The sequence below is a fragment of the Grammomys surdaster genome, unplaced genomic scaffold (genome assembly GCF_004785775.1).
Source record: "Grammomys surdaster isolate TR1022 unplaced genomic scaffold, NIH_TR_1.0 125941, whole genome shotgun sequence".
NCBI lineage: Eukaryota > Metazoa > Chordata > Mammalia > Rodentia > Muridae > Grammomys > Grammomys surdaster.
Window position 1 is genome coordinate 2,502,982 of NW_021620763.1, and position 71,810 is coordinate 2,574,791.

Sequence of the window (71,810 nt, forward strand, 5' to 3'; positions counted from 1 at the left end):
ACACACGTGTATTGGTCCAACTTACATTGCATAATTGAGCTCCATTTGTCAGGACTCCATAGAGAGAAACACGCCAAAAAAAAACTTCTGGTGGTGTGCTGGAGTTTCTTGCTGCTTCCTCAGACTCGGGCTGATTGGCAATGATGTCAGCTGAGACAGAAGCACGTGCTGAGGTAAGACCCATGGAGGACAAGTGATGTTTGGAGAGTATAAATAGAACTCGACAAACAGTGACAGAGGCTGAGCTAGGCTTGCTTGTAGATCTAGCTGTGCAATGCTTGTTGGTCTCTCGTCTTAGCTGATCTTTGCTTCCCTGAGAGAGGCACAGCCTATAACTTCTCCTGGTGTTCCTCCTGGTCCCTCCTGCTGACTCAAGCTGAGGCTGAAGCCTGGCTGTCTCTGCTAGGTCAGGCCACTGCTGCTAATTCATGTTTGCTATCTCAACTCTACTGAACTGGACTGCTGGTGTATCTGTGAGGTGTTTGCAAGTGATTGAGCTGCCACTGCCTGCTGACCTGTGAACTGAACTGCCAATTTCCAGACAACACAGACGAGAGTTGCTCCAGAGAGCCATTTCTAAACAGGTCCACTTCCCCTGTATCCTTTCTTTTCCACTACCTCTAGTGGGTGGTGGGTTGAAGGGGAGGTTAAAGCAGTTAAGAACCATCATTAAAAATAGGTTTTGAAAAAAATTAAAGTTACAGTAGTAAGTCAGTTTTTTGTCCTGTTTTATTTTCTTCTATTATTTGGATTAAGAACTTTCTATTACTCTATTTATTTTCACTATTGGCTTTCTAGCTTTGATTTTAAAAAAAAAGGTTTCTCTAGCGTTTACAGAATTTGTTTTCCAACATATCATCGCTTGAGTTTAAGTATGAGAGCATTTTACGTGTCATGTGAAGCATTACTTTCTTGATTCTTGTGTAGTTTTTACTGAATTTATTCTCCCTTAAGGTACACACACATACACACACACACACATGTACAGACATGTATGTATGTATGTATGTATGTATTCTCCTTTTTACAAAATCGAGAAGATGATTCTTTCTCTCTCCCCCTCCCTCTCAAGATTTATTTATTTTATGTATATGAGTACACTGTAGCTGTCTTCAGACACAACAGAAGATGGTTGTGAGCTACCATATGGTTGCTGGGAATTGAACTCATGACCTTTGGAAGAGCAGTCAGTGCTCTTAACCTCTGAGTCATCTCTCCAGTCCAAGAAAGTCTGTCTTTTAAGTACTCTTACTGTACCCCCACCCTCTACTCTGCTGTCTCTGGAAATCCTGTCTCATGAGCACTAGGCCTCTGCATTTCTTTTGGCCTTCCCCTCCCTGTGTGCCTTGATTTAGAAGTTCTTCTCCTTTACTTTCTTCAAGCTCATCAACATTTCCTACAATGTGTAATTTGCTTTTGAGCCTGATTAAATTTTTTATTTCAGAGATTAGAGAGAGTTATTGGATGTTCTAGCTTCAGTTTGTTGCCTTTAGTAACTTTTCATTTTCTTGGTCATCACACTCGTGCTCAGTCATTATACTCATGCTTTCTCTTAAATCCTTTAACACACCTGTGAACGTATTTAAAAGTCTTTATCTACTCATTTCATTGTCATCCTCTCTAGATTTGCTTCTATATACTGATTCCCTCCTTTATCATGTGCTACATTCCTTGGTTTTGACATAGTTAATGCTTTTGGTCGAATACTAAACATTACAAATGTTATAATGTTGGTCTAAATTTTCTGGGTCCCTTTAAAGATCATTCATTTTAGTGAAGAAGTCAGTTTAGTTTCAGATCAGCTTGATATCTTTAAGCTTTTTAACCCTGGTGTGTCTAAACTCAGATTTGTTTGCCAATCCTGGGAAAACTCTAGGGTAACTAAGCTGGTAACTTCCTGTGTCTATCTCCCTTTGATAGTTATTTCCTGGGCACATGGAGTTTTATCTCCAGCATATGCATTTTATAGTTCATCCAAGGACTTGGAGATTTCTAGAACTTCTTCCAGGTTGCTTTTCTAATCTGTCAATCAATTCTAGTGGCTTCAGCCTTCTTGAGTTCTCCTGCCTGGCTCTGCAGTTCACGGAGACTGTCATTCCCTGCCTGGATCCCTTCATCCTGGTGTATGCTGGAGCAGACAGTGTTGACATGAAGGCTAGAACCATGGGAGCTATAAGAAGGGCTATAGCAGGGCTGAGATCTCAGCCTTGAAATGTCTGCTTCTCAAAAGCTGAAAATACCCCATGCATACATTTTGTCAGCTTTCCAATCTCACCTTTTTCTGAATACCTCCTTGATTAATCTGTTCATTTTATTTAGGGATAGACCCTTCGTTGTAGTCAATAATTAGTTTCTATTATGTTAAATTGCACTGTTGGCCATATGGTATATGAAGTGTGTGTGTGTGTGTGTGTGTGTGCAAGTGTGTGTCTGTCTGTCTGCCTGTCTGTCTGTTTATGTGTAGGTCAGGTCAGACATCAATGATTACTGTTGGGTGTCTTCCTCAACTGTGTCCTGTCTTATTTTTTTGAGACAATCTCTGTCTTAGTGCTACTATTGCTACAATGATGCACCATGACCAAAGGCAAGATGGAGAGAAAGGAATGATTTTCTCCCTATTATGTGCTTGTACTTCCACACCATAGTTCATCATTGAAGGAAGTCAGAATACGAAATTTTTAAACAGGGCAGAAACTGGAGGCAGGAGCTGATGCAGAGATAATGGAGGGGTACTGCTTACTGGCTTGTTCTCCATGACTTGGTCAGCCTGATTTCTTATAGAACCCAGGACCACCACCCCAGGGATGGTTCCATCCACAATGGGCTAAGCCCTACCACATCAATCACTAATTAAGAACATGCCCTATAGGTTTGCCTACAACCCGATCTTATGGAGACATTTTCTCAATTGAAGTTTCAATTGACTCTCGATTGGTTCAAGTTGACAGAAAACTAACCAATACAGTCTCTTACTCCACCTTGAGCTCACCTGTTTGACTAGACTTGTTAGCCCATGAGCTTCTGGGAGCCTTCTGTCTCTGATCCTTCCACCCCCAGTCTTGGGGGGGGTCTCAGGTACCCATCACCATGTCTGGCTTTTTATGTTGGTCCTGGGGATCAGAATTCAGATCCTTATGTTGCTGAATTAGTCAGAGTTCTCTAGAGGTACAAAACTGACTGAATATATATGTGTGTGTGTGTATATATATATATATATATATATATATATGACATATGTATATAATTTATTATAATGCCTTATAAGCTGAGATCTAGCTAGTCCAACAATGGCTGTCTACCAAAAGAAAGTCCAAGAATTCAGTAGCTGTTCAGGCCACAAGGCTGAATGTCTCAGCTGGTCTTCATGCTGGAATCCTGGAGAAGTAGGCTCCAATGCCAGCGAAGGAATGAACTTCCCAGTGAGAGCTAGGACAAGTAGCCAAAGAGCATAAACTTCTTTCTTCCTTGTCCTTTATATCACCTGTCACATGAAGGTGTGGCCTACATTTAGAGTGGGTCTTTTGACCTCAAATGATCCAATTAACTGAAATTCATGCACAGGTGTGGCCAGAAAGTTGAGTTTTAATGAATTCCAGATGTAGTCAAGTTGACAACCGAGAATAGCCGTCACACTTGCCTAGTAAGCACTTTCTCCACGGAGCCATCTCTACCAGCTCATGGCCATGTATTTTTGTAAACACTCGGGGCAGTATTTTTATGTGTGACTTTGCTGATGATTCTAAACAGAAGCTTAGAAATAGAAACAGCCCATCTTCTTTTTACTCCCTTTGTTGAAAGCCCACTGAAGACGACATGGCTCTTCCTCCTTACATGGGCTCCGACTGTCCTCCATAGTAAACTTGGCAGGGACGCAATGTACCGTGAGACAAGCAAAACTGAAGAGCAAAGGTTCATTCAATTGGCAGTTTCTAGGCCCTGGGGGATCCCAGATATCTTTTTATATGGGAATTGTGTCTATTCATTTATCTTCAATGTTTAAGTCTTAGTTTTAGTTTTTGTGTCTCACTGTTTTTCACGCATGTGTGTATGTGTACCACATGTGGGCCTGGTGCCCTTGGAGACCAGAAGGGAGTATCAGATTCCTGGGAACTTGTATTATGGGCAGTTGTGAGTTTATAAGTGTGCAAAGGACAGCTATTTAAACCATAGTGAAGTGAGTTATCCTCTTTCCGTTTTGAGTTATTTCCAGCCTGTCTCTCCTTGGTCAGATAATTTGGCCTGGCAGAACGCATTGTGCGCATAACTGTGGAAAGTTGAATTGGTGATGTCCTTAGGCATTAGAGCATTGGTTCTCAACAGAATGACTCTTTCTCAGGGGTTACCTAAGACAATCAGATAACACAGATATTTACATTACAACTTGTAACAAATTATAATCATGAAGTAACAATGAAAATTTTATGGTTGAGTGTGATGGTTTGAATGAAAATGGCCCCATGGGCTCTGGCATGGCACAGTTAGGAGGTGTGGCCTTGTTGGAGGAAGTGTGTCACTGGGGGTGGGCTTTGAGATTTCAGAAGCTCAAGCTAGGCCCAGCATCACTCTCCCTTCCGGCTGCCTGCCAATCCAGATGCAGAACTCTCAGTACTTGTCTAGTACCATGTCTACCTGCCTGCTGCCATGCTTCCTGCCATGATAATAATGGACTAAACTTCTGAAACTGTAAGCCAGCCCCAATTAAATGTTTTTCTTCATAAGAGTTGCTGTGATCAGGATCCCTCATCACAACAATAAAACCCTAACTAAAACATTGGGGTCAGCACAACAAGAGAAACTGTAGTAAGGGTCATAGCATTAGGAAGATTGAGAACAACTGCGTTAGAGGGAGACATGCCTGTAGTGTTTCCAGACATGTCTTTGTATTGTTACCTTGTTCCCAGCTGTTGTGTTAAGGACTTTTCTTACTGTTCTACTGTGGCTTGAGATGTCCCTGAAGCTCAGGCGTGGGGGTTGGTAGCTAGTTGATGGGCTTTTGGAACAGATTACATCCTGGGAGCTCTGATCTAAGCAGTGACGGATCCCTTGATGAATTCTTAATGTGAGAGCATTCTTAAGAGGCAAGCTGCACTGGGGGAAATGGGTCACTGGAGGCACACCCTGAAAGACGTGTTACCTTCCCCCCCCACTTCCTCCTCTCTCTGTTGCCCTCTACTTCCTGTTAGCCGTGAGGTGAACAACTTTTTTCTCCACACAGTCCTGTCTGCCCACCATAGTCCTGAGGCCACAGATTCAAAATCACTTGTCCTCTCCAGCTGTTTATTAAACTTGAGTGTTTTGATACAGCAACAGTAATCTGGCTAATACATACCCAGGAACACTTAGCTATGGAGATAAAAGAAGCTATAAGACCAGAGGGAGTGTGTAATGTGAACCTGCCCTATGGCATCCACAGTGGAAGTCCAGGGAGTTGTCTAGTTGTGCAAAGCCAGAAGCTAGTCTGTGGAAGTCCCCCAATCCAGACATGCCAATTGCAAGCGAAGGATCTGTTCTCTTCGGTTCCTAGTGAAGGAGACGTGTCAGGAGCAGACTATATGCAATGTGTATGATTATAAACGGCCCACGAGTTTTCTGTCTGGGAGATATTATGCAAAGGAATCCTCTCAGAATTCCTCTTTGTTTAGGACACACTCCTGGGGAAGGGCAAATGGGGGAACTTGTCTGTCGTAGTTGCTTTTATTAAAAAATGAATTTTAAAAATTGATGACACAATTTTTTGATCAATCAAGTTAGAGGAAGCCTGAATTATTTTATACTCTCTAGAAAGCACTGTAAAATGGTTGTTGGGCAATGAGGCCAATTAGATCGTGTGCCACCTAAAACTGTAGCACTGTACATGGGAGAGGCAGCTCAGCCATTAGCTGCTGGAGTAGAGTAACACATGGATTTGCTTCGCATCATTTTCTACCTTTGACATTTTAAATTGGTCTTGATGTCTATAACTATTCTTTTTCTTTGTTTTTTTTTTTATTTTTTGAGACAGGATCTCACTGTGTGGTCTTCCCGGCCTTGAACTCCCTACATAGACCAATCTAGCCTTGAACTGGAGGAGATCAGATGTCAGCTGCCTCCTCAGTGCTGGGACTAAAGGCCTAAAACTTATGGCTGCTTTGTCACCGAGTCCTGTGGATCTGGGTCTTCACGTGGAGGGAGGAAGGAGGGAAGCTTCCCCACAGCATGTGTAGCCTGGCCTCTCCACTAGGGTTCTGCTCACTGTGTCTGTAGTGACCTGGGGATTTCAAACTCTGACTATATGGCCACAGCTCTAGTACTGAGCATTCTTCTCCACGGCCAGTGTCCATTCATTGTCACAACCAAAAGCCAAGGACATGTTTACATTAGTTTATGTGAGCTGTGAAAAGCATAGGCCATAGGGTCCTCCACCCTGTCCGCTCCCATCCCCACTGATGTTTAATGCAATCCCACAGCAAGACCCAATATCCTGCCTAGGCAAAGCTACCTATCCTCACAACCAAGTTGCCAAGGCAGAAGACATCTGGGCCACAAAACTCCCAGCTTTAAGAAGACGGAGGGGAACACATAAAGGATGCACAGAGCAGGATGTACTTAACCTGGAGGTCTGGATGTCTGTGGGGCCCTTTATCTGCCAACAGCTTTACTCTACCACCATTTCCCTTCTTTTCTTTATTCTTTTTGAGCCAAGGTCTCTGGCCCAGGTTGGCTTCCAATTCAACTGCCCAGGAGCCAGCAGAGGAGAGGCGGAGCAGTGTGCTGCGGGAGCAGGGGCTGTCCAGGCTCCCAGCTCATCGTCCCTCACGGCCTGTCCTGCTCTTCTTGTCTGCTTGCATGAATCCACACATTTTTCATTGCTGGAGCTTGTGTGAGCTTGTGTGGAGCTTCGTTTCTGGAGCTTTTTAAACCGGGGGGTGGGGGGGGGGGGCGGGGGGAAGTCCTAAATAATGTACCAGCTAAGGCAGCAAAATTACTGAGCTTGATAAAAGAAAGGCAAATAAAGATGAATAGGAAAGATAGCTGGCAATTCATAGGAACAAAATAACCACAGGGTACCAAATGTGCAGTCTGGGGTGTCTACACCGCAGGGTACAGAGCATCCTGGGGCCCTGAGGAGGGAGGCTCTGGGATTTAAGCTCCAGGAGATGCAGGCAACTTTGATGATTTCACTGTGAAAGCTGATGAGCTGCAGAACGAAGGCGCTCCTTCCTCAGAGGAGAGAGCTATGAGGAAGGAGGCAAGAGTTGAGATGTGACACCCATGTGAGGGAGGCCAAATGAAAGGAGCGTGATGCTCCTAGGTATGGGCTGAGAAGGCTTAGTGTAGATACAAGGGAGAGCACATCCAGAGGCAGCTAGAAGGGGCCAGACTGAACTAAGCCATGAGAGAGGGAGGGAGAGCAAGAGAGGAAGAGAAGAGGGGGGAGGGAGGGGGACTAAGAGAGGAGGTGTGGAACAAGTGGCCAAGACAAAAACGATGCCAAGGGAGCCAAAGTCTCTGGGTTATATCAGAAAAAGGAGCTGGGGGAAGGAACCCAGGCCAGACCCTGGGGTGGACAGTTTAGGGTAGGGGGCAGCATATGCCAGCCAGGATGACCCTAGGACATGTCGTGGCTGAGAACCCGGTGGTCAACATCTGTTTTGATATCAAATAGTGACCTCAGCCATTTGTCCTGAGTTTGGGACCTAGCACCGTGTGCAAAGCTACACACCCTGGAGGTGGAGGACGAGAATAAGGAAACCGTTTTGACTCTAGGATGTGTGGCCACCTGGAAGTCACCTTAGGTGTTCCTGTTAGGTGTCACAGCCCAGGTGCTATGTAACTAGGAGTGAGGTCAGAAAGCCAAGGTTCAGACATGGAGACCTGGCTGGCCGTGGCAACAGGCAGCCAGGCACAGGAAATAGGAACCACACGAAGCAGATGGATTGGTTTTCAATCAGATAAATGAGAATTCAAAGATCATAGGGAACAGAAACCAGCACCCAGACACAGGTACAGGCACCCAGCAGCAGCAAGTGCCACCAACCGGAAACCATTACAGTTCAGAGGTGTGAACCGCCCTCCAGCCCTCAGATGGCACATGTGTCTGTGCAGGCATAGCAGTGAGATGAGGTGACTGGGAACTTGATTCTACTACAGCGTGGTTCTCAGCCTTCCTGATGCTGCGACCTTTAACACAGTTCCTCATGGTGTGCTGACCACCAACCATAAAATTATTTTTGTTGCTACTTCATGACTATAAATTTGCCACTGTTATGAATCATAATGTAAATATCTGTGTTTTCTAATGCTCTTAGATGACCCCTGTGAAAAGGTTGTCCAGCCTTCTACAGCAGTGGTGTTGAACCCACAGGTTGAGAACCATTGCCCAAAGGGGTAGTGACCCACAGGTTGAAAACCACTGTGCTAGATTCAGGGCTTGTGGTGAACAATCCCCATGCTGATGGCTTCATCTCTCATCACAGGAAGAATGAGAAAGTCTGGTGTCTGGATCCGAGGCCAGGCATCCTGTTTGACAACAGGACCCTGGCCTTCACTTGAAATGCAGGTCAGCAAGCTGAGAGGCCAGTACCGTTTGAAAAAAATCTGCTTTAAGAACATTCTGGAAGCAGTAATTAGGCAGATTTTGTGAGAAAGGATTCTCCCTGAGGAGACCATGAGGAAAGGGGCAGGGGCTGACTTCATTACCCTTCATTAGTAGATGACACTCGTGTGTGTGTGTGTGTGTGTGTGTGTGTGTGTGTGTGTGTGCAGGGGTGTGTGCCATCCACTGAACTATACTTCCTGACTCCTTTCCCAGAAGATGAACCCTCAGACTGAGAAAGGCAGATGGAGCAGAACACTGCTTTGAACAAGCCATGGCCAGGAGTAGAGCTGGCACATTGATGGAACACCTTCCTGTCCCAGCAGGATCCAGTCTGTCAGAGCAATCTTTAAGGTTCCTCAGGCTACCTGGCTGAGTGTTGACTGCCTTCCACAGTCTTCCCCTGCCACTAATGAGTTCTGCTGAGTGACTCACTTCCTTTAGGCCTCTGTCAGCTTATCTATTGCTGCCACTTCGAGGCAAACCCCAGGATAATGTCCACCTCACTGCCATCTGTCCTGGCTTTCGAGATAGCTGGGGCTAGTCAGTCATCCCTCTTCAGAGGTGCACAAGCACAGAGCCTTCCCTCTGCCTCCCCATTTCCATGGCCTAGAGCTGGTCTTCTGATGCCTTTGTTTTTTGAAGCTAATTGGAGTTTATTAAGAAAAGGTCTTAATGTAGATTTAAGTATAAGCATTAAGAACCGGCATGGACTTCTCAAGGGACAGTTCAAACCTCTGACTCTTTAACAAGTCTCTATTTAACATTCAAAGTAGAACAGTCCACCAGATGTACATGCATTCATGAAATCCCAGCCCCTTAGAGCCTGAGGCAGGAGGACAGTAAGTTTGAACCTGAGAGCCTGAGATAGAAAATTGTTGAGTCTGAGGCCAGGTTGGGCTACATAGCAATCAATACCATCTAGCAAGCAAAAAAGGAGGGGCGAGAGAAGAAGGCAGAATAACTAAGAAAAACTAATGTCAACAACAATAAAAACAAAACAAAACCCCAGAACTTTCAAGATCCCCAGTCTCAGATTTGGGGCCTCTGGACCTATTACAAAATGCTCCCTATCTCCTAGGGCTGGTCTGTGGCTTTCCAGGTAGAAGATACCTTCCTGATCTGTGGCAGCTTCCTTGGGCTGGGAGTACAGAACATGTCCTCTCACTACCCCTGACAGACACGTGCATTAGGGCCTCCTACTTGGTGGCCAGGCCCCATGGGCAGAGGGATTGGTTAGTTGGGGGTATCTTTGTACAAAGAAAAAGTCATGCCAGTCTTCCAGCAGGGACAATTCTCACGTGGCTGGATGGGACCCCATCCTTGGACACATGGTTTTATGTTACCCTGTTGGCTAGGTGCTTTTGTTCCCATATACAAGCCATCTTGTCTCCCTCCTGGGCTCCCATCCAGCCACCAGCTGACCTGAGCACAGCTGCTCCTACTGCCAGTGCCCTCAAAGTCAGGACCATACTTTCTGGAATCCCAGCCCTACCCCTGTAAAACCTAGAGGGAGCAAGGAGATCTGAGGCCTACACTCTTGCCCAAACTTCCTGTTCTGCTCATCTCTGTGGTGATCGTCAATGCTACCACTCTCTCCCAACCTGGAGTCCTCAGCACAACCTGCAGTCTTATCCTAGGACACCCAGCATAGTGGTTCTACCAGTGCACAACAGTCCCCAGAACTTCAGAGACATCTGTCTTCACTAATGCCATGCCGAGGACTGAATCCTCCCGTCTAGGCTGCTCTGGATACCCCTGGTTCACTTTCTCCATCTCTTCCAGGGAGAAGAGAATATTCAGCTTGTGTATCCTTCCATAGTCCTCTGGGCTCAGCTCTCACAAACAATTGCTCTGGTGAAAGCACACAACTCTGCAAGAATAAGCAAATCCTGTAATTTACTACATTCCTACAGAGTTAAGAAACATAGGCCGTGTTCTTGGAATGCAAGAGACTCAGAGACCACAGCTCATTTGACCATTTACAAAAACACACACTGCTGAAACTAAACACTCATCATCCAAACCTAAAATCACCATCCAGACTAAAGATGACTTCCTGTGTTCCGAACAGCATGCTTTGTGTATATCTTTTGTTCATAACAACAAGATCCATGATGGACTCCAGGGAACCACCCAGATTGAATTCCAGTCACTGCCTTTTTTGTGTGTGTGTGAGCAAAAATGGATGCAGCTCAGGCTCCTCCTCTCCCCCTCCTCCTCTTCCTCATCCTCCCTTGCCTCTTTTTCTTTGACCCAGGGTCTTCCTACGTAGGCCAGGTTGGCCTGGAGTTCATGGTTCTGCTGCAGCAAATGCGCAGAACCGTGCTAAGCTTGATGTAGGTACAAACGGCAGTTTCTTCAGCTTTCTACCTGTGTGGGTCCCAAAGAAAACAGTAGGTCCCAGCACCTTCTATGAAGAAACAGCTAATGGTTTCAGAAGAGCCTCTTGTCAGAGAGGGTGTCACATGTACTGAGTGTTGAGAGATTTGGACCAGGTGAGTACTGAGTTGCATCAGTTATCCAAGGGATTGTGGCAAACCGAGCTGACCCAGACCAGACCCAAGAAAATATTCTGAGCGCAAAAGACAGATGGACATGGGTTCTCAAAAATTCAGAACGGCCACTTTATACATTCTAGGGCATATGCATGAATGAATTGTTTAAAGGGGACTTTACAGGTACCTACAACAGGACGCTGTGATCAGTAGGAGCCAGTGAGGAGTCCTAAAATTAGAGTAAATTAACTTTTTGTTTTCTTTGAGAAGATGACCATACTCGGGGGATTCTGACAGTATGCTTACTTAAAAGCAGAGCACAGGACTGCTCTCTCCATCTCTGGCTATATAGTGGCCGTGTGATTGACATGCCTCTATGTGGAGGAGGGGAATCGCCTTAGTTAACAGAGCATGAGTGGAGGTTGCCTGTTTCACCTGGTAACCAGTGGCTTTAAGAGGTACCACGAGAGGCCAAGTCATGGATGGGATCTCCTCTTCAACCTGGATCCTGGGGTGAGAAAATTTGTGGAATAGAGTCATTGATGCCACTATATATCAGGGGCGGAAACAAACTGGTTTCATGACGAGGGGCTGGTATTTGGGGACTCTGTTGCACACCCCTGAAAAATTTAGATCTAATGACACCGGTCGTGGCTTCCAGCCTCACTCACACCTGCCTGTTTGCCCTTCTTACTACACGACAGATGTCCCTCTGGCCTTCTACCCACTGGGCTGCGAATTGCCTCTCACAGTGTGCATGAGTTTGTACAGACGTGGGAAGAAGGGCTACCTTGATCCTTTCCCAGCTTTCATGACTCAGCGCTGGAAGGCAGAGCCTAGGTTCACTCGTGACTCAGCTCAGGGTTTTTGCCCATCCTGAGAGGCCTCCCTCTCATCCTCAGCTACTGTCCCACCAGTAGGGATATGATAGAAATGAGCTTTTGAGTCCTGCTGCTGGCAGGATACAGTCTGAAGTACAGACACTGACACATGGTGGCCTCTAAGTGTGCTCAACAAAACAAACCTTAGGGATCTACTGATGACCTCAGGCAGGTAGGTACAACCCCACTGCTAGCATGTCAGCCATCTTCTTGCTCCTTCCGACTAGGGAATGTCAGCCCCAATCATCTGGAATCAATCCAATTGTCTGCATTCCCCAAATGTCCTTCCTGCCACCCCTCAATGCAAAGACCGTCAGTGCTTATGTTACAGTGTGATAGACCTGGTGTTTGGAGAACCAAACTGCTTTGGCTTCAGTTGGACTCTATGGTCCCGGGCATACTCGAAGACCAGTATACTGCCACAGCTCGTCAGAATTGCAGCATCCCTCAGGACCCATTCTCTGGGTGAGAGAAGGTGGAACACAGGGTCCCATCAGAGTCTAAAGATTTGATGCTTGACACCCCTGTCTTCTGGGGATCACTGTGCAGAAAACTAGACCCAGACAACACCTGTGCCTTACCTGATGCAAAAAGGAAGAAAGTGGTAAAAGGCGCAGGCTCCACTTGGCCTGCATTAGCCCATGTGGCATGAGCGATCTTGCAGCAGTGTGGGTTGGGATCAGAACCACCCCCAGGCATGTCGGTGGACTTGCCTCACCTGGCCTCTAATCTTACCTCCAAGCCAGGTCAGTTTACAGGCTGCTGTCAGAAGAAGCCCCATAAAGTGCACACGTGGTCTGAGTTGGCTGGCTTGGATCACTCTTGCTCAGTTCCCATTGCTTTCAGGATAGCGTTCAGGCAACAAGCAAGTCTGTTCATGAGCCAGGCCCCACAGGTCTTTCTGCCCTCTCTGCCACTCCCTCTTGCCCTGAGTTCATGCTGTGGCTGACTGCCTGGGTTCCTCCCACCCACCAGGCTGCAGCATGTCACCTGCCCTTCCTTATGCCAGGAATACCTACCTTTTCTGGGTTCTTCTGCCAAGTGTTGTCTCTTGGCTAGCTTCCACTGGCTCCTTAGGTGAAGTTTTATGCCCAAGTCCTGAGCTTCAGAGGATTTGGGTTCTCTGGGTTACACAGAAGTTCTAACAATACGCTATTTCTGTCCTTAATCTCGTCTGTCCAGAGCCTGGAGGGCCAGGGCAGCCCCTGCCTCAGTTTGTGGTGTCTATGGCATCATGTAACAGTCAGTACCAGGGCTAGAGAGACTGCTAAGTGATTAAGAGAACGTGGTACTTTGGAGATGCAAATTCTGTTCCCAGAACCCACATTGGACAGTTTATAGCTGCCCATAACTCCAGGTCCAGGAGATCTGGCACCCTCTTCTGGCCTCTGTCAGTACTACACCCAGGTACAAGCACACAGGCAGACATTCACATATACACATAATTAAAACATGAAATCTTTTTTAAAAGATGTATTTATTGTATTCTGTGTGCATGAGTGTTTTGCCATATGTATGCATGTACATCACATGTACACCAGGTGCCTGGTGCTGGTGGATGCCAGACGAGGGTGTTAAATTCCTAAGAAACTGGAACTCTAGATGGCTGCCACCATGTGGGCACTGGGAACCAAACCTGAGTCCTCTGCAAGAGCACCAACTCATCTTAGCCACTGAGACATCTCTCTATCCCTCAGCATAATATCTTACATGTCAATAATGGTTAGGAGCCAGAGAGATGGCTCAGTGGCCAAGAGCACTGGCTGCTATCCAAGAGAACCTGGGTTTAATTCCCAGCACCCACAAGGGTACTCACTACTGTCTGTAACTCCGGTTTCAGGGGATGTGACCCCCTCTTCTGGCCTCTGAGGGCAGTATACACACATGGTACACAGACACACATACCAAATCCTGCACAGCTTGGTCCTGGAACCCTACCTAGCAGAGAGGGAATGACCAAAGACAAACTCTAAAGAAATGACAGATGTGCACAAAGAAAAGCTGGGGTCAGGTCAGCTGTGCACCCTCTGATAGAGTCTACGAGCTACTACAACAACCCAGAACCTCACTATGTTTATTATCTACAGCACGGTGGAGGGGTTAGCTAGGGTTGGTGGGGTGTCTATAGGCAAGCAGTCTCAAGGCTGTAAAGATTTGGGAGGAGGGAGGGTTTTTGTACACACAGGTCACATATTTGGGTAGAGGAAGGATTTGCCTTTCCAACCTGCCCTGGAGGAAAGACATTTCAAGTTTCCCATAGGTCTGACTCCTCGGTCCTTGACACGGCCAACTCAGGTCACACAGTACCCACCCCCTCAGAACTTCAGTCTCTCAGGACTTCGCTCATTCCCTATATATAATAGATGCAGGGGAAGCACCCATAAACATAACATAAATAATTTTTAAATGATTAACATTAAACGTTTCAGAAATAAGCATCTTATTTGTGTCCCCTCTTTTCTTTCTTGTCCCAAGCTGATTTCCCCACTAATCCTCATGTACAGACTCAGAAAGGCAGCCCATTGGGGTGGCTGGCTGGCTCATACACAGGAAGAAGTTGGGCCCAGATAAACCCTTCCCAGTGTATCTCCACGCACACTTCTCTCCACGAGGCCCACCAGGTCTCCACCACCCCCCATTACTCCACTCACCTTCTGAATCCATCAATGATCATGTCACCTGTACATCAGAACCCTCATCACCTTCCAGTCTCTGCAGGCAGACCACTGACATACTCAGGGGTACCATCCTGACCCTGTGTCTCTCAGTCCAATTGAATCTGTAATCAAGACTGTCTGTGTCAGATGATGTGTGCAGTGAAAAAAAGCAGAATTCTGCCACCTCACATGGGTACTGAGAACCGAACTCATGTCCTCTGGGATAGCAGCAAGTTCTCTTAGTTGCTGAGCCAGCCCTCCAGGCCCAAGAGTTTGCTTCTTGTTTATTTATAAGCCTCGTGCTATGATGTCCAGGCACCAAACCCCCTTCTAGCCTACCTACCAGAAGTAGGAAAAAGAAAGGTTAACAGGAAATGGGGGGTGAGGTGGGGGTGTGAAGCTGTTTAGAGGTAGTTCTTTGGGGCAATTCTAATCTTCATTGTCAGGATGTCAGCAGTTCAGTCCAAAATATCAAACAGAAATCAGTAGCAGTGGCTCAAGCCAGAAGACACCTTGAGCCTCAGCTCTACCGAGTCAACACGAGTCTGTGGAAGGGACAAGAAGCAGCTGGAGTACCTTGAGAAGTTCTCTGGCTGGTTTCTCTCTACAAAGTCATGACAAGCAAAGCTTTGAAGACCAGCAAAGAGTTGCAAGGCAAACCAATGCAAGAACATCTTCTTACTCTCTGTGAGGTTATATTTATATTCTTTCCAAATATTACATGTCCTCTCAAGCATCCACTACAGCAAAACATCACATGCCCTTTCACAAGACAACTTCCAGAAAAATATCAAATGACACAACTGAGTCTCCAAAGAAGCCAGAAATTTCCACTTCAGCTTGCTCCCGGTCTCCTTAGCAGGTATTAGAACTCACTGTGTCAGGGTTCTAATGTAGACTGAAGATCAGCAGCTCTCTAGGATTCCCTGGGACTCCAGTACCAGACCAAGACTGCGGAGGCATTCCAGTCTCTCGGACTTAACAATTACTGGATTCTTGGCCTTTCTGTCAGGAGACAACCACTGTGGATCGGCTGGCAACAGCCTGTAAGGCACTGTAATAAATTCCTATTTAATATATATGTATTCATTCCATCAATTTTGTTCCTTTTTAGAGAACCCTGACTGATACACCTTCCCACAGAGGAGCACAGAATAGCCTAAGCTACTATGCTGCCTACCTGTCACCTGCCATGCCAGGGGCCAACGTACTATCTACCAATGGTCATCTGGTTACTACTGTAGAATTTTCAGGTTATAAAGCATCTGCTGCAACCACTCAGCTCTATGGCTGGAGTGCAAAAACAGCCACAATAGCTATGACAGTGACTAAACATGACTGTGTTCGGATAAAACTTTAGTAAAACAGGCAGCCTGCCGCAAACAAAGGTTTGCCGATCCTTGATAAGTGAGTCCCAGTGTGTGCTGTGGTGGTTTTCTGTCACCATACATCTAGTTAAGACATTGGTGGCAGTCACAGAAAACAGCCAAGAACTCGGGACATCGTCATTTCTTAAAAGTTTGTGCAACAGCCACTTCCCACGAATCGAAATTTTTGTAGCAACACTTGTGGTTTGAGGATGAATCACAGCTTCCCACTGTCTGTAAGCAAGTTGTCTCTTGACAAAGGAAGCGGCTCTTGGCAGGGCCTTTTTATGATAGTTCAGGCTCACCAGCTATTCTTCTAGAACTAAATACCTTTATTATGTGTAATTAGGGCAACAACCGAGAAGCGATGCAAATGTGTTTCGTACATCTTCCTTGCCACAGCTGGGAGTGTTGTGACCTTTTCAAAGAGGAGGTTTGCACAGAAGCACACTTCACATGTGTGGAAGGGGAGGGGGCAGGAGGAGGAGAGAGGGAGAAGAAATGAAGGCTAAAGGAAGGAGCAAAAGGCTGAGAGGCCCACAGGGTCGGGTCCAGGCATTCCGTTCAGCTGGTGCTCACCTGCCAGGGAGCTCCCTTGCAATCCTCTGTCCCCGAGTAAAGAGGAGAAAATGGTACAGGTCACCATCTCCAACTTCCACCAGCTCTTTCTTTTCTGGAATTTCTTCCACTCCTTTGCAGGGTGGAGCTGATGGTTTAGTGAGGCAAAGCAATGGAAATAAGAGAAAGAAGTGGTAGAAGGGGTTGCTCATCTTCTAGAAGTTTCTTTTATATTGAAAATACTGAAGTGTGGTCACTGATTTACACCTAGAGTGACTGAAGAATGGAATAATTCCTCTTTCTCTCCCTCCTCCACTTCCCCTTCTCTTTCTTTTTCCTCCTCTTCTACCTCCTCCTCCTCTTCTTCCTCCTCAAGACAGGGTCTCATTATGCAACCCTAGTTTCCCTAGGACTTTTGATATAGACTAGGCTGGCATTGAACTCAGAGATCCACCTACCTCTGTATCCCCAGTGCTGGGATTAAAGGTGGGGCAGGGTTGTGCCTTCGGGATGTTGGCTGAGCTTGAGTTTATGAGTCAGCCTAACACTGGTCTCTAATCTGCCTTCCCACTCACCATGAGTAGGCTAGCTCCTGATTGGCACTGGTCCTTGGCTCCTCAGTGGGGGCCACTGCGCCCATCTCATAGGGTAACTATGAGAAAGAGGGGAGCCACTGGAGATGAAGTGGTTGCACGATGCTCTGCCCAGCCAAATTTCTGGCTTTGCTTCTCAGAGTGCCCTGCCCCATGATGCAGAAACAGAAACAGGCCACAGAGCTGTCTGCTCTGCTGTCTCTCACAGGGCTTTCCATGCTTCTAAGTGCCACCACCTAAAGGGACTCGAGGAAGGGACAAAGTAGAAGCAAAAGGTGATAAAGACCACCCATTAGACCTCCATCTCCCTCTGACACTTCCTGGGCTGCTAATTGCCTCTTCCATGTTGGGTAGTAATGAACCTTTTCCAGGCTGGCTTATAGCTTGAGTGCTTGTAAAGACATTGTTAAATGTAACTGTGTTTTGGGATCACCAAGAGGGCCCGGATCTGTTTGTTGTTGCTGTTTGCTTGCCATTTATCCTTTTGTTTTCTGACCACTTCCTGTCTGGAGTGTGGACACGGTGGCTGGAGTTTGGACAGCTTTGAAGTGTCCTCGTGGTCAGGAGCAGTATACTACTAATGATGACAAAGAGAAACCATACAGATGCCTGGGCTTGTGGATGCTACAAAATCAACAGACCAGACCAAGACTGCCCACTTCCAGATTTTTACAGAAAATAAATCTCCATGTCATGGTTAAGACATTACACTCTTTTCTTTCACGCACAGTAGCTGTGAACAAGATATTGCCAAGTGATGGTGAATCCACAATTTTAAGTTCTTCTAGAAAAAAATCAGGTGAAACAAAGGGAACACGAGTCCCTGCTTGTGTGTCCTGACTGCAAGATGTCGGGAAACCTGGGTGGGAGGCACGGTGTGGGGCTTCTGTTTTCTCAAACATTTCCTTCCCTCTGAGTTTTGTTTTAGCTATTCTTCATTTATCAGGATCATTCATTGTCTTTTTTTTTCTTCCATGGATCTGCAAATGAGTTCTTTTACCATTGGTTATGTTTTTAAAGATTTATTTTTTTATTTTTAACAGTTATTTAGTTTTTATTCATAATCACAAACTACTCTGCAATCCAGCTAGACTTGGAGGGGAATGAGGAAAATATGGAACCCCAAGAACTGCAGTGAGGGCAGAGATTACAGGGTATTGCAAGCAGATGGGGTGGGGACGCTCTCCTGAGCTACAGAAGGCATGGTCTGGCTGGTAAGATGGCCGCAAGTCCAAAGCATTAGAGTTGTCCGCAGTCGGAATGGAGATCTTCCTGCTGGTCTTGCCGTTCCTGGACTCAGCACAGTGGTCCATGGCTTCCATGATCCTTATGCCTTCTTTCATCTTGATCACGTGCTTCCCAGCAGGCCACTCAGCCTTGACAGTGCAGATGGAAAACTGGGAAGCATTTGTGTTTGATCTAGCATTTGCCATGAACAAGATGCCAGGACCTATATGAAGTTTTCATCCTCAAGTTTCCCCCAACAGGTGCACCTGTCACCAGTGCCTTTGTGGCGTGTGAAGTCACTACCCTGGCAAACAAATCCTGGAATAATTCTCTGCAAGGAAGAACTTTTATAACCAAATCCTTTCTCTCCTGCACTCAGAGCATGAAAGTTTTCTGTTGTCTTTGGAATTTTGTCTGCAAACAGCTTGAAGGAGACACAGCCCAATGTTGAAGTATGCAGGGATTGACCCTGGCTTCAGCAAGAGGTGACAGGAAATAGCATCTGCAAAGCTATTTCTTATTTTTAATTATGTATAAATGTGTGTATGTGTTTTTGTGTGTGTTTGTGTGTATGTATGTGTATGTATGTGTGTGTATGTGTGTTTGTGTATGTGTGTGTGTATGTTTGTATATATATATATATGTTTGTGTATGTGTGTTTGTGTGTGTGTGTTTGTGTGTGTATGTGTGTGTATGTGTATGTGTTTGTGACCTTGAGTGCAGATGCCTTCAGATCCCCCTGGAGCTTGAGTTACAGAGGTTTGTGAGCCATCTAACCTAAGTGATTGAGTGTTGTTGTCTTGTCCTGTCCTGTCCCTGTCCCCATCTCTTTAAGAGCATAAACTGCTTAGCCATCTCTCTGGTCTCACCATGACTAAGTTTTATCTATTAGATTCCGTCCCACCTCTTCTCTTTCTTTGTCAGTTTTCTGGGACAAGGTCTTGCTACATAACTCAGGCTGGCCTCAAACTTCATCTTCTCCTGCTTCATCCTCTTTCAGCTCACTGATTAGCATGTATACCACCAAGACGGGCTGTTTCGCTCATCAGGAAGACCCTTTAGGGATGGAGAGATGGCTCAGTGGTTAAGAGCACCTGCTGCTCTTGCACAGATCAGAGGCCAGGAGGCTCACAAATGCCCATTAGTTATCCCACTCCAGGGTATCTAATGCCCTCTCTAACCTCCAAGGGCACCTGTACTCACCTGTACATACTACACAAAGACAAACTCATACATAATTAAAAATAAAACAAAAATTTAAAAGAAAACTATTCAGCAACCACTGAACATTTTTCTCTTGAGAGACTGCCCAGCAACAGATTGGGAGGAATTCTCCTAAGAAAAGAAATACCTGATCCTTGCTGTCCTGCCCTATGTTAGTTGAGTGTGAGCATACTCCAAATTACCAGCTCCGTAGTTTCCCATGGGGTTTGCCCTGAGTTACACAGAGAAGCCAGATGGCTTACAACTCACTCGTCTGTGCCGTGGTCTTCCATGTTCTGGAAAGGAGGTGCCAGTGGAATCAGATTGCCCTAATTCCAGATTGCCCTAACTCCAGATTGTGGTCCCCATTTGCCTGGTACCTGGCTGACTTCTCTCCACCACATTCTTTCTGTTTATGTCAGCTGAACTTGATTTCAATTGTTTGCAACCAAGAATTCTGACTGGTTTGGATACTGAACCACATCATTTTACCCCCAGAACCACATGGGGCTGGCATCATGGAAACCCATTCAGGAGTCTGCATAAGCCTTAACTTGCTGCATATGCACTTTTCATTGAGCTTTAAAACCGTTCAAAAACAACTTTTCTACAGTTCTAATCCTGTGGACCCTAAGAAATGTTACCATTATGCAATGGAGTCTCTGGAACTTACAGTAACTTGGTCCAAGTAGCGTCAGGAAGAACTTCTCAATGAGGGTGCATAGGCATCTGTCCTTGCTGCATTTGGCCTATGGATGTGATGTCTTGAGGGACTCAAGTCAGACAGGAGAGATGGGTGATCTAGAACGTACAAGAATCCCAACTTAGGGTATTGAGAAGGCTTAATGGGTAAACATGCTTGCTGCACAGACCTGATGATCTGTGTGATCTCCAAACTCACGCAGAGGTAGAGAAGAGGGCTGACTCCATAAGTTGTCCACTGTCTTCCTCATGTGTACCATGGGACTCAAGACTAGACTCTATTTTAAAACAATTCTTTTAAAGTTCTATTCTTCTGGAGGAGTGCTTGAGGGAACAAAAAGACCCAAGCAGCATGAAAAAGGGAAGTGAGGAGAAGATACTTTGCTTTGCTATATTAATTAATGATTTTTAAAATTCATATTTATTTTTGATATATTTTATATATTATGTTTAATATAACATATAATATAAAATATAATGTATGATATATCATGTACAGTGTATAATATGTAGCATATTACCATACATTATTATATAATGTATAGAATATATTATATAATACATAATATAATGTATATTATATTAAATATATTTAATTTATATTAATTTATAACTTAATGCCTTTGGAGACAGAGTTTTACTCTATAGTCCAGGCTCTCCTAGAACTCAGATTTTCCTGCCTCAGCCTCCCTAGTGCCAGGATTTTAGATGTCACTATGTGCCCTATTCTCAGGAGGAGATATAGAAATGTTAATGAGGGACAGCTTGGTCCATTAGCTCAGCAACCTGGCGAAGCCATCATGGCCGCAGACACTAACCTCTATTGTGCACCAGATGGGAAGAGGCTGCAGAAGAGAACCCTGGGAGGTGAGAAGGCAGACAAGGGAGCTGGTAGATGCCGTGTCCCTTTTAAGAATGTTTATGCAGGGACTTGAGAACGTGTTTCTTAAAATCACTAAGAAGAGCACTCACTTTTTAAAGGATTCTTCACTCTGAAGACAGGGAGACATGGCTGGAGTTCGGGCTACCGGAACGGAGTGCAGTTACTTCTTACAATGTTGGAGAGCTGTTGTGCTGTCCCACCCAAGTTGGTGCGTTATCCTCTCTGGCTCCAAGAGCTCAGTGTTTTCCCTTCTCCCAAGCTGCCCACCCCTAGACAGTGACTCAGAATAATAAACACTCAAAATGTATTTGGAAGGCACTTCTAATTGAAGAGAGACTCATCTGACAGAGATTGGATTTGCCCCCACTTCTGAGAATGCATCCATCCTACAAAAAGCCATGCAACAATATAAGGAATAACAGCATGCATCCCATGCAAAAAAAAAAAAAAAAAAAAAAGAGGCAACTAATAGAGGAAGTGTGGTTAATTAATGCAGTAGGAGCCGAAACACTGCAGGAACAGATGAACACGCACTCCTGGAATATGATACAATAAGCGGCTTCATTAGGGAGACAGTTTATGTGGCAGAAGAGATAATAGCATGCAAGACGGGAAATGCGAAAATAAATTAGTCTACGAGAAAACACCAATTTGAAAATATTTCGTAATGCTTGATTTGTGTGATTTGTGAGAAACCTCTCCACGGTCAACACAGATGGAATTCTCTCTTTAGGAAAACTTAAAAATAGGTCAGGTCAGCCCCAGTGGATTGGGCAGGTTTAGGTGTGAGTTTCTTCTGTGGGAGAGAGAGAGCCCAGCTGGGTATTTTCAGGGTCTCCCATTAGCCTATGATCCTAAGATTACACTTGTGGGCACTCTGTACGTCTGTCATTTTTTAAAGCTAGTTAACTCGGTGGCTTCATTATTTCCCATCCCCTCCCAGCTCCCCACGGGGCTCTAACTAAATCAGACCCCATTTGGAGTCTGCGTTTCTTTCTGCGCAGCACATTTAAAAGGGACATTGGCCTGTTCTGCCTTCAGAGAACAGAGTCAAGACAAATGGGTGGAAGTCACTCAGAGATACATTTTGATTCCATATAAGAAAGCCGTCTTCTTCCTCAGCCCCTCCAGTCTTCAGAACCTCTCATCAAGCCAGGGTTGCTTTTTGAAGCAGTTTGCTCTCAGGGACTGAAACACTGGAGCATGGGGTATTTGAACAGCTGTCAACATTGTTCCGGAGGAGATTTTTTTTTCCCCTGAAGTTTCCTTCCAGTTCTGACACTGTGTGATTGATTGACTGTCTGACTTCTCAAGGTGTTTTACCTCGTCAACAACTCCTTTTTAGTTCTTTGATGTTGAGCATTACCTTCACCTGTTCCTACAAGGAAAGAAAAAAAAGTTGGCAAAAATAACATGGAATGACAGTATTCATCATATTTCTTATTCCTGGGACCAAATATATGATGCAGGCAGCTTGAGGAAGGGTTTGTGGGCTGAGGGATTTAGTTCATCGTGTGAGGGGAGGCATGGGGGCAGAGTGTGAGGTGGCTGGTCACATTGCACCCAGTCTCAGAGAGATGAATGCCACCGTTCAGCTTCTTCTTTCCCCATGTTTAGGTACTATGGGACCCCAGTTGATGAGATGGGGCCACCCCCATTCAGGGTGGGTCACCCTTCCTCAGTTCTACCTCTCTGCTAATGACCTCAGTGTCACACCCAGAGGTGGACCTTCTAGGTGCTTCTACATCAGTTGAGGTTGACAGTGGAGATTAACCATAATACTTCCCATCCATGCTTAGCATCAGGGCTTGACCCCAGGCCTCCTGGAAGTTGCTCACCTTCCCAGCTTCCTTTGCGTCCCTGCCCCACCTTTGTTCTCCTGGTTCCAGCCCTACTAACCTTAGCCCCCTTTGCCTCGGTTCTCAGGCTGTTGCTTGCCCCTCTGCCTTGAGCCAGTGTTCCCCCTGCTTGCCTTGGCCTGGAAAAGGTTCATTCTCCCCTACCCCCAACCCCTATCATCCCAGACTGGTGGCATTTGAGCCGCCTTGATGCTACTGACAAGATCACATCTGCCTACTGTAATCTTTTCTTTTGTAATGTAATAAAAAGAGGTGGGTTGCCCTGACGATTGAATTAAATCTATTCCTAAAATTCTCTAGCAGGGAACAGGTGAGTGTTTAGGCCACTGGAAGACTGCACTGGAATGACTTAGAGAGGAAAGCGGACGACTCCTGTGCTGAATGCCAAACAGTGAACGCCTCTTGCCCTTCACAGATGGGCCTCCTGCTGCCTTGAAAAGCATGCCTTTGCCGCCTGTCAAAGCTCTGGTCATTCAGCAAAAGCAAGCTCAAAGAGAGACCTTTAGAAGTCTTCTTGGTCTATGAGGACGGAGTTGCTCCTTCTTCATACTTGAGCCTCCAGGACACCTTCTCTGAACACCCACCACTATTGCTTGCACCACACCATGGTGTGTGTGTGTGTGTGTGTGTGTGTGTGTGTGTGTGTGTCCTTACTTAGCAAGGAGCTCTTCATGCATATCTTTGCATCTCATCTTTGCATCCCGTCCTTGTCATAGTACCTGGCTATATTAGCACCTTGCAAGATCCAGAAATCAACATTTTTTTTTTTTTTTGGAGAAAAACCACCTAACCAGTCTGTTCACCCAGCATGCTTCTGGCTTGCTATCCTTCCTTCAATTAAAAAACAAACAAACAAAAAACCCCCAAACCAAAAAATGACATCCTTGTAGGTGTGCTTTAGGTAGGGAAAACCCCAATAGAGGGTCCTGGACGGTTAATGAGGAGGAAGGGTGAAGGGGAGGAGACAGCAGAAGGAGCCACGCTGAAAACTGGCTGGATCTTCCTCTTTCTCTCTGCTGAAAGTTGGGGTGTGTCTGGAGGTAGCCGGGTATGGGGATGGGCCATGAAAGTTTCATACTCAGTGTTTTACTGCTGTGCGCATTACCTGACAGAAACAGTTTAGGGAAGAGATGGTTTATTTTGGCACAGATTTCAGAGGGATTTCAGTCTCCTGTGGTGGGGAAGTCCTGGCAGCTGGCCAGCCACTCTATTACCTCTTCCCGGGCCTAAGACAGAGGCTTCTCACAGGTGGAGAGCAGGAGGCACAGCCTGCGGGCTGGGCCAGAACCTTCAAAGCCTGCCTCTAAGCCTTTCAGTCTTAAGGACTGATTCTGACAGCCAGGCCTCACTCGCTTAAGGCTCTGAGACCTTCAAAACAGCGCCACCAGCTGGGAACATGAGCTCACTGCAAAGCCTGCAGGAGTCCTTTCATTGTCAAGCCCAACTCTGTTGCTTAGTTTAAGAACGCTGGGTCTCTCCTCCCTCCCTTCCTCCATCCCTCTCTCCCTCCCTCTTTCCTTCCTCACTATCCTACCCTTGCTTGGTTCCTGAGCTCAGAAAACAGTACCACATGCTCACCAGCTTGAGCCAGTGTAGGCCCAGGGCTGTTCCTGGAGGCCGTGATGTGCTTGTGTTCTGGAATGCCTGAGAACCAAAGCAGCTAGCTAGCTTGTCCTCCCAGTGTCTACTCCACTTCCCTCAAGTTGTGCTTACTTTTTAATTGCTCCGCTTCTTCCCTTTGTTTTCCTAGTTAAAGGCCACCAAAGAATGGAATTGGGTATTTCAGCCGTTTGTGGTCACCTTTCATTTCATGGTCCTCTGCATTTATTAACTCTTATTTCCTCTCCATAATCTCCCTTTCCCCTGATATTTGTAAAAGCACATCTTATTCTCCTTAATTGCATTGCTGGCGTGATCTAATTCCTATTTTCCCCTTCCGAATCTTTGCCCAGGAAGCTTTAACTGGTGCTACAGTCTCTGTTTTTCTCTCTTTTCTCTTTGCAGACACAAATGCTATTTCTTTCCCTTCAGATCTCTTTCAGTCTTCGGGGAGGTCGTGTTGATTGTCTTCTGCTTCTCCTTTAGAAAAAATCCCTGACTGGGTTTTAATTATGTGTGGGTCCCTTCCCCAAAAACACTCAGCCCCAGTCTAGAGCCAAACAAAGTGCTCCGAGCCGCTCCACGGCAGGGGCAGGCGACCCTTCCGGTTTCCTGCCTGAACAGAAAGCTGAGCCTGGGGCGAGAAGGAAGAAAGAAGGCTGCACTGTCTTATGGCTTCCTTTCTTCAGCTGCGCACAGACTGGGGTGAAGCTAATAACAGAAAGATCTAGATGCCTAGCAGGCTCACTTCCTACATAATTAGGTGCTCATCGGCAGTGACAAGGCCACTCAGCTTCTGGTTTGTTGGTCTCGGGTCCGAGCATCCATCTGAATGCTGGTCATTTTGCCATTCTCAAAATGCCACAACTGCAGCAGCCCCTGGGTATTTTGCCATTCTCCTTATTTAGCTCCTGTCTTATTCTGCTGTGACCCCTGGCTATTTGTGTGTCTCTTTTACCTGTCCAAAATTTAACCCTCTCCTTACTCTTTTGCAACATAAATGAGTTTTGGGTTCCATGGTTCCCACTACTATTAGCTTCCTTACCCATTATTCTTCTATAAGCATCCCCATACCCACCCCACCCTTCCTTCCTTCCATGTGTGACAACCGTCAGTCGGCACCTATCATGTGTGCCCTGTTTCCCACTCACACGGGATATCCCCATTCAGCATCCCGGGCCAAGGTGAGCATGGTGTGGCCATTCAGTCCCCCTCCCCCCCCCACCAACTACCACTCCTGGTTTTTCTTCCTTATCTCTCTGCCTCCCGCCCACCCCTAACCCCCAACCCACTCGCCACCCCTGTCACCATGCCTTAGAGAAGCTGACTTTGTCTGTAATCTAGGAAGCACAGGTGAGGATTTAGTCCGCAGACTTCTATCTTCCTTGGGGCACGGTGAACACGTGACTTACATAGTTCAGGCCATTCCCACTGGAGAGAGCATTTATTGCAGACATCTGGAACAAAAAGCTTCCGTGTTGTAAACATAAAACAGCTCTCACCTCAGAGGGAATAAAAGATAATTTGTCAGCCTAATATCTAATATCAGTGACCATGGCCTTGGGACATGGATTCAGACGGCCTTGGACGGTGTGTTCAAATGAACGGAAATGGTTTCATAGTTATCCGACAACAACAACAACCAAAAGCCATAGGTCAATTGTTGAACACATTGGTGAAAATCCAAGCAGGCAGATTCTAACAAAACAAGTATGTCTCTGTTCTAGGTTTCAGATGTTGTCTGAGGTCATTCTTATCTTTTGGGTTGATGGATTCTAGCGGAGTATTATGCATTCCAACCTCTGTCACCGATAGTCGCAGGATGTGAGGTCAGAGGTGAGCAATGAATAGCTATTAAATGGACTGAAGATAGCCCAATATAATTTGGTCCTGGATCTGTAACATTTCAACTCTCCACAATCTTGGGCTTAAAATCAATGTATCAGCCATATAGAATCTGTTAGTTACACAGATGTGCCCCCCCTACCCCCCTAGGAACTTCGGATCACCTTAGTCTTCTGAGAGAACTTCCAGAATAGGTCTGAGCTGACAGTGGACATCTTTAGCACCGTATGCGAAGAGCTGAAAATGAGGTCAGAGTAGATCAATACCAATAGACACAGGAGAGCAGAGCCTTGATCTCATTGCCTGCACTCATGCCATGCCTGAGCCCCTCCTAGACCTCTGCCATGTGTGCACCCTGCATCTCACCCATAGGCTAGTCATGCCGGCACCACCTCCTCGATCCACGCTCTCCGTACATCCGATGCCGCCACCTTCCTAATTCTCTCACTCAGACCCCATAGTAACCTGCATAGGAGTCTCCCTGCCGCTACCCTTATTCCAGAGTCAGTCAAGTCAGGCTTGAAAACCTCAAGTCATATGAGAGTGCTACTCTCCTCAGAACCCTAAAGACATTGCATTAATCTCCAACCCTCAGCACCCACCTGCTCCCTCTGAGCTCATCTACTGCTGCACCCTGTCAGCTCACTCCATCCTTGCTGGCCTCTTAGCTGCCACCTCAGGACCTTTGCACGTGCCATTCTGTCTCTCGGCCATGTTCTTCCACAAGTAGCGGTATGGCTGGCTCCCATTTGCCTCACAGGCTTCAGCTGAGCCACTGAAACCGTTTCTGCCTCCCGTGGAACTCTCCCCCCCCCCTTTGCTTTGCTTTGTCTTTCTAGAACACCTTACCATTACGACACAAACTCATAATTACATCTACATGGCTATACCCACCCATCAGCACCCTTAGAACATGTAGGCTTGTCTTCTTTGCTAATGAATATAGAAACTTCTAGAACACCCCCCCCCACCCCCCGCACCAAGCAAGCATTCAATAAAGCATTATCAGTTGACTGGTTGGATGAATTAAAGGATCATGTTCTTATTTTGAGTGAGGCATTTTAAACTGGGTTCCTGCCACAGGCAGACAAAAAGATTCCAGTATGGAGTTCAGTTAAGATTTGGTTTAAACGTGGGCAGATGAACAGCTTGGCTTTGGCTGGGTTGTAAGTTACATCTCCATAGCAGACTTGAATGCACCTGTCCGGTTGAGTCCCAAGATCCTACCATACCCCCGGCCTCCTTGGATCCTCACATGGTTTTGCAAGACACACGCAGTCCATGCTGCCTGCCCCTCACGTGACAGGGAACGTGACTACGGTCTGGCTGAGCAGCACAGCCCCTGCCGCTTTGTCCCCAGCCCGCAGTTCTGTTTCTGCGTTTCTATCCACAGTCCCACAGCTTCACCACGTGGCTCTTCCCACAGCCCTAGGGGAACACAACGAAACTCTGTCGCTTGCAGTCTCTATTTATCTGGCATTTCCAATCCCCTCTTCTCTGAAAGCCAATAACATTCTGAATTTTTCCCATAAGAGATTGTGGGCTCTTTGGGAAAGAGAAAAACAAGCAGATGGTTCTCAGGAAACCGGATCTGCTCTGTGAGATCAAAATTTCCCCTTCTGTAAACTAGCCCTTAGCAGAACGTTCTTCAAACCACGGACAACAGACATTCATGTGCTCCAGCCTTAAGTGGCCACAATATGCGGCAGATTCCTCTGCCAGCCCCTCGCTCCCAGCCAGAGCAGCTTTCCCTTCCCCAGCTATTCCCCACAGGCCACATTAGCTCCTGTTTAAATTCCCTCCCCTCGCCGCACGCTTCCATGTTTCTCAGCAGCCCCCGGTGGACATGCGCATGCGCAGGCTTATCTGTTTTCACACGTAATGGATCAAACAGCAGGGGCTTCTAGCTGGAAACGGTTTTCTAGGCTGCAAAAGGCTACAGAAAACCACGAAGCTGCCAATACGGTTCAGAAATTATTAATACACACTTGGCAGGAGTTGGCACATGACACTGCCCCATGATCATGGAGAAAGACAGACGACTTTTCTCAGTGGTGGGAGATTTAGGATGGGAGCCTTTATCCAGGGACTTTCTGTATTGCTACTTTTTTTAGATGGCTTTTACACGAGGTCACAATGTCAAAGATCATTGGAGCCCCCTTCTGATTCCAAACTAGGGTCTACAGTAGACCCACGTCACATTTTTTTGGTGTTTGTTTTGGAAATCCGGACAACCTATTAAGGAATGGCTTATACTGTTTCATAACAATAAACGACAAAATGGTTTCTCTGACTTTTAGCCACCCCACAGAATGCATCATTGTAATGGGGCAAAAGGTCGTGTCTGTGCCCAGTCATAAATCTGCCACTCTCAGCCCAGGCTCACCTAGAGATCACGGCCCTGCGCCCCAAGGCTCGGCTGCTTTAACTATTGATAACACCCGGGGCTCTCTATTCTATGGTCTTATTTTATATTGAATGGTGGAATCTTCCAATTTTTATCCAGGTTGTTTTATTTGCTTGCTTATTTATTTACTTGTTTATTTCTTTGTCTTTTCAGGATTTCTATAAGACTTTGAGGGATTTCACAGAAAGGAGAACTTAGAGCCTTCCTGGAGTCAGGGTGGATGCAAGGCGGGGCTCTCAGGGGAACAGAGAGACTCAGGGGTCTCCTAACTCTTACTTCTTAAGAAGAGGACTTTGAAAGAGCTGAGAACAGAAGCCACCTGCATTATCTGATAACGTGTGTTTAATGGGTAAACGAGAGAAAACAGATGGGAAAATACAACTCAAATGGTAGAATGGCTGGGGGCAGAGGTGGCCCGTGTGGTAAAACTTTTGCTTTGTAAGTATGAAGGTGTGAATTTGGCCCCAAAAACCTGGGTGAAAACACTGGTTGTTAACGTGCACTTAATGTCCCGCCCCAGGGATGGGAGGCAGGGGCTTGCTGGCCAGCAGACTGACTTAGTTAACAAGCTCCGGGAAACTTAGAGACTTTGTTTAAAAGTAGGTAGATGGCTTTCCTGAGGATGGAGTCCTAAGAGTTGTTCTCTGGCTTCCACATGTGCATACACATATACGCACACATGTATTTAAAACAACCCGCACCTGCCCCCCCCCACACACAAAAGGATCCAGTAGAAGCCAGATGCTTGTTTCTTGGCCTGTATAAAAATATAGGACTGTAAAAAGCATGAGTTCAGGGAAAGTGTGACACCACATTGAACAAGAGGCACGAACATGGTGGAGCAAGACTAGAGAAACGATCCCAAGGACACTGGGCCTCAAGGGACTAGGGGGAGATGGCTCAGCCACTAAGAACACTAGGTGCTTTTTAGCGGACCTGGGTTTTGTCCCCAGCACCCACATAGTGGTTTATAACCATTAGTAATTCCATTCCATCGACATAGCAGGAGTGGAGGGAGGCATATCGGACAATGCTGGGCAGAGCCCTTGGTGCTCTGGGGGTAAACTTGTGCCCTTCCTCTCAGCCAAAGCCGTGTTGAGAAGCAGACACCGCCATCCCAGGTGAGAAAGCTACTGTTCCCTTGGCCTTGATACAAAGAAAAAAACTAAAACCTAGGTCATACAGTGCTTGGAATGATAAACTCCCAGAGAAACGGTTCTCACACATACACCTTTTCATTTCTTCTTCTTTTTGTGGAGAGTAAGCTTGAGGCCTTGCAACTTCTGGACAAGTGTTTCACCACTGAGCCTCAGCCTACAGAGACAGACGGCCTTGGAAGGCAGATGAGAGCTTCTTAGGCACACACGGTCACTAGAACAGAGGCTGGGAGCGTGTGTGGCAGGCTTTGAATTCCAGCCTTGGCTCTCTGTTATACTCAGGATGGAATGAAGACCATCTCTTCCAGGTCTTTCTCCTGCATGGAGTAAGTATCAGGAGTGAAGTTATTCTAGAAAATCCATGAAGCTGGATTTTGTTAGACTCAGTAGCTCTTGTGGAAGTTCAGTGCTAGCCTCTGTCCTTCCTTGTACTCGATCCTGTATTACTCCTCTCCTGCTAGGGGAGGGGCCCACGGAGGCCAAGCATCCCCTATCTTGGGATGGGATGACTATCAGCTGCCATCCCTTCCACTGGGAGACTGACTCCAAAGTGCCCCGAGACTTCTTTCAAGTATTTCAAGCAAATGTTGAAATGGACGGCTAGGTCCAGGTCACAGACTTTGTCAGGGCTTTGAATGTCCTCGTGTCTTCAGAGAGCCACCCAGTCATCAGTTGCTGCTCTCTGTGCCCACTGTCCAGACCTGATGTCTCAGATATGCGAGTCCTCCTCTTCTACCTGCCTGTCCCTCTGTTGCTTTCTGACTCCTCCTTCCACTCCATCTGCACTTCTTGGTAACACTGGATTCTTCTTTGGTCTGAAGATACACCCGACATGGTCTCCTGCCTTACTAATCTTCTCCTGAAGGCCTGTCACTAAACACGATGCTAATTCATGTTGCTTATTATAAACCCCAACTAGAATGTGAATTCAAATATGGGTAGAGCTACTTCCTGGGGGTCTAGAAGAGTCAGGCATAAGAGTACTAGGTGGTCAGTAAATATTCACTGCAAAAATAAAAGAACACCACGCCACAATAACTGTAACTGTTAGTCTACAACACAGTGTGCTTAGCTCTAAATACACTTCCCAACTGCCCTGGTGAGAGATATAAACAATGAAGGCCTTTGGAAAGGAGCACACAACTTCCCGGACCTACCCTCCACCTCCCTCTGCAGCTTGCCTGCCTCTTTCTTCTGCTGATGGCAGCACATGTTCCTCTCTTGAACTGGCTCCTTTGCCTAGGACACCCGGAGCTGGCTCAGGCACAGGTCTCCCCACTTCAGTGTTGTATCTCTCTAGGTCCACTGGTCACACTCCTCACAGACATCAGGTCCCCGGGTGCCTGCCTCATTTCTCTCTTCAGTCTGGAAAGCAGGAAGATGTGTGCCCTGCTGTCTCCGCCACTCCTGGCTTGTGGCGGCTGTGGTAAGTACAGGTGGGTATGAGGAGTTTGTGGAATGGGGTGCAGGGGTTGGAGCACCTATCAGGTGATTGGATTCTGTCGATTCTGAGGACTAGTTCTAAGAGCAGTAGGATGGATGTGTACACCCCTGAGACTGGAGAGACCATAGGTCTCAGAAACAGAAAGCAGAGCCAGGACAGCTAAGTGTCATCTTTATCTGCAAAACTGTTTAGGCAAAGTTGGGCTCAAACTCCTGATATTCCTGTTTCCTTTCCCCAAGTACAGGGATGATGATATTTTGCCAGTGGTTAGATTTTATTTATTATTTTTTTTATGACAGGGTCTTGTCTTGCTGTGTTGCCCAGGATATCCTCACAGTAGTAATCCTCTTGTTTCAGCCTGTAAGTGCTGGGATTATGCATGTGTCACCATAGCCAGCAAAAACATGCTGTTTGAAAGCGGGTTGGGGAAGTAGATTGAAAACCACAATTCAAACTCAAGTTTGAGTGTTTTAACTTCGGGCAAGGAAATTAGCAAGGGTGCAATTCAGGTTGTTGCCAGAGGGTGGCAGCAGGAGACAGGGGCTTAGCCTGAAGGTCTTTTTGCAACAAAGCGGTCTTGAAAGCTGCGGGCTTCAGGATTGTGGTTGCTGGAGATTTGTGCTCAGCTCACTGCTGTGGAATCAGGCCATTGCTGAGCGGAGCCAAACCTAGCCGCTTCCCTCTTGAGTGATGACTCACTGACCCCTGGCGGGCGGTTTTCTTTTTTTTTTTCTTTTCTTCTTCTTCTTTTTTTTTTTTTTTAAAAAAACCTTTATATTGATTCTTTGTGAAAGTCACCTCAATCCCACTCATCTCCCTGTCTCCACCCTTGTAACCTCTCTCCAAAACAAAAATAAAAACAAACAACAACAAAATCCAGCCAAACCAAAAAAACCTCATCTGGTTGTGGAAGCTGTAGTGCGTCAGTGTGTCTGTCACACGCTATACCCAATTTGCTTTCCTTGCAAATGTTCATTTCGTGAGTCACTGGTCTGGTTCAAGGCCTTTGGCTTCTGCTACACCATCAATACTGGATTCTCACCAGGACTCCTCTTGGATATCCTGTTGTTGCCCTGTGTCATGGATGTCCTGCAGCTTTGGATCTGCAGGACCTGCCCTTTCTCACGCTTCAGCAATTCATAGAGGAGGTAGATTTTTGGGGTAGGCCAACTCAAAGCTCTGAATCTGGGCCTGGGTGGTAGCTGAGTTGGTGAGCCTGACAACTCTCCAGCACTGCCCTGGTAGGCTAGCTCATCCAGTACCATGGCTGGTGAGGGGTGGGGCTAGCTCTTCAGCACTCATGTCCTGGGGATGGCTCACCAGTGGGAGTGTGAGCAGCACCTTCCCCCCTCCCCCGACACACACACCAGGGCCAATTCTATTGTGCTGCCCAGGCAAGGTACAGAGCCTACCTACCAGCTCTGCACTGCCCTTAGACATCAACTTGAGCTCAAGCTGGAACCCAGACCATGGATGTCCACATGGCCTTTGGTGGTAATATGAGCCACCACCCACCACCATCAACACAGACGCCTGCTGCTGCATGGCCACAGACCCAGACATGACCCTCACTGCATCACTGGCCCAGACTTCACTACGATCTCAAGTGGCTTGGCAGGCTACTTACATCAGGCTATCCCTTTCCATCCTCATCTCCAGTTCCGCCTCTCTTCATAGTGCCTGCATTAAGCATACCATGCATCGGGCGGGCCTCTGGGTGAAGCACTTTTTTCATTCTTGTCCTTAACCTCACCATATTATTTGGCCATTTCTGGTGATTTTTTTGTTGTTGTTACTGTTATTGTTTTCTTAACTGTTTTGTTTTATTTTTAATTTAATACGTTTATTAGTTCTTTGAGAATCACACACAAGCATCCAATCTTCTGATGTTGGCTTTTGAGACAGGGTCTCTCTGTGTAGTTTACCTTTCAACTCTCTGGAACCCAGAGTGCTGGATCTGAGTGCTGGATCATGAGTGTTCATCTCCTGCTATAGTGACTTCACCTGGTCGTTACCGAAAACTTCAGAGACAAATTGAGCGGGCAGAATTGGTTCCTCCTTCTCTCACCTGAGTGCTTTAATTATGAGGAAACAAAGGCACAGAGAGGTTGTGTCCATGATCAGAGAGAGAGCAGGCAGGAAATGTGAAAACCCATCCACTGAGCCTGCATCTTCTAACTTCGGTTCCGTTATGCCATCGTTTGAGAAGCTGGTCTGTTCAGCTGTTCCAGTAGCCAGTATTTTGGGCTCCTGATGTTTACTGAAGATCTGCATGGACTTTTAGCATTCTGGTCACTGGTCACCTTGGCTAGCTGGTGCCAGCATCCCCTTCCCTCAGGCAGAAGCCTCAGCCTACTTCCCTCTACCCAGACATCAGTAGCAGCCCTCCGTGAGCTGCTCCTAAGTTAGCTGTTGAGAAACACCCTGTGTCTCTGTGTCATATACCTCTTGGGCTTTCAGCTCACAAACTCACAGGCACTGCTGGTCTTACAGCTGAGCAAGCCTAAGACATCACCAGGAGGAGGGCTGCAAAGGGGAAACAAGAAGCAAAGAAAAATAACACATACCTAAGCAGTCTTAAAGTTTCTTGAGGAGCTAGGCTGGATCCCAGGGTTCTCAGCGGCTAGGCAGAGGCTCCACAGTTGATCTGCGTCTGCAGCCCAGACTATCCTAGTTCTTGCTACTCCTTGTCTCAGATGCCCCAGCCTTAGGAGCTTGCCTGGCTTACCCTCAGGGTGAAGATCTCAGGCTCCCCCATTTCCACTCTCTTAAACACAGCATCCCCCTGACGCCTGCTTATCTGGGGTTTCCCTCTTTACAGTTTCAGTTACCTGAGATCCAACACAGTTCAAAAATCTTACACGGGAACTTCCAGAAGTAATGAATTTATATATTTTCCATAACTGTTCTCATAGCTTATTGCCACAATTGCTCAATTTTGTCATTAGTCCTTATTAATCTCCTATGGTACCTAATTTGTAGACAAAACTTGATTACCAAAAATTAGTTAAGGTGTGTGCAGGGTCAGCGGTCCCCAGATCCAGTGGGGGTTTGTGGGATGTATCACCTGTATAAATGGACTATTGGAGGCCTCTCTCCACCAGAACACAGAGGCAAGGGGAAAGCAAAGTTGACAGACATCAAGGCTGTCTTAGAGTCCAGACACTGTGGGACATGTCACCTCATCTGACTCTCACAATGAGCTGGAGGAACTGAGGCTCAAAGACACACACGCCCATGTCTGGAGTCACCCATCTAGAGAATGATGGGGAGGGAGGGGGTGTTCTCCACCATCGCATGACTGACTATTCAGCAGATGACAGGCAAATTTGTCTTTCTTGCAGAGATAGTTACCCTGAGGGGACTTCCACGTTTGGTGACTCTAGCTTCGGAACGGAACCCGAAGTAACCTGTGGGTGGCAACTGCAAGAGGAAAAGGAAGCTCCATTGTTTTTCCTCAGGGAAGCAAGCTAGGTGGAGGGCAGATCTGCAGGCAGGAGGTGGTCCATGCAGAAAGAGCTCACCACCTGTCACAGGACATATGTTGCTGGCCAAGCACATCCAAACACATTGCCTGGCAACAACAGTCCCCATGAATGGGATGCAGCTGTGGCTTCTGACAGATGGGGCCAGCCAGATATGACCAAGCTGAACATCAACAAAAACCTGGCCAGAACCAGGCAGGCGGCGTGGCTTCCCGGGCTGTTAATCACAGAAGCCATGGTGAATATAAGTTTTTAGTAAACAATGCTACATGCTTGGCTCCTGGTTTGGGTTTTTGCCTGAGTGTGAAAGTGTGAAGTGTGAAAGCTTGGGAAACAGGACTGTAGCAAACAGGACTCAGTGATAGCCTTAGGACAGGAGGGAACAGGAAGTCCCCAGAGTTTAGAGCCCAGCTTCCAGGGACTGAAAACCAGATAATGGCTGGATCCAACAGGGCAGATACAATCCAGAAACTCCCTGGATTTAGAACCCTCAACTGAGTGGTCAAGCGAAGACCAGATTCTCTCATGAGTTCCTCTAAAATCCCACAGTTCAAGCAATCCAGTAGAATATGAATTTAGAAACACTGTCTCGGCCACAATGTCAACTTGACCTGAGCCTTGTCTGGCTCTCCCTTGTCCCACAGTGAAGGAAGTAGAGTTGGGTGCCTCAGTCCTACAGGGAACTCAGCCGAGACCCCTGAGAACACATTCTCTCCTCCTCCTCCATTTCATATTCTCTTCCTGTTAGTCTACCTCCCAGGAGCCTCAGTTTGAGCAAGAAAAAGAAGGAATGGAGAGAGATCAGGAGATCAGCCTTGGAGCGTAGGGCATCTGTAAGGAGAAGCGGAAGGGAGAATCTACCAGCTGTGCCCTGAAAACCCACACAGCCAGAGGCAGAGGCTGCAACCCTGAGGCTGTAAGAAGGGGTGGGCTATACTTAGGATGAGGACTCAACCAATCAAAAGCAATGCCTGTCCAAGATAAGAGGATTAAAATAGCAGCAACACGCAGAACAGCAGCCGCTGGCCCCTAACACAGAGACTCCCCTCTAAGGGCACCCCATGACTTTTTATGAAATAAGATGAGCTTATGTGTTTTTTTGTCATAAAGGGTACCAAAATATGCCACCCCAAATTGTGCCTCTTTGCAATGCAGATTATTTTATGCTACATGCTGTTGAGGACAAGCAGAGACAAAGAAAGGTCCACAAACAGGGTTCAAGTTTCCCTCTGAAAGGGAAATTAGCATGTATAAAGGAAATATCTATTTGTGAAAAATGGTGCCTTTTCCTCTACTAGGAAGGCAGGAAGAAGAGGTCTCAGAATTCTGAACTCCTACTGACTGACCTTAGTCTGCAGACACACCTCCTGCTCCTCGAACTCAAGTACAGGACCTGATGTGGTCACCTTGGGACTGGCTGTTCCCATCTGAGAGCCTTAACCCCCCTTCCCTTTGCTGACACTAAAGTAGTAGATGAGGCCAAGTTCCACCCTGCCCATTGGGTGGCTTGTTGTAGTGAGAATTTTGGTTTCTTAAAAACCCAGTTATGTTATGTGAATATGTTTTTATTTCAATTCTAGGTGTGGGATATGAGGCTGCTTCAGATTGTCCACAGCCACTATGGTTGTCTCCTGCTCTTGGAAGGGCATGATTTTTGCCAGTTCTAGATAGTTTAATTCTGGGGACTCTGGATAGGGGATAAATGCTAGAGCCCCAAGAGGGGCAAGAGGCACTTTGGAGAAGGAGGAAGAGGAGAAGGAGGAAGGAGAGGAGGAGGAGGAGGAGGAGGAAGAGGAGGAGGAGGAAGAGGAATAAAAGGAGGAAGAAGAGGAAAAGGAGGAGGAAAAGGAGGAAGAAGAGGAAGAGGAAGAAAAGGAAGAGGAGGAGGAAGAGGAGGAGGAGGAAGAGGAGGAGGAGGAAGAGGAAAAGGAGGAAGAGGAGGAGGAGGAAGAGGAGGGGGAGGAGGAGGAGGCGGCGGCTGCTCTTGGTTGCTGTTTTGGGAGTTTGTCAAGTGACTGTGAGCAAAAGAGACAAGCAGAAGTTGGCAAGGTCCTTATGACAATGAAGATTGGTCTTGCCCCAAGAAGCTCAATGTCCCTAATCAGCAGGAAATGGTCTAAAGAAGTCTATGTCCCCTTTCCCCTCTAATCTTTCTCTCCTACCTAGTATGTGTTATGAGGGAGAGGGGGTTGGAAGAGATGGGGCAGAATAAGTGTTAGAAGGGAGGTAGAAATCTAAGAACCAGATAAAATAATAAAAACACATGCCAATGGCTTGTAACTGAGTTCTTCTCCGCACAGGCTGACCCCCTTTAAGTTTTGTTCTTTTATTTTATGTGTATGAGTGTTTTACCTGCATGCCTGTTTGAGCTGGATTACCTAGAACTGGAGTTATACGTTGTGTTGTCATGTAGGAGCTGGGAATTGAACCCATGACCTCTGGAAGAGCAACCAGAGCTCTTAACTATTGAGCCACTCCTCCATGTCATGGAGCTATCTAACTCCTCTGAACTGTACCGATAGCTCTACTTTCGCTTTCTAAATGAATGTATCCCTGTCACTGTATCTCACTAGTGACTACCTTTTACTATCAACTTTACTTTGACTATTAACTACCCTTTCACAGATTTGTCATTTCATTGGATCTCTCCCTTTGTGAATCATTCTTTTAAGAACTTTGACCCATTTTATAGCTGTCTATTTTTTCCTAATTTTTATAAAAAATTAATTAATGGTATTAACTTTTGTCATGGATCTTGTCAGTAATTTGCCTCTTTTATTATATAGCCTTTCAATTAAAAAAATTTTTTTCTTACATAGTAAAGTTTTACATCTTACCGAATGAGACCTGTCCATTTTCCTCCTTTATGGTTCTCCTTTGAAGCTGGCTCATCATTCAGAACTGAAGTGGATGGGGGGAAAGAACATGGTTAGCCTTGTAAATCAGGGGAGGAGAGCATGGCTCCTTGAGAGCATGGGGACCACAGGAAAGTGAGAGGACAACAACTGGCTCACAGCAGAGGCTGATATGTGCTTCCTCCTCCCATGGCTGGTGGCCAGGTGGCCAGTGACTAGAACTTAGCAGCAGAGATGTCACATGCTAATGGTTTCTCAGAAAGGGATGTCTTAAGCATCCTTTATGCAAACAAAGTTTTCATTTTAAAAGCAATATGATCCAGGTTGGGGTGTAAGCACATGTATACACATGAACACACACACATAAACACACACACACACGTGCTCCACACACACACAGTATTTCTTTGATAAACCAATAATTTTTTCCTATTTTAAAAATGTTTTTGTTAATGATGGATAAAAACTACTGATACCTTTGACTGTGGATGTAGCTCAGTGGTTGAGTGCCTGCCTCGAGTGCTCAAGGTTCCATCCTCAGCATCCCAAAGGGAAAATAAGAAATGATGCTTACATCTTAGATATTAACAGTTTTCTTATATTGCAAATATTTTGTCATGACTTCTCACATGTTTTATTAGCCCTTTGTACATGCATAGATTCTAGATTTTTACGTGGCCTATAATGTCCATCTTTACTATTTCTGAATTGTGCAGTATATATAGGAAGATTTTTCTATACTCAAGGATAGAAATTCTTTTATGTTTCCTATTAAGTTTTTAACACTTGGGTTTTCCCCCCTAGGAATTAATGTTTTAACTCAACCATACTGCATTGTTGTGGCTGTTGTAAGAACCTGAAATGGAAAACTCATGATTTTGAAGAACTTTTCTCACTGAATTCTAAAGAATCGAAAGACTGGATGTTTACTGTATCTCTTGCCCATGTGACCGCTCTGTCGTCTTTTTAGGGATGCTAGTCCTTACATCCCTGACCCTTTCCCAGATCACGAACCCTGTTCTTTTTTCTTTTTCTTGTTCTCTCTCCCAGTTCTGATTGTCCTGGTCTCTCCACCTCCTTAGTCATCTGTAGTGTTAATCGCCCTGGGTATTTTGAATTTGGTTGTTCATTATTATTTTATAGTCTTAGGACAAGAGAGATGTCTTGGTACTTAAGAGCACTAGCTGCTCTTCCAGAGGACCCAGGTTCCATTCCCAGCACCTACAAGGCAGCTCACAACCATCTGTAGCTTCAATTCCAGAGAATCCCATGGCCCTTTCAGGCCTCTTCAGGCATTGCATAAGTGTCTCAGTTACTTTTCAATGGCTGTGACAAAACAAGGCAATTTACAGAGGAAAGAATTTATTGGGTCTTACAGTTCCACGACCATCACAGCAGGAAGTATGGCAGCAGGCATGTAAGTGCTAGAATGGTAACTGGGTGTTTACATTCCTATCCACAGGAGGAAAGAGAGAGAGAGAGAGAGAGAGAGAGAGAGAGAGAGAGAGAGAGAACAGGACCACAAAGGGCTTTAAAAACCTCTAAGCCCATGCCTAGTGACACACCTCCAACAAGGCCACACCTCCTAATCCTTCCCAAATATACATATCTGAATTCTATTCCCTTATGACCGTTTGCTGGCGAGTCTCCTTGTTTCTGCTGAAGGCAGCACAGCTGAGTAGGCAGCTAGGTTTAAGCCCTTGTTTACAAAGGGGTAGCTCTGGCAACTGACCTCCCAGTTCCTCTTCCTCCGGTGGGATGCTAAAACCCAACACCCTAAACTGTTTTGGAAAGATTAAAATGTGACACAGACACCTGTTTCGGCTAAGGAGGGCAGCAAATGTACTGTCTTTTGCTAGGGGCTGAGGGTGTGTTTTCTTCCCTACTGTGAGCAGCAAGCATGAGAGGCACGTGGTTCAGGTTGCTGGGTGTGGCTTCTGCCAGCCTCACCACAGTCCTGACAGAAAGAAGAACTCAGAGTCACCCCTGGGAAGAGAATTCTAAAGATGAGATGTAAATTCCTAGGTAGTTTCTTTCTGCTCTTCAGCCTTTCCAGCAAAGGTAAGCATGTGTGTGGAGCCCCTCTGGAGACCTCGGAGTAGAAGTGAGAGGCAAAGAGGGACATTCCCAGTAGTTCTAAGACCTCAGAAACCACCTTACTTTTTAACAGGGGCAGACTGCGGAGCCAGTAGGATTGTCTGGGGTGTCCTGGGTCATGGCATCACCCTGAACATCCCTGGCTTTAAAATGACTGACGATACTGACGATGTGCGATGGGAAAAAGGTAGCGCCCTGGTTGCACTGTTTAAAAAGAATGACAAACCGTATTTGAAATCAGAAGCATTTGAGATCTTAACAAATGGATCCCTGAAGATAAAGAAGCTGATGAGAAATGACAGCGACACCTATAATGTGACAGTGTGTAACATGGATGGGAGCTGTGAGCTGAATACGGCGCTGGACTTGAGGATTCTAGGTAAGTTTTCATTCCCTAAAGTTTTCATTTTAGTACCGGTGCTATGGAGCAAGTTGGGGAGCAGTGTTTCTGTAACATCCCCATCCAACACTTCACAATGAAGACTCCAGTGGGTCGGGGTGGTCCACAAGCCTGTCTACCTCTCATTCTCTCTTTGGAGTGGCTGCGGGGCTATGTAAAGACTCCCAGGTTATAGATGGGCATTAATCGGAAAGAAGACAGGTTAGCATAGAAAAAACATGGACATTCTTGGTGTCTGATGAAGTTGTAGTTAGACAGGATGTCAGAGGGTGCCCAGGAGCAGTGAGTCTCTTGTCTGGAGAGCTAAGTTCAAGCCAGGGCGCTCTGAAAGAGTTAGAGGGCAGATGCTGAGTCAAAGGACCAACAGCTTCTCTGTTTAGTCTTCTCAACATCAACGAAGGTGGATGGTAATTTTGCTGGTCCCTGAACACAAGGTGCGGCTTTGTCTTTGCATGTACTGAGAGGGCATGATACGGAAGGGCAACACGAGAAGACTAGCCAGGAAGCATCTACTGTAATCCAAGTGAGGCCAAGCAGGTGCTCTTAATCTTCGTAGCACATAAGAACCAGCAAGAGAGCTGTAAGAAGTGACTGATGCCCAGCTCCTGGCATGGAGTCTGCACCAGTGGGATCTACAGCTTTCCAAGTGCTTCTAGTGAACGGTTGTCATTGATAGCTACTGGCCTGGAGTAAAGGGTGCCTAAGAGATGAGGAGGGATGCCAACATGCTGGGTGTGGGTGTGAGGAGGAAGTGAAGGAAGCTTGGGTGGGAGAGAAAGAAGAGATTGAAGCAAGGGCTACTATCACCGAAGTTGAAAGTCCAGGGACAAATGGGCAGCTCGCATCCATGGGTGAGAGGAGAAAGCCTGCCCTCAGCTTGGGGAGAAAGCTGGTCAGAAGTGGCCAGGTTCTCACTGTTTGACAGGAACAAAGTCAGAATTCTAGCCCAGGCCTTCCCTTGGTAAGGTGGTGATATTCCCCCACCCAAACAAGCTCATTGTTATATAATTCACATACCACACAGTTTGACCATTTCCCATGCACAGTTCAGCAGCTTTCTGCATAGTCACAGAGTTATGTGGTTATCATCATAGGCAACATTTTTCTTACCCCCTAAAAGGAAACCAATACCCCTTAGACTAAGAGCAGTGGCTTCACTATTTATGCAAATGCCAATGTCACACAGTATGCTGACTCAACTTGAGGTCCTGTCACCATCATATATGACTATATATTACACAGCACTGGAAAATTGTCCTCTGATTACCCAGTGCAGGTTATATATCGCTTACCTAATGAGTTTTGGATTAGAAGTGTTTAGGATTTGGTTTTTTTTTTTTGATTTTTTTTTTTTTAAGATTTCAAAATGTGTATGTGTGCTATATCTTGGAAATGGGACCTAAATGTAAACACAACATCCATCCATACTTATATATAACTCATACACACTATTCAAGACAATTTAAAGCAATATTTTAAATAGTATTTTGTAGGAAACAAGGTCTCACCGCATGAGACGTTCCATGTGTGATATTGAGTTGTGGCTTAATAGATTTTGGAACATTAGGACGCTCATGAGGCCTCTAATAGCCAATGAGGGGTGTCGTGAGTTTCGAGTGTAATGGTGCCCTGTGTGTTCCTAGATTTTACCTTCCCTTATGAGCAGCTGACAGAACAGTTCAGAGTCCCTAGACTCCTGTGGAGGAGAGAATCTCAGAAGCCCAAGATTAAGAAATTATATCTAGCCAGGGAATGGTGGCCCATGCCTTTAATCCCAGCTCTTGAGAGGCAAAGGCAGGCGGATCTCTGTAAGTTAGGGGCCATCCTGGTCTACAGAGCTAGTTCCAGCACATCCATGGCTACAGAGAGAAACTCTCTTGAAAAAACCAAAGATGGTGGGGGACAAAGTCATCTCTAGGAGAACCCCTCTCAAGCAGTCCTGGTACCTTTCAGAACGCCATCTTACAACTCTCTACAGAAAGTTGCTTGTTACTGAGTTTGCATGAGTAACATACAGGAGTGTACTGGATCACCACTTAGAAAGCTGACAGAGATGTACAGTCACTGGTGCCCATGAAAAGGGACCATAGTGGTATAATTTCAAAGTAAGACTAAAGATAGGTTATGAAGTCACGTGACCCAGGGGCTGGGGACATAGCGCAGTGATAGAGCTTTTGCCTTAATGCCTGAGGTTATCAGTTCAACCCTCAGCGGCAGCTCTCTGACTCCCAGGTACATAATACAGGTTTAATTTGAAAAATTATATTATGGATTTATGCATAGGAAATATCCGATAAAGCTATGCATCAAAGTGTTAATAATTCCGAGTAACAGGATTGTAGGTGATCTCCAACTGCCTTTAAACCCTTTTAAAATTTGATCAGTATTTCTTGAAATTGTTGGCTCTTACTACGAAGAAGGTTTTTCACTCTAGAAAGACAGGCAGTCTCTGCCAGGAAACCCCGAGACTACACGCTGCTCTGCTGGATGGTGGTAAGTCCACCATCTCTTTACTCTGAGATACACAGAATCTCAGTATGGAAAGGAAGCTGCATTTCTGCATGCTTGTATGTTGAGGCGGAAATGGAATTAGACTAGGGAGGCCTATGGGGAAGACACTATGGTCTGAAAGCTAGAGAGAAGGGAAATCGGAAAAATTCATTGTTGTCCTGCGTGACGAATGGAGACCACCAAGAGGAGAAGATGGCAGTCCCAGGGAGTAGGGAGCTGGGCACTGGGCCTGATCTCACTAACGCCAAGGGCGGGACATTTCTCCCTAGGATGTTAAACAGGAGGGGTGTGGAGTTTGCCGTGTGACTCTGAGAACCAGCTCTGGTGACTTGTTCAGGGCTTGGCCACAGGTTGTCTGGTTTGAGACAGGTCGGAAGTAATAAAATTACTGTTTCTTAAAGTTGAGGTCCTTCAAGGCCAGAAATTAACTCAGAACCTTGGGATCAGGAACAGCAGAGTCCTTCCTGGCTCCCTGCTGGTGCTTTTATTTTGATAAGCTTAGGTTTCTTAGACATTCCCTTGCTGGCCTGGGCCTCTGCTCCCAGGACACTGTTGGGCAACAACTAGCTAAGGCCACACAGACCTCTCATGTAGTCAGTCATTTCTCCAAGATGGTTCTGCTGACTGACTTCACCTACACTTCTGGACTTGGGAATCCTTTATGGAGTTTCTTCTTCTGGCTTAACATATTTTTAAGGATTAATTTTATCCCCTTTCCTCATGTGTGTGTGTATGTGTGTGTGTGTGTGTGTGTGTGTATGTGTGTGTGTGTGTACATTTGTGTGTGTGTGTGTACATTTATGTGTGTGTGTGTGTGTGTACCACATATGTGCAGGTGCCGACAGAGACCAGAAGAGGGGTCAGCTCTCCTGAGCTAGGCAATACTGAGCTGCACAACAGAGGTTCTGGGAACCCAACCCTGGTCCTCTGGAAGAGCAGCAAGCGCACTTAACTGCTGAGCTGACTCTGCGGCCCCTGACCCGTCATATGTAATGGCTACCCCAAAGCTAGGCATTGAAGGTCAAATAGCTTTGAACAGCTCATCTGCAAAAGGAAGGCAAACCATGAGCCTTGCTGTTAGAACCAAATGACGCCCCCTCCCCCCACCATGTGAAAACCCAGGGGGGCATGGATGCTGTACAAACACAAGTTACCATGCCTGTTTTACTCATATCCTGTGTCTATGAACTTTACCAGAAATGACTTTGCTCAAGATGTTCTATGTCAATTAAATATAGTTATTTTCAAAAGAACTTCAATATAATGTAGCTTAGTTGGTAGGATACTTGTCTATCATGCAGGAAAACTAGGCTCGATCCACAGCACCGCAGGAAAGCCGGCCTGTGGGCACATACCTATATCCTAGCACTTGGGAGGCGGAGGTGGGAGGGTCAGAATTTCAATGGTATCCTCAACTACTGAGTTTGAGCCCAGCCTGAGCTATGTTGAAGCATTGTCTCGAAACAAAAACAAAACAAACCAGGGCTGGAGAGATAGCTCAGTGGTTAAGAGCACTGGCTGCTCTTTCAGAGATCCTGACTTCAGTTGCCAGAAACCACATGGTGGCTCACAACCATCTAAAATGTGATCTAATGTCCTCTTCTGGCATGTAGGTGTACATGCAGATAGAACACTCATACATAAAACAAATAAATCTTTTGTTTAAAAAAACCAACAAACTAAAAACAAATATAAAAACAAGACTAGGACTTCCCTGGTCCCAAACCAATTCAATTTTAATAGGCGTGTTTATTAAGATCAAACAAACAAAAACCTGGTCATTGTACATGAGACCATGGTTCCATAATCCCAGCTCACAGGAGGTAGAGGCAGAAGGAAGATGAATTGTAAACCAAACTGGTCTATGGAGTATGATCTGGTCTTAAAAAAAATTTTTTTTCCAAAATTTGCCTAATAAACATCAGATCTTTCCTTTAGAGATGGTCTCGAAGCCAGTGATCTATTGGGAATGCAGCAATTCAACCCTGACCTGTGAGGTCTCGGAAGGAACAGATACTGAACTAAAGCTCTATCAAGGAAAGAAACATCTCAAGAGCCTCTACCAGAAGACCATGAGTTACCAGTGGACCAACCTGGGAGCACCATTCAAGTGCAAGGCAATAAACAGGGTCAGCAGCAAGGAGTCTGAGATGGAAGTTATCAGCTGTCAAGGTATGGAGTGAAGCAGGGCGGGGGTGGGGGTGTGTGCGGGATGGCCCACATGCACAGGGGTAGCCTGCCAGGCCTGCAGCACTGTGGCACAGAGCCTGCACTGGGAGGCTAGTCTGGCACAGGATCAAAAGTGAAAAGACACTTATTTCTCCTTGGAACCTTTTGGGGATGTGGGCTCCTGGCTACCCACTTTGGCAGTCCACTCACAGATGTGACCACTTCAGGCAGGCCAGGAGCCATCCCCAGAAGAAAGGATTGCACGGTTGAAGGCTCTTTGCAGGAGGGAATCTGACTAGCCCAAGGTCCCTCGCTAGTTAGCAGTCTGGATTCTGATGCCTCTTTAACCGTACTTTTTAGAAAAGCTTCATGGGGGCACCTGACAAGGAGCAAGGTTTCAGAATGCCTGGGAGTCAGGGGAGGAGAGGGCAGAACTGGAGAACAGAGACCTTCCTGCTGCCCAGAGACCAGTTCTGCACTACAGTGGCTCCAGACAGCCCTCAACACCAAAGGCCTAATTGATCTTCAGAGCCTGGGCTTGCCACAGCTCTCAGAAAGAATTTGTCTTTGTTTTGTTTCAGTTTGCTTTGCTTTTGGGGGAGAGTCTTGCTATGTAGCTAGCCTAGGCTGGCTTCCAACTTGCAGCAATGCTCCTGCCTTAGTCACTTGTTGAGATTACAGATGTACATTATCTCTGTGCCCAGCACCCAGCAACAGTATTTGAGGAGAAGGCTATCATAGTGCTCAAGTTCCACTCTGGATGTTTCAGTTGATCTGACTTTAGTTGGTATGACCCTAACAGAGCTCCTTCCCCTCAGTGGGCTTCTTATGCTCCACAGAGAAAAGCAGCCCTGACATGGGAGTATTGGGTGGGAAGGAAGCTCTGAGACCCAGTCCGCCTCACTAGGCCTTTGAGCTGCCTCACAACATGGCGACTAGGTTCTCAGAGCAAGCTGAAAGCAAGAGTCAGTGTCCCAGAGAGAAGTGACAGCCCTTTAGAACTTAATCTTGGTTACTCCTGTGCTTCACTTAAAGATATGAGTGGGGCTCTCATGTGCTCAGAGGGATCGGATGGCAGTGAAATATCATTTGTGTGTGTGTGGTGTGTGTGTGTGTGTGTGTGTGTGTGTGTGAGAGAGAGAGAGAGAGAGAGAGAGAGAGAGAGAGAGAGAGGGAGGGAGGGAGGGAGGGAGGGAGGGAGAGAGAGAGAGAGAGAGACTAAAGGCACAGATGCAGAAGGATTTTATTACCCCCCTCCCCCCCAGGTTCATTGGCAGTCTCCCTCTTCTGCCTCCAGGCCCCCACCCTCTATTTCCTAATCAGGAAGGCGTGAGGGGCGGGGGAAAGCTGCCTCTCCTTGACTCCAAAACATTTTCTTCTTTCAGAAGGCCCTGAGCTAGAGACACGAGACTTAGTGAACTGACAAAAAGCAGTCCCATCTATTGATCCTAGAAATTATTCATTGTTTATTTGAAATTCAAATTTAACTGGCTGTCTCATATTTTATCTGGCAACCTCATGCTTCATATTTAGTGTAACTAGATCCCTCCAGAATAAAAATAAGTATTTATCAAGGAGGGTGAGGCCTCGGAAGGCAAGAATGCAAGGTTTGGGAGCGGGGGATCACGGAGCTCCCTTCATCTGTACTTCAGAGCTGAAGCTGGACCAGCGAATGACCATGAAGGAGAAAGAGAAGATTTGAAAATCCCTCCCTTTCTAAAGGCCGTGGCAGGCAGGAGCCTAACTGTAGGCTCAGATAAAGTGAGTGTGTGCTGAAGTCCTACGAGGAGGAAGCAGCTGGCCCTGGAGTAGGTGCTCTCTCACATGAACACAGTGTCACCAAGAGGAAGGACAGGGAGGATAGTTGGAATGAGACACTGCTAGGACCTATGGCAGAGCTACAGCTACTGATGTCCCCACCAGGAACACCACCAGGCACTAGAGTGCTGCAGTGGATAAACTTAAGACCATACTGTGGAAGGCATGCCTGCGTTCCAAGAGTGTCTGGAGAAGGGGTGGAGGTCCTGTCCGAGGAGCCGATGGGAGAACTGTTGGAGACAGCTTGGACAGGCTGCCTTGTCCACCCTGCTCACACTTGGGAGCGGACTCTGACATTCCAGGCTCTTGGCAAGCCAACAGGGCCTGAAGGTCCTTGAATTCATCCTTGAAGCAGCTTCAGGGTTGCTGAGGGATGCCCCTATGCAGACAGTGCCCAGAGAGGTTCTCAGCTCACAGGCAAGGACTGGGTGAGGGGAAGACTGGAGGGAAGGAGGGAACCAGCATCAACAGCATGCTTTGACCCTCTGCCCTGCTTGGTGGACCTCCATCTTGCCCGGGGCCCGTCCCTGGTCACAAGTGTTTACAGTCTTTGGCTTCCGTGTCCTGTCGCTCGGCTCAGCTCCCATTCCTTCTCACCATGGTCCTTTGACCTCCTGCTCCAGCTGCTCTCTCTAACTGCCATTGATTCACAGAGAGCAGATGGTTTAGCCCTCTCCTGGGAAACAGCTACCAGAAAACCCCAGGGCAGAGAGTATAGCAAGAGCAAGACCTCACCTCTAGGTGTTGTTTTACAGTTTACAAAAGCACTTTTCCATCCATTATCTGATCTGACTTCAGACAGCTACTCTGTGATGTAAGGTGCATTGTTTCCATTTTACAAAAAAGGAAACACACTCAGAGAAGTGGGGCATCTTACCAAAGGTCACACAGCTCTTACCTGGAAGAGCTAAACTAAGCCCATTGCCCTGAGCAACCCTGGTGCTGTTTTCCTCTCTGTCCTGGCAGATAAAGGGATCCTCATATGCCACTGCTAACCACTGAGTATCTAAGCGGCTTCCCTGAACCCAGGAGGAGTCTGGGAGGAAGAAGAGCTGAACACTGAGGTTGAGGGATGCTTCACTTGGAAAAAGGTCCCATGAGGCCTCAGGCAACAAACACATCCTCCCTCTCTAGAACTTGGATGCTCTTCTCCTCAGTAGGAGATGGCGGAGGTGGGCAGGCACTGCTCCTCAGCCCTTGCAAATTCATGTAGCACTCCAGGCCCAGAAGCTCACCCTCGGGGAGGCGGAAACCCCCTGTGGAACTCTTTCATCTGTTTGATGTAGGAGGCTGGGGTCTGGGCCATAGCAATGAAGGGACCACTCTGCCCAAGACCCTTCCCTTAGCCATCTTTTCTTCTTGCAGAGAAAGGTCTGCTCCTTTATGTCATAGTGGGAGCCAGTGCAGGAGGACTCCTCTTGGTGCTCCTTGGGGCGCTGTCTATTTTCTGTATCTGCAAGAGGAAAAAACGGAACAAGAGGAGAAAAGGTAAGCACACCCACTTCTTTATCACTGTAGGCTGCAGTGAAAGCCCCATGGGAATGTCCCTCCTTGAGTCTTTGAAGGGAAAAAAGGGATGGGTAGAATCAGCATGGCAGAGATGGAACCAGAGGTTCTGGGTGGCTCTGTTATGCACTCAGATTGATGCCTGAAGGACAATTCTCAGGGGTAACATCAAAGGACCTTTGAGATGCTGCAGCCAGGCTGTATACCTTCCCAGAATCCATCACGTGAGGCTGCTTTAGTGAAAGGCTAGTGTGGAGATCCCTGAATGGTCCACAAACTTTCCTAAGGATAGAGGGACTCCCACCCAAATCCCATGTCTGTGAGCAAATGTCTTGGCCTTGGATGGCTTTTTTTTTTTTTTTTTTTTTTTTTTGGTTTTTCGAGACAGGGTTTCTCTGTATAGCCCGGGCTGTCCTGGAACTCACTCTGTAGACCAGGCTGGCCTTGAACTCAGAAATCCATCTACCTCTGCCTCCCAAGTGCTAGGATTAAAGGCTTGGATGGTTTAAAGGTGCATTCTAGGCCAAGCTCTTAGGAATGAGGATAAGACTGTCTCCACCAGGAGGCACTGGAGGTGGGTCAGCGTAGCATGCTAAGTGTGTGTGAGGTGGATCAGTCAGTGTAGAGTACTCAGTGTATGTGAGGCTGTAAACTTGATTCCCAGCTCTGCAAGAAAACAAAAGCCCAAATCAGGGTGATGACCCTTTGTTTCTCAGTTGGCTGCTCAGGAAGTGATGCTGTCAGTCTGGGAGTATGGTTTCCTTGATGCAGACTTGTCCTGATGCCTACAAAGCAGAAATTAGTTACTGTGATCCTAAGTGGGGAGCTGACCACCCAAGGGAGAATATGTCAGGGACTATGTTCAGGTGTCACTGCGGATGCTGGGGTAAGGGCAGCCTTTACTTGGATATACCAGTAGATAGGCATGTCCCTGGGGTCCTGGGCTGGGTCCCATCCCTGCAGCTCTCCACCTAGAGTAAACACAGTGATGTTTAAAGTACGGACTTCCAACTGAGCCTATGAGCAGGACCTGCCCACATCCCACAGTGCTGGCCCCTGGCCCTGAGCCCCATAAGTTTGGCTTTCTTCTTCACACCTCAGTGCCACCCTCATCCTCCCTTCAGGCCAGCATCCTCATCTGTCACTTCATACACCACTTCCCCCTCCTGGGGCCGGGGACATCATTCTCTCTTCACCTTTCATGTCTTACATTGTTCCCAAGTCTCCGTCCAGTACAGCCTAGTGGCTTCCAGAGCCCTTGACACTGGCTTCCTTATCTCTGTGCTCTGCTCATACTGTTTCCATCCCCCTTATGAGGCCCATTCTCACTGCCCATCAGACACATTCCTCCAAGGTGGACCTCAGGTGTCACCCGAGACCTGGCAACCTCTGCCACCATCAGTCTGGGAAGAGAAATGATAGTAGCTCACATGAGTAAAGTGGCCTTGCTCCAGGGACAAAGTTCAGTCTTTTCAATGTACTGCCATGTCCCTCTTCATGATCTTAAAGGTAGACATTTGCACAGATGAAGATGTTAGCGTATCACCTCAGATCATACAGCCCATAGGCCCAAGCATGACTAGGCTGAGGCAAGACACCTAGCACTTGAATTTTTAGGCAGTTTCATCTTGTTCTTACATAACTCCTCTTTAAATTGGACATCTATGGGCCTGGTTTTCCTCACCCGCATCTATAGCCTGAGCTGAGCCATCAAGAGACAGTCTCAAGAGAAAGAAAAGGAACACGAAAGGCTCCTGGAACAGATGTTTAGGCAATGGTGGACCTTGCTGGAGAGGTTGTACTTGGGCTCGACAGTCCTGCTCTTACCAGGAGGGTGGCATAGGTCATACCAAGTGTATAGCTTCCCCAGGGCCAACTTGCTGCCCAACATAGCATAAGGACTCAGAATCTGGTTACACCTCTCCCCTCCCCCCCCACTTCTCATGTGGTTCTTCGCACCTGCTGGTGGTCCCCCACCTTGGTGGAGGCTGACAATATGATGTGCTGTCTGGCTCCATCACTCACTGAGGACAGTGTAGCTGCCTGAGTCATTACTGCAGCTTAGCAATGGGATAACACATAGGGCATATGAGAAAGCACAGGAGGGGAAAAAAATGCCACCAAGCAGAAGAGCCAGCAGGAGAGCCACAGGAGCTTGCCACTGTGGATGAAGGGCCACCTGCTGGTCTGTGTCTGGGACCTGGGATTAGGGTCAAAGCCTCACCTATACCCCTCCAAACCTAATCGCTGGCACTTCAGGGGCACTGAACATGCATAAAGGACACGTTCTGTTTTTGGGGTGTCTTTTTATGTATGTACTTAGAGCACGAGGGTCACTCGGGTATCAAAACCACCTTGTTTGACTTTGAGGCTTTGCATTCACAATGCATTTAGAGTAGACAGTGTATCACCTAGGGTTCATATGTCAGCCCCCTGGTGATGCGGAGATATGCTTTTCAAGTCACATGTCTCTATAAGGGTACAAGCAATTATTCATTTACCCCACAGAGAAGCTCCTCCTGACTTCTTGAGGATGGCCTAGGCACAGGAATTGGAATACCAAGAATGTGTCCTGAAGGAGCCCAGCAGTGTCTCCAGGCCTCTGGCAGCTGCCTGTTCCCACAGATTTCCTGTGTGGTTTAAAAACAGTGTAAGAAGATCTACACAGTTTCAGGCTTGTCTTCCTGGATGGAAGCTACACAAAGCAGAAAATCTCAATGCGAGAGGAAAGGAACCATCTTTCCCACTAAAGCCCAAGAGAGATGGGTCTTGTTTATGAATTTTGGAAGAGCTAGCCCATTTCTAAGGGCTAGAATACCCCTTGGAGGGTACTCCAGTTTCCTTTCAGCATATGGCTTGTATGACAATCAAGTCGAGCAAATGGCAGACCTACTCCACAGAAGAAATATTGTCATGACCACTCAGACCTGGGTTACAGTGGGCCCAGACCATGAGGCTTGTTGCTTAGCAATCTTGCTGATTACCTCTAGGCTGCATTCAGCTAGAACTCCCAGTTCCAAAACTCACTCCACACTCTGCAGCCTCAGGCACAAAGCTCTCCACCCAGGTGTCTGTCCTCTTCCCTCATATGTTTGAGTTCTAAAGAGGCCTGGAGTCTTAGGGCATCTGTGGCCAACATTTCTCTCTCCCCTGACACACCCAGAACTCTGAAGAGGATAGGAGTAACTTCCCTTTCCTCTTCACGTCTCCTGAAGCAGCTGGTTTGATGCCTATCACGTGAAGCAAGCTCAGTGGTCACATTGTGGGGCTGGGGAGGCCGCTTGATTAGTAAAGTGCTTAGTTTTCAAGCATGATGACTGAAGTAGAATCCTTAGAACCCACATAAAAAGGGCAAGGTGGTACTCGAAGTCCTAGAGCAGTGGCAGGTAGATCCTGACCCTAGCTGGCCTCCTTGGTAAGTTGCAGGAGAGAGAAAAATCTCAAAAAGAAAAAAAATAGACAGTGCCTGAAGAATGGTTATCAAAGGTTATCTTGTGGCACACACATACATGCTTACCTGCATATGTACACACACATTGACACAGACACACACAGACAGACAGACACACATCTGCACGTCTGTGTTATTGTTTGTTCACTATTGTCAGAATGAGCTCTTAAAAAGTCTTGCCATTACAGATGAAGAGGTGGAGATAAAAGCTTCCAGAATGAACACTGTGGAAAGGGGCCCCAAGCCACACTCAACCCCAGTCGCAGCATCACAGACTCCGGTGGCATCCCAAGCTCCTCCTCCACCTGGCCATCATCTCCGGACACCTGGCCATCGTCCCTTGCCTCCAAGCCACCGTGCCCGTGAGCACCAGCAGAAGAAAAGACCTCCTCCATCGGGCACACAGGTTCACCAGCAGAAAGGTCCTCCTCTGCCCAGACCCCGAGTTCAGCCAAAGCCTCCCTGTGGGAGTGGAGAAGTTTCATTGCCACCCACTAATTAAAAAGGCAGGATCTGCCATTTCCAATAAAAAGCCGAATGAATTTATCTTCTCCCAGTGCACATGCTCACGCTTCCATCGAGTGTTTTATACAAGTAGGACTCAAATGCCTCCCGGGGCCTGCAGGACGCAGTCAAAGTGGTACCTTTTAACTCAGCCATGCAGCCACTTGGTCTGGCCTCTGGAATCTATGGCCTCTTCTTAGATCTGTCATGTCAAAAGCACAGAGACCATAAACATGTGGATGTGAGGATGTTGTACAAGCAGTATAAAGGTCTCACCTTCCTCTCAGGTCCTCTTCCCACGTGAGCTACCACATGGCCACTGGCTCGTGTCCTACAGGCAGCTACCTGGGCAGAGGCTCTTGAGTTCCCTAGATACCCCAATGGACACTAGATACTTCCCTTGAGCAGGGGTAAAATAAAAATTTTGCTTTGCCTACAGTGCCTGCTTATTTAGAAAGGAGACCAGGGTCTGAGAGAGGAAACTTCAAAATGGGAAAGAGTGATTGGGAACCTGGTCCACTCAGGCCACTGGATTTATCAGACTAGTCATCACCTAAATGACCAAAACTGATACCTGTGTGTCAGTTGCAAAGGTGGCCTGGCATCCTGTGTAGACACCTCTGTGCACACACTTTAACAACAGGTACCCACGGAGGCTCACTTCCTTGACCACTCAAATGGGCTCACAATGGTCTGTAGCATATTAGTGTAAAGAGGGGGGTCTCTATAGATACCGGAGATACCAAGAACTCATTAGGTAACATTCAAAGGGCAGGCTAATAGGCAGGCCTCTGGCTCCATTCCTGAGTGCTGTAGGTGACCCTCATGAGCAGGGCAGAACAGTCCCCACTAGCAGTTATAGCAGACCCGCCTTTGGAGAGGCTGGGGTTGGGGGAGGTGTTCAGTTAAAATTGGAAACTCATCTGCCAGACACACCTGCTTTACAACATAGGGCATGCTTGTGGCCCCGTCTGCCCACTGTTCCTTGTCTTCTTAGGCCTGGTAAGCCTGGGTAAGAGCTGGCAGGAAGCTCTGAGGGTAAACCACAAAGACTGAATATGCTAAGGACTTCCTGTGAGGGCTCAGCTACCTTTTCCTTTCAATCTGGTGTCTTTTGTTTAGAACCCAGTAAATGACTAGGGCAAAGACAAACTAAGTCTATGCCCCCACCCCCTTTTATTTTCAAGACAGGGTTTCTCTGTGTAACCTGGCTGTCCTAGAACTTGCTCTATAGACCAGGCTGGCCTAGAACTCACAGAGACCCACCTGACTCTGCCTGTCGAGTGCTGGGATTAAAGGTGTTCATCATCACCACCAGACCATGTCCCATGACGGCCTTCTAAATGTTCAAACATTAGTTCCAGTTACAAAACAGTCATTACAGGATCTACCCAGGAGAAGAGGGGCAGGTCTCTGATTTGAAAATTTCACCTTTACCATCTCAGTCCACTGGGCCTCCTGGTACAACAGCTTTTCTACCTTCATCCCTTCAGAAAGTCTTCCTTCTTTTCCATCCCCTAACCCTTTCTTTCTTCTAAGGTTCTGTAACATTTTGTATGGCACAGCACACATCTAGCCTGCGATGTTTGGTCCTTTATGACAGTCCCTTTATTCATTTGACAGTCATTAAACTCTGCTGTGAATCTGTGCTAGAATCTAGAAGGAGACACTAGAAGGAAGAGGAACAATGACATCTGTGTATCCAGGCAGCTCAAGAGGCAAGGCAGGCAGTGAGCCAATGACAACACAAATGGAGCCTGTAGTGGCAAATACAGATCAGAGGCAAGCAAAGGAGCTCAAGAAAAGGCAGACTGAGGAGTGGGTCACTAAACTGGGGTGGCACGAGAGCTTTCAGGAGGAGGTGACATTTGAGTTGAGCTGTAACAGGCTAGAACAATTAAGCTAATAGATGCTAATAGACTGGAAGCAAGGGTGCAGAATTACCCATAACAAGGAAAGAGCTGCTGCTAACACCAGTGCCGTAGTCCTTTCCAACTGTCACGTTTTTGACAAATTGCAAGGTTGCATGAACTTTTCTTGGGAGATGTGAACATTTGCTTACTCTAGGCAGGTCAACAGCAATAGACCACAGCACAGCTCCAACGAAGTCCAACTTGAGAAAGCAGTGAGTTTATTGCGCTTACTTACAGAGCATGGGTGAGGGATTACTCACGGGAGCATGAGTAACTCCAGAGAAGCCACATTACTGAAAGTCTCACTCTAGCATAGAAGAGGACTTCACCATAGCTGCATAGGTAAGCCCCGTTCAATGAACCCTCTTCTCTGGAGACTTGTAGCTTGGCAGAACTATACATGGATGGGAGTGTGGTACAGAAGGGTGTGGCTGAGATGCCAAGTGAGACCCTGATAACGCTTCCTTCTATAAGGGAGAGGTCAACCAACAGCAGTGGAAATAGCCTATATTGTTTTGGGGTCCTCTCTGGCCAACAGCTTTAGGGAGGTAGCCCATCCCTGGGCCTGGGTGTTTCCATTAGTAACCTATGCTTTTTGGAACATCTGTTTCTACCCACACAGGGCACCTTTTGCTCATTCTTTAACCATTGCTGTAAGATCGACAGGCACAGGCTATTGGGAGATTTTTTTTTAATCACCTTAATCAGTATCATCTATGTCTACCTCAACCATAAAGCTAAGAACACCACAGCAATGGCTGGCCCTTGTGCCTTTGTGAACTGGTTTCCCATCCTTGCTCCCTTAGGGGTACCTGTTGTCTTTCAGATGACTTTTCTAAGTCTGTAAAACACTTGGAAGCTGGCGTCATAGCATCTATGTAATGAATCATTCTTAGAAAGGGTGGGAGGATCTCTGAAGACTACTACCATCTGTTCCAACAAGTGTTTCAGGAGATAGCAGCTAAAGAGATAGCAAAGGATGGGGTTGAGATTCATTCAACATGAACAGGTTTTGTTGTTTGTCTTAAAAGATCATTGCTGGGTACAGTGGCTTGGATGGAAGGTACTCTCCTAGGTAGTGCACCACAATTTCTATGGGCAACTAAGCTTCTTCATCCTGGGGAACTTCATGGGGATCTACAGGAGTCTCCTTCACTTCTATGGACATCTCAGGGCCAGTACAAACTGGTTGGCTTGGCCCAGAGTCAAGAAGGGGAGGTTTTGGCACACATCCACCATGTACTCCCTTTCCTTTCAGCCCCTCCCACCTCCCACATCCACCCTCAGTTATAAGCAATGGGAAGCCAACATCTCCATCTCATCTCATCCTCTATCCAATTTCCCCAGCGAATCAGATGTTAGGGGAGAATAGCACCCACCCACACGTCTCTTTCATATTGCCAGTCATCCCTTACATGGCCAGATCATCTGGGTGTACAGCTCAGCCTACACTGTGTGTCTTAGCTCTCAGAGCAAAAGCAATGAGACTTCTGGCAGCCTCCACAGGCTCCTCCTTCAGGTTTTTGTAAGAGATGACAGTGTATTCTCAGGGCTATCAGCTATTCTCAAGATGTCCCTGTTCTTCCTGGACTAGCCACATTCATCAAAGAGGCATACCATCTGGAGTGGTTTGAATGAAAATGGCCCCCCATAGGTTCATATATTTGTATGCTTAGTCCCCAGTTAGTGAATTGTTTGGAAGGATTAGAAGGAGTGGCCTTGTTGGACGGGGTGTGTCCTGGGGGTCTCTCTCTCTCTCTCTCTCTCTCTCTCTCTCTCTCTCTCTCTCTCTCCCTGCTGCCTCAGGACTGTCAGCAAGCCCCCAATTAAATGCTTTCCTTTATAAGAGTAGCCTTGGTCATAGTGTCTCTCTTCACAGCAATAGGACACTAACACACCACTGCATTAAAAAAAAAAAAAGACATCCTCACCAGTCCTCTGTGTCCTCAGGTTTTCTATCTCCATGCTCACTGGGCTATGATTATTCCATTTCCAAAGGCTCACTGATGTGTTTGCCACCTCACTGTACATGCTGTTCCCACTGTACATGTGATTCCCTGTCCTGTACCATTTATATCTGTGACTTGATAATGGGTGACAACTATAAATGGTCTAGTCATTGGAAACGGGCATTGCCAGTTATAAATTAATCAGTAAACATTCCCTAAGGTGACAGTAGCCTGCTCTGAGTTGGATCCACCTGAGTCAGTCCCCTAACATTCATCACCTGGAGAGATGGATAGAAGTCTCTATTGGAGGCATTAAAAGCTTAAGAATACACCTATAAGACCACCCCGCAAGGTCTAGACTAAGCCACTGACCTGCTGCCACTGCCCTGTCCTGTAAGCAGGATGATTCTAATAGCACATCTGGACCACAGTCTTCAAGGCAGCCTGCTGCTTTAGTCACAGCTACATAGGGTTAGGGCCAGGGGCTGGTCTGACCTTTGCACCAGTCAATCTACTTACTTGGGGTATCCTGGTCAGAGTTAACACAGGGGAGGTGCTTGCAGCTAATGCCAAGAGGTGGGTTATTGACCTTCGTGAATTCAAGCAAACTCTCAGCCAATTCTAGAAGGATCAAAGGAACCAGCCAAACCAAACTCAGACATATGGACTGAGGAGGCCATGTCTAGATACAGAGTTGTCCTCAGGCCAGAGGCAGGACAAGGGCAACAGAAGGGCAGGAAGTTCCCAGTGAAGGCTAGAAACTCACCCAGTGCGCCAGCTTTTACTCTCCCCTGAAGCTCTACATCATTACATGAAACTCAATAAACACCAAAGGCATGAGCCACAGAAAAGGAAGAATGAGAAAAACAATAGCAACACATTTTGGGGAACTGGAAAAGTAGATGAAGGTTTGTAGCTAAGAGACTCTAAAAGTTGAGTCAACACCGTTTTAGTTACTTCTCAATTACTGTGAGAAAGCACCAGGACCAAGGTAACTTATAAAAGTAAGCATTTAATTTGGGGTTCACAGGTCCAGAGGGTGAGAGTCCATGGCCATCATGGTGGGAAACATGGCAGCAGGCACGGTACTGGTGTAGTAGCCGAGAGCTTATATCTGATCCACAAGCTTGAGACAAAGAGAGCATGGGCTTTTCAAACCTCAAAGCTATACCCAGTGACACACCTCCTTCAACAAGGACACACCTCCTAATCCTTCCCAAGTAGTTCCACCAGCTAAGATCAAGTATTCAAACGTATTAGCCTATGGTGGCCATTCTCATTCAAACTCCTACAAATACCAAGGCAGCAAGGAAAAAGATAGCATAAATGAGCGCACAGCGTTAAATACTGCCTGTTTATAGGAACCAGAGTCACCATTAAGAATTGGAAGCACCATGTCTCTCCTGGAGGATAGATGAGGCTACACTGGAAGGCCAGTGCAAGATCAGTTAAAGGAGCAGTTAGAGTCAGACATAGTACACACAACTGGAATCCCAGTACTACTCAGGAGGCTGAGACGGGGGAATCATAAATTCAATTTATGAGACCCAGAAGTCGGGTAGGAAGAGAAGAAGAGAGAGTTACACCCATTTCTGTGCCCTATAAGGATCGAATGCTGCCAGTAGAAGCCTTTATGGTTCTTCTCCAGAGATGGTAAAATCCACAGTTCCTGAATTAGAGGATGCCGGGAATTGTTGACAGCAGGGTATACATTAAATACAAGAGGTTAGATAACCATTTTCTAACTGAAAGTGGGGGCCCAGATGGCAGAGATCAGACAGAATGTTTGTTTTAGTCAGGGTTTCTATTCCTGCACAAAACATCATGACTAAGATGCAAGTTGGGGAGGAAAGGGTTTATTCAGCTTACATTTCCATATTACGCTTACATTTCCACATTGCTGTTCATCACCAAAGGAAGTCAGGACTGGAACTCAAGCAGGTCAAGATACAGGAGCCGGTGCAGAGGCCATGGAGGAACGTTACTTACTGGCTTGCTTCCCCTGGTTTGCTCAGCTTGCTTTCTTATAGAACCCAAGACTACCAGCCCAGGGATGGCACCACCCATGAGGGGCCCTCCCCACTTGATCACTAATTGAGAAAATGCCTTACAATCCTCAAGGGAGGCTTTCCTTTCTCTGTGATAACTCCAGCTTGTGTCAAGTTGACACAAAACCAGCCAGTAAATGTTCATGATAAGGTTTCAGGCAGACTATTGGAACATGACCCACTAGCATCAAAGTTTTATTAGCTGAAGAAAGAGAGCCTAACAGCACCCTCAATACACCCAGGCTTCCAGCTCTGTGACACTGGGGTGCACTCTGAAATCACTGAGCACCACCCCCTCACTGAGAGCTCAACCCCTGATGCTCCCCTCTTAGATGCCAGCAGACGGTCATGGACCCTGATGGAGATGAAGAAAATAATGGAAGAGGCAATGGTTCGAATGCACAGAAACAGATGCCAGAGAGAACAAGGCGAGACAACACGTAAGGCTTAATGCCCTGTAAGAATGGGGAACTATTTGTTCATGAAAAGAAGAACAGATAACTATAAAAAGGGAATATTTAGAGAACAAAGATTGTCTTAGGAAATTATAAATATAATAGTAAAATAAGACAAGTGTGCTTCAAAATAGAAGTGATAGACATTTCAGAAGATAGAGCAGAGCAGAAGGTTTATTGCTCATGAGATAATTCTAGAACGATTTCGGAATTTAAGGACATAATCTCCATATTAAAAGGTCTCACTAGTGTCATGATTTCTGGTTCCTCATGTATGATGCTAGAAGTCTCCATTGCATTTTAACAATTAAAACACTAAATGAGTTGAAAATTCAGACAAGTAATCTGTGCCTCAGGAGGGCTCAGGCAGGAAGATCATGAATTCCTCGTCAGCCCAGGTTACTTAGTAAGCCCCGTCTCAATAAATAAATTGAATAAAATTATAAATGAATAAACAAACAAAAACATAAACACGAAAATCATTTTTTAAAATTAAAAGAAATAATAGAAAAGAAAATTCATCCATTCTTTTAAGAGATGGGGTCACAAAGCAAAGGGTGCACATAAGTTGGTGATACAGAGAATTGTTCTTTACCACAGTAACCCCCCAGGCACAGTTCTAGGGAGTTCTCAAAGGAGCCCTGAAACTGTGAACTTCGCCTCCATGAGGCTGATGACCAGTGTTTCAGAGATATTTGAGGGGGAAAAAAACTCAGACATCTTGTAAGAGGAGAGAAAACAGTCATTCTGAAAAATAGAAAATACTATGTTTTTCAAATCAAGATCTTTCCTCAGGAGAAACTCACAAGATCCCACCCTGCTGGGATTTGCTCATAGTGTAAGTGATCTGGAGTAATAAAAAGGAAACACCGTTCAGCCCACACAGTTCATTGGTCCACCCATAAAGGGGTAAGAGAATGAGAAGCAGATGTGGAATCCACAGTCCAGAGGAGGGAGGGCATTGAGAGACCTGTGATGTTGGGGTTTCTGGAGAATACATCCTCTCCTCACACAATCTACCACTGCTTGACTAAAAGTCTCTTCATTCAGTTAACCCAGCACGACATGCTGAGTTATCATGCATGGCAATCAAGGAAGCATCACAAGGCCCAACTACATAGCTCAGTAGGTGGAAACACTTGCCATGCAAGCTTGATGACATGAGTTCGATCCCCAGAACCCATGAAAGAAGGTGAGAACCAATTTAAGAAAGGCATCCTCTGACCTTCACATGTGCACTGTAAGTGACAGACACATAAGTACACACGCATGCATGTATGCATGCGCACGTGCATGTGCTTGCACACACACACACACACATACACACAAGCATTTAAAAAAAGAAAACAACACTACAAGACAAGCTAATAGAATAAAGCAAAACAAACCAGTAGCTTTAATCCATGATGGTCAGAGAGGATGCTGGGAGTTTTTTCAGTTTTCTTTTTATCTGTTGAGACTTGCTTTGTGTCCTAGTACATGGCCCATTTTGGAAAATTTTCCACGAGCTGCTAAGAAGAAAGTATAATCTTCTGTTAGGGTAAGAAGTTCTGTAGTTTTCTGTTAGATCCATTTGATATATGACATTATTTAACTCCAGAATTTCTCTGTTTAGTTTTTGTCTGGCTGACCTGTCTATTGGTGAGAGTGGGGTACTGAAGTCACCCCTACCCCTGTGTGAGAGTCAACATGTGATCCTAGCTATAGTAGTATTTCTTCTTTTGAACTCGGGTGCTCTTGTGTTTGGTGCATAAATGTTTAAGTTGCAGTACCCTCCTAGTGGATTTTTTCTATGATGAATATGTAGCATCCTTCCCCACCTCTTCTGATTACTTTTGGCTTGAAGACTTTTTTGTTTGATATTAACATGGCTACATTTGCTTGTTTCTTGAGCCCATTTACTTAGAATATCTCTGTCATCCTTTTACCCTGAGGTAATCTCTATCCTTAATGTTAAGATATGTTTCTTGGATACAACAGAGAGATGGATCTTGTTTTCTAACACTGAGACTATGTGTCTGTTTATCGGCAAATTGAGATCCTTAATTTCAGAGTTATCAATGAGACATGTTTATTGATTGTTATTTTGTTGTTATGGTGTTTGCTTTCTTCTTTATCTGATTTACGATTCTGGCATTACTTTGTTATTGTTGTTTGTATGTGATGTTTCATTGTTGTTTTTGTTTTCTGTGTAGCCCTGGCAGTCCTGGCACTCTTTCTGAGACAAGGCTGGCCTTGAACTCAGAGATTTGCCTGCCTCTGCTTCCAGAGTGCTGGAATTAAATGTGTGTGCCACCATTGCCTGACTCCTGTTCTGCATTTATTCCTTGTTTCTTCTTGAGTGCAGTTAATCTGTTCAAACTGAGATTTTCTTTCTAGTGCCTTCTGTAGAGCTGGATTGGTAAATAGAAATTTCTTTTATTTGGTTTTATTTTTTTTTCTCTCCATCAATTGCAACTGATAGTTTTCTGGGCATAGTAGTCTGGTCTGGCATCTGTAATCTCTCAGAGTTTGTAGAACATCTAGTTAGGCCCTTCTGGTTTTCAGAGTCTCCACTGAAAAGTCAGGTGTTATTCTAATGGGCCTGCCTTTATATGTGATTTGGTCTTTTCCCCTTGTAGCTTTTATTTTAATGTGCTTTCTTTGTTCTGTACATTTAGTGTCTTGATTAATATGTGGTGTGTGGACTTCCTTTTCTGGTTCTGTCTGTTTGGTATCCTGTATGTTTCCTGCTCCTTGGTAGGCATCTCCTTCTTTAGATTGGGGGAATTCATCAACGATTTTGTTAAAAGTCTTTTCTGTGCCTTTGCCTTGGGTTTCTTCTCCTTCCTCTGTTCCTCTTATTCATAGGCTTACTCCTTTCATACTCCATGTGTGCTTTGCATCTGGACTTTTTCAGATTTCTCGTGTTCTTTGACTGAGCCGTCGACCTCTTCTACCTGGTCACCCCTGAACTTCTCTCTTCCATGCCTTGTAATCTGTTGATGAGACTCACCTTTGACAATGTTTGGTTTCACTTTTGTTTTTTACATCCTAAGTTTTTCATCTCCAGTTTTGTTTCTGTTTGGGTTCCTTTAATAATTCTAACCCTTTGCTACGTTCTCCTTTCATGTCTTGAATTGTTCTCGTTTCTCATCATTTCACTCAATGGTTTCTTCTTTCATGATCTTCATTAAGACATTTATTTAGATCCTCTCTAAGTCCCTTGAACAAATCCTTAACTGCTATCTGAAGTCCTTGTCTTGTGCTTCAGCTAACTTGCGTTTCTCGGGGCCTATTGCAGTAGGGTATGGCTCCTGGGGGAGGCATATTGTCTTGGCTGTTCACGTTTCTGTTTTTACATCTAGATCTAGGCATTTGGAGTTAGGATGTTTGGGGTGTTTCTTGATGTAGATACCTGATCCTGTCTTTGTTGAGTGGGTGTTCTGTTGCTGTTGTCCACTCTAGATCCAAGGCAGGTGTGGAGGCCCTGGGGTTCTTGGTAGAAAGTGCTTCTGGGGGTCAGTGGGACACAAAGGAATGGAGATAGGTTAGGAGAATGGCTGAGGGGAGCAACAGGAAACAGCTAGGGAGATGGGTTCTCAGGGGGATAGGAAGGGTGGGAGCAGGGGCTCCTGCAGGCAGGTTGCTGCAGAACTAAGAAGAGTAGATCTGGAGAGATCAGAACGGAAGACTCAATTTTAGTGAAAATAGTCTTCCAGCTTCCCTGCCCAGCATGACCACTGGGGGTCTTCAGTAGACAGTGTTTCTGAGGATCCACGGCTCTCAAAATGACCAGAAGGCAAGGCTGAGCGCCTCAGTGGGCAAGAACTAAGTTGAGTCCTCACCAAGAGCTGAGTCTCAGTGAATGAGAAAGTGATCTTTTTGTAAGAAACAAAACTTGAAGGAAGTTGATATAGCAGACTTGACACACAAGAAAGATTAAGGGAAATGTTTTAGAAAAACCACAAAGATCACAAGTTTCATCTATATAAATTTTTTAAAAACTAGAGAATAAATAAATGAATGCAAAATCCACTTCTCTCTCCTATTCTTGTCATAGCATATAGCAGTAGTTAACCACAACGAGTTATTTGTGTGTGATTGTGTGTGTGTGTGTGCGCGTGCGCGCGCACTCGTGCATGTGCATACATGCGTGCGTGTGTATGTACACATTCATGTGAATGTGCATGCATGATCACATACATGTTCACTTTTATGTGTAAGTGAAAGGGGACACAGCAATTTCACAAGGGATAGAAGGATGAAGTTGGAATTACTATATTACTACCAAGAAATTATGTCATCTACTAACTGGCATATTACTTAAAAGTAGGCCTGGATTTTGGATTTTCTGTGAATATGTACTGTAAATTATAATGTAATATAATCGCCATAAAACAAAAGTGTAATGACAAACCAAGAAAGGGGAGATAGCGACATAACACACAGAGGTCAATTAAAACCAAAGCAGGCAGAAGATAACAAGACCAGTAGGGCAAGAAACAGAAAACGCTAACAAGTGTCGTAGCGACTTAACTGCTGAGACGTCTTCTCCAGCTGCACTGTAGACTCTAATGTAAGTGAATGGAGACAGAGATACTACACTAATATGACCCAAAGGAAAGTGGGAATAACTTACATTTTAGGCAGACTTCAGGCTGACAAAGGTTATGAGAGATTAAGAGCACAGTGTGAACTAGTAAAGCAATCACTTCTCTAAAACAATAGAACGATGCTTAGTTTGCCCACACCCAACAGTGGGGCTTACACCTGTGGGGCAGCAAGGAGAAGGAGATGGCTCCAGCCTCACAGCTGGAGACAAGAAGATCCTGAGTCTTAGAACACAATGGAACTAAACTAGGAGCCAAACAAGAACATAGCTGGGATTCTTTTAAAATGTGGACTTGATACGGCCCACAAGTCAAAGAAAAAAAATCTCTGAGAAATAAAACATATTTTGAACTGAACATAAACACAGCAACTGGATGCAACACAAATTGTGTTCACAAAAAAATTAATAGCATTGAGTAGATATGTTTAAAAAAGAGAATTAAACTCAGTCAATTACGTTTCAACCTTGGAAAATTAGAAAATCAAGATTCAAGCTAAATTCATCATAAACAAAAGAAAATAAATAAAAATTAAAGCCAAGGAAAAGGTCAATATAATTAAAACAAAGACCTTACAGTTAAGAGTAATACTGTTCCTGCAGAAGACCCAAGTCCAAGTTTGATTCTCATCCCCGATATCAGGCAGCTCATAACTGCTTGGAAATCCAGTTCCAACGATCTGATATTTCTTCTGTCCTCTTATGGGTACCTGAGTGTGCACACGCACACGCACACGCACACACACACACACTTTAAAATAGAAAGAAAACAGAAAATCAATAGAGAAAAAAAGAATGAAACCAAAATCCCAACATTAGAACATTAAAAGCATAATCAGGGAATAGCAAGAATAACTAACTCTATGCCAAAAAATATGATAAGCTTAGGGCAAACTCTTCAAAAGACAGACTGCAAAACTCAACAAAAGCATCAGTCAACAATCTCAAAAGCTCAGTCTCCATTTAGAAACTGTACCAGAGGTGGGATATGGTAGTATCTACCTATTTATTATCCCAGCACTTGGAACGCAGAGGCAGGAACATTCATTGTGAGTTTGAAGCAAGACTAGACCGTACAAGACACCATTTCATAAATAATAACTATATTAATAACTAATAACCTTCCAAGACAGAAAGCACAGAGCGCAAATAGATGCTTCAGTGAATTCTATCACACACTTGGTGCACAAACTGTACCGACTCTCTGACATCTCCCTCAGAAGATAGAATCAAGAAGCATTTCTCAGCGGTTTCTAGGCGGCCACAGTGGACAAGACAAAAGAAAGCTACAAGCCGGCACTTGTCATTCGTGTGGGCATAAGAACCTTCAGCAAGATCTCTGCAAGCTGAATCCAACAATGTAAACAAAGAAGAGCCCACCATAGCCCAGTGGGGTTTATCCTGGATATGCAGGACCGGTTCAATACTTACAAATCAATTCATACAATCCATCACGTTTATCAACCTAGGAAGAAAGATTACACGATCATTTCAATAGATGAAAGATACTTTTTAAAGATATTTTTAACCAGGCATGGTGAAGCACACCTTTCAGTTTTATTTTTTTAATGGCGCATTTATTTTTAATTTATGTACATTGATGTTTTGCCTGCATGTATGTCTATATGAGGGTGCTAGGTCCCCTGGTACTGAAGTTACAGACAGTTATGAGCTGCCATGTGGGGGTTAGGACCCGATACTCTTAACTATTGAGCCATCTCTCTAGCCCTGCAAAAGTGAGTAAGTAAGTAAGTAAGTAAATAAATAAATAAATGGTATTTTAAACCTCTGCAATTATTAGTTCATTAGTGTCGTCTAGGACATAAGTTCAATGTTCTTTCTCAACTTACATAAACCAAAACAACTGGGAAGAACCCAAGTCAACATTATATAATAGCACTTCATCGCGAAGGCATGGAAAATTATGAGAACACTGTTTTAAAAAACTAATGTGCTTTTTGGACAATGCTATCGCTTTTCATCAGCTTGCTGCAGCCATGGTCAACCCCACCGTGTACTTCGACATCATAGTCGATGGTGAGCCTTTGGGCAGCGTCTCCTTCGAGCTGTTTGCACACAAGTTCCAAAGACAGCAGAAGATTCTCGTGCTCTGAGCACTGGAGAAAAGGGATTTGGCTGTAAGGGTTCCTCCTTTCACAGAATTATTCCAGGATTCATGTGCCAGGGTGGTGACTTGACGTCACGTCATGATGGCACTGGTGGCAGGTCCATCTCCAGGGAGAAATCTGAGGATGAGAAACTTCATCCTGACACATACAGGTCCTGGCGTCTTGCTCATGGCAAATGCTGGACCAAACACAAACGGTTCCCAGTTTTTTATCTGCACTACCATGCCTGAGTGGCTCAATGGCAAGCATGTGGTCTTTGGGAAGGTGAAAGAAGGCATGAACAGTGTGGAAGCTATGGAGGTTTTGGGTCCAGGAATGGCAAGACCAGCAAGAAGATCACCATTTCCTACTGTGGACAACTCTAATTTCTTTTGACTTTTGGCCATCTTACCAGCCAGACCATGCCTTCTGTAGCTCAGGAGAGCGCCCCCACTCCATCTGCTTACAATACCCTGTAATCTCTGCCCTCACTGCAGTTCTTGGGGTTCCATATTTTCCTCATTCCCCTCCAAGTCTAGCTGGATTGCAGAGTAGTTTGTGATTATGAATAAAAACTAAATAAGAAAAAAAATAAAATACTGGTGCTTCAAGAGGACAATAATGTAAACAAATAAACAAGACAAAGCAAAAACAAAAAAAGAAAAATAAATAAAAGAAAGCAAAAACCTCAGAAAACTGCCAAACAGCTAAGCAGATTAACATGACTGTAATGAATGAATTTGGGTTTTATAGAGAAGCCAAGTGAATTGGACAACTGGTGCTAAGATGCAAAGTTTATCTTCTATCCTTGTATCTGGTTTATGAAGGGACAAATCACAATATAGAACAAATATACCCTAATTTTAATTTTAAATGTAGCTATCTTTTAATAAAAGCTATCTCAACTAATTAAAAAGACCATTAAACAGACAAGTTTCCTGGGCAACCATATTTAGATAAATGAGTGAAGGCATCATAGCTGTGGTCTCATTGTCTTCATTGGGACAATGTCAACAAAAAGTTTAATATGGCAGTCTTGAATTCTAAGCTCATATTTTTGGGGATACTTTCTCAGGTCCTCTTTAATAAGAGAACTGCAGAGTGCAGCTACCGTTAGACAGTAGCGGGAGTTAAGGAACACAGAGTCCTCACGTAAGGATTAGAACAGACTTTTCTATTAGTCAGTCAAGGACGACTTTCAGGTTGTTTGTGTCCAACAGTCCCATGGTGTGATAGAATTGACCACTCTTAGTTTTACAACCGGTTATGTGGAACCTCCTATTCGGCTGATAGTGATTTGGGAATTTAAATGATGAATGAGGCTGTTCTAACTTTGTTACCCCATCATAGTATGCAGGGTGTGCAGAAAAAGCTTTCTAAGAGCTGGCTCCATGAAAAGATACCCACTCCAATAATCCATGTGACCCAGCATGGGTGAGAGCAGAAAATGAGCCTCTCTGGAGAAGAGACATTTCAGATCTATGAACAGGAGAATACTGATTTTAAAAATGAATTTACTTTGCAACAGAATGTCAACAAAACAGCTGAGATTTTTATTTGTGTAATTACAAAGTGGTATTCAGTTAACTGAACAACTATTTTCATAATGCAGCATCAGAGACAATTGAAGATAGAAAGAAAAGAAACCCCACTCTGCTGTCCCCACATATAGCTTATTTGTGCTGTACACCAACAAGAACCTGATTCAAATTTGCAGGCCAATTTACAATCCCAGGCCGTACCAGACCGTACCAGGCTGTACCAGGCATGGTTAGAGGCTATTGAAAATACCACTGTGACAGGGCCATCTACAGACACAGTTGGTAGTATGTTAACTATTAAAAAAAAAAGACACTATGGTTTTAAAGCAATGCTTCCACAGCTTTACATTTTATTTTTTTTATTTTTATTTTTATTTTTATTTTTTTGGAATAGGAGTGAGTTGTGTACAGGGTGGGGAGTTAAATGCTTTATAGAGAAGAAAAGAAACTGCGTTAGAACCAGCTTATTCATCACCGTCATCCTCCTTTTCCTGTTCATCCTCCTCATGGTCTTCCTCTACTTTCTTCTACCCCTTTCAGCCTTGAGCACCCCCTCTTCACTGCATCGCTTTTCTTCAGCTCCGCAGCCTTCTTGTCACAGGGCTGCTTGTCCTCCGCCACGCTCCCCCAGGGCTCTCCCCGGTTTCTTTGCAGCATCACCCGTGCATAAACCTGGGCGCTCTCCTTTGATTTGGGGGCAATGTTCAGAACATGACAAGAAGAATTCTGAAGGGAACCTCTTGGGTGCATTGTGGTCCTCAAACTTTTTTGGTCTCTCCTTTTTGGGGGGTGGAAGATAGGTTTTCATTTCTCTTTCATAACATGCCTCGTCAGCCTTCGCCATGTCTTCGCGTTTATGCTTTTCTACAGCAAACACGGTCCCTGCCTCTCAGACTTCTTAGAGAACTCTCTGAGGAGCTGACAGCTGCTGCTTCTGTGCTTCTCCTGGCAAGTCCGCACAAAGATGTATATGAAGACATTTGTCTCTTGGCTTCTCAGGATCTCCTTTGCCCAGGTTTTCCTCTATGAGGCCCAGAGCGGCCCAGAGCCAGTCCACCTCTCACTTGCTCCAGCACCGTGTCTATGGAGCTCAATGTACTGCTGTGGAGGGCTGTGAAAAACAAAGTAACTTTAAAAATGAAAAAGACAGTTTTTTTGTTAACTGAGACTAGAAAAAGACGTCCTTAACAAAGAAATCTACACAAAAATGCACTGATAACCCAAGGCTTTCTCACTAAGACGGAGAGCACAGTACAGTAATGAGTTTTGTTCTTCCCAGTTTTTCTCAACGACATCACACTGGAACTCCTGGTGATAAAAAAAAAGGGAGAAGAAGAAGAAGAAGAAGAAGAAGAAGAAGAAGAAGAAGAAGGAGAAGGAGAAGGAGAAGGAGAAGGAGAAGGAGAAGGAGAAGGAGAAGGAGAAGGAGAAGAAGAAAAAGGAGAAGAGAAATGAAAGGCACATAGGTTAGGAACAAAATAAAAACAAAGCTGTCTTTTTTCTGTGAATGATACAAATCATCTATATAACAAATGTGAAACAATGAAGGATAACAGAAACAAAAGATTGTAGCAAGCTTGCAGAGTACAAGATTAACTACTGGAAAGTACATCACTCCCTTGTATGTACCAATGTGAAGTACAATTTGAAATGGAAAATACAGTATCACTTCTGTTAGCACCAAAAAAATAAAACACCCTCTCCTCCAAAGTGAAATACTAGATATATATCTATAGATAGATATAGATATAGATATAGATATAGATATAGATATAGATATAGATATAGATATAGATATAGATATAGATAGATATATCATGGCATCTATTGGGAAGAAGATACAAAACTTTGATGAAAGAAATCAAAGAAAAATGAAGTAAATGAAGAGATAGTCCATGTTCATGGATAGGAAGACTCAGTGTTGTTAAGATGTCAATTCTTTGGCATCTGATCTACAGAGTCAGTTCAACACCATATTATTGTTATTATAAAACACCATGACTAAGGCAAATTATGAAAGAAAACATTGACTTGGGCTTATGGTTCCAGTGGGTAGAGTTCATGACGGTGAAGCAAAGGCATGGTGGCGGTGCCCAAGCACGAGGCAGAGAGAGCTAGCCGAAAAATGAAGCAAGTCTTTCAGAACCTCCAAGTCCACTCCCAGTGACAAACTCCCTCAGTAAGACCACACTTCCTAATCCTCCCTAAATAACTACCAGCTGCGCATTCAAATGTCCAAGACTTATCAAAGATGTCTCAGTCAAACCACCACAAACACCAAACAAAATCCTAACTAGTTATTTTGTGGCCATTTCAAAGTTTATGAGAAGAGCCAAAAGACCCAAGATAGGCAACACAATATTGAAGGAGGTGGTGGAGAAGGAAGAGGAGGAGGAAGAAGAAGAGGAGATTCTCCTTTAAAATTGCCCAATTTTAAAACATACTATAAAGTTATAGGAGTCAAGGCAATGTGATATTGATGAAAGAACAGACAAATAGATAAATATGACAGAATAGAGACCCTGGGAATAAATGCATAGAGATCAATTATTTAGCCTGTGACAATAAAGCAAATGCAATCCAATTGGAGAGATTGCTTTAATACAAGAGATTACCCCAATCAACTAGATATATACATGGAGTTAAACCTAGATGAAGACCTCATGAGCTCCGTAAAAAATAATTCAAATGGATCCCAGAACTGAGATTCAAGTGTTAAGCTATAATAGTCCAAGAACACAACAGCCTTAGCTGTCTTTCCGGTGTTGCTGTATAAAATCCTCGGGCAAAGCATCTTCAGGGAGACACAGTTTCTTCTGTCTCACAGTTCAAGGATGCACTGTGGTGGGAGGTAAAGACGGCAAGAGTTTGCAGTCACTAGGCACACCACATCCACAGTTAGCAGAGAACAACTGGACTGATTGGGAGCTGTTGAGCTTCCTGCCTCTACCTCTATAAGCCAGCATCCCAGCCAGGGAAGGGCATCATCCACAGAGGGTGGGTTTGCCACCTCACCTTAGTCAAAGTAATACTGCATAGGCATCAGAAGCTCCTCTCTCAAGTGATTCTGGATTCTGCAAGTTTGACAATGAACACCAGCCATCACAGTAGCACAGCAGAAAATCTAGATGACCTTGGATTTGAAAATATCCTTTTAGATATGATCTGAAAGACAAGGTTGTGAAAAAATTGATAGTTTGAACTTCAAAATAAAGATGTTTTTTTCTGTTCCACAAAGAACAGGCAAGAGCTGGGGAGGACAACCTCAGGTTGGGAAAACATATTTGCATGGTACCTGTCATCCCAGTTATCCCTAATACACAAAAAACTCTTAAAATTCCACCGCACGGGCTGGAAAGATGGCTCAGTGGTTAAGAGCATTCACTGCTCTTGCAGAGGTTCTAGGTTTGGCTCTCAGCATCTACAACTACCCATAACTCCAGTTCCAGGTTATCCAACACCTTCTGCACTTCTCAGGCACCTGAATGCACACAGTATAGGTACATACTCTCACAGCACACACACGCACACACACACACACATTAAATAAATAAATAAATCTTTAAAGAATACACTCCACAATAAAACACAAACAATCATATTCAAATTGAGCCAAAGACCTTAGTAGACATCTCGCAAATGTTTACAGATGTCAAGTAAGCAAGCTGGTCTTCATCACATCATCATTGGGGGATGAAAATTCAGTGAAATGGAATGCTAATACACACCTGTTAGAACAGTCAGCATACACAGCACCCACACCACTGAATGCTGGTCAGGAGGTGACACAGTAGGAACTCTCAGTCACTGAAGTTGGAATGTGAAATAATGCAGCCAGATACAAAGATTTCTATAAAACTCTACAGGCTTTCTACTACCCAATCCCCAACTACACTTTGTGGCCTTTATCCAAAGGAGTTGAAAGCACTTTCACACAAGATCCTACATACTATCTTCCCAACTGCTCAAATCTGGAAGCAGTGGATTTTTTGTTTTTGAGAGAGGGTCTCTCTACATAGTCTTGGTTGTCCTGAAACTTACTATGTAGGCCAGGCTAGCCTCAAACTAGGCTAGATCCCAAACTAGGGATCTGCCTGCCTCTGTCTTCCAATAGCATGCCCAACCCAAACAATGGAATATTATTCAGGGATAAAGAAATTCACTATTAAACTATGAAACGAGATGGAAGAAACAGATATTACTGGGGGAATGAAGCCAAACTATTATATGACATTCTAGAAAAGGCAAAATGATGGAGAGCAAAAAGAGCTATGCTTGTCTGGGTTTAGGTGGAAATGATGGTGGGGATGCAGAGGGGCTCTGTGAGGCATAGGAAAAACTGTATAATACACTGGATGTGTCTTCTTATACATCCAGTTTAAACCCACAGAGAGGGCAACAGAGGGTGGGTCCTGATGTGTGTGTGCTAAGGACTCAGGGAGACGAGGCATCAATGTAATCATACTCCATGCACCACTCTGAATGAGACAGGCTATGCACACATAGGATCAAGGTTTTTGTTTGTTTGTTTGTTTTTTCAACATTTCACGGCTAGAGTCATCTAGGAAGGAGGAACCTCCTTCGAGGAATTACCTCCATCAGATTGGCTGGTAGGGAAATCTGTGAGGTGTTTTCTTGATCAATGGGGGAGAACCCAGCCCACTTTGGGCAGTACTACCCCTGCTCCTGGGTTGTATAAGAAAGCAAGAGAGAAAGCCAGGGGGAGCAAGTCGGTTAAGCAGCATCCCTCCATGGTTTGTGCCTCTGCTCTGGTTTGAGTGCCTCCCCTGACTTCTCTCGATGTTAGGCTGCCACAGGAAATGTCAAATGAAACAGACCCTCCATCCTCGAGTTGCTTTTGTCGCTGGTGTTTATCACACAGCAGCAGGAAGCAAGAAGGGACAGGGCTGGATTGGATCCCTGTAGTTCTCTCATTTTGGTGTAAATCTGAATA

At 45.5% G+C, this 71,810-nt stretch overlaps 1 protein-coding gene, 1 long non-coding RNA gene and 1 pseudogene across 2 annotated transcripts; 2 read left to right on the top strand and 1 right to left on the bottom strand.

Moving 5' to 3' along the window:
- Positions 1-22,467: 22,467 nt before the first annotated feature.
- Positions 22,468-37,839, bottom strand: LOC114608935. The gene is made up of 3 exons (XR_003709437.1): positions 37,778-37,839; positions 26,612-26,684; positions 22,468-22,522 (listed from the first exon to the last, which is right to left on the bottom strand). It is a non-coding gene; the product is annotated as an uncharacterized LOC114608935 (long non-coding RNA).
- A 1,898-nt stretch (positions 37,840-39,737) lies between these two features.
- Positions 39,738-52,308, top strand: Cd2 (CD2 molecule). The gene is made up of 5 exons (XM_028753021.1): positions 39,738-39,856; positions 39,966-40,271; positions 44,742-44,975; positions 48,156-48,278; positions 51,936-52,308. Exons 1-5 carry the CDS (start codon positions 39,802-39,804, stop codon positions 52,247-52,249), a joined length of 1,032 nt encoding a protein of 343 aa, XP_028608854.1. The 5' UTR covers positions 39,738-39,801; the 3' UTR covers positions 52,250-52,308.
- A 12,896-nt stretch (positions 52,309-65,204) lies between these two features.
- On the top strand, positions 65,205-65,701 carry LOC114608932 (annotated as a pseudogene).
- Positions 65,702-71,810: the final 6,109 nt, after the last annotated feature.

Coding starts and splice junctions, on each gene's coding strand:
- Cd2 (XM_028753021.1), top strand. CDS start 39,802: ATGAGATGTAAATTCCTAGGTAGTTTCTTTCTGCTCTTCAGCCTTTCC. Junction 39,857..39,965: donor CTTCAGCCTTTCCAGCAAAG/GTAAGCATGTGT, acceptor ACTTTTTAACAG/GGGCAGACTGCGGAGCCAGT. Junction 40,272..44,741: donor GCTGGACTTGAGGATTCTAG/GTAAGTTTTCAT, acceptor TCTTTCCTTTAG/AGATGGTCTCGAAGCCAGTG.